The sequence below is a fragment of the Hesperophylax consimilis genome, chromosome 17 (genome assembly GCF_061612785.1).
Source record: "Hesperophylax consimilis isolate HC1 chromosome 17, BYU_Hcon_1.0, whole genome shotgun sequence".
Taxonomy (NCBI): Eukaryota; Metazoa; Arthropoda; class Insecta; order Trichoptera; family Limnephilidae; genus Hesperophylax; species Hesperophylax consimilis.
Window position 1 is genome coordinate 23,230,341 of NC_142852.1, and position 72,089 is coordinate 23,302,429.

Consider the following 72,089-nt stretch of genomic DNA (forward strand, 5'->3'; position numbering starts at 1 on the left):
TACTGATTGGAATAATGTTAATAACTTAGCAAATACTGATATTAATGTACTGAAAAATTGGTTCGATAAAAACCTCCTCTCATTAAATACTGAAAAAACAAAATGTATCCCATTCTCTATCAACAAATTTAAATTAATACCAGAAATAAAAATTATAATACATCAACTTAAATGTAACAGAACTAATTGCAATCAAGAATGTTCTATACTCAGTCTAACTTCTGAAATTAAATATCTTGGCATATATATAGATCAACATTTTAAATGGAAAAAACAAATTTGTGAACTTGTCAAAAGAATTAGAAAATGTATTTAAATATTTATAAGACTTAGAAATATTCTTAGACTAGAAAACCTAAAAAGAGTGTACTATGCAATTGTACAATCTATATTACAATATGGTATTATTGGCTGGGGAGGAATTTATAACAATGTATTAAATCCACTTAAAATAGTTCAAAGATTGATAATTAAAGTAATATTGAAAAAACCATCCAAATTTTCTACTGAGATTCTCTTTTCAATATTCAATGTACCCACAATAGACAATATATATAAAAAATATTCAATTCTACAAATTTATAAAGAAATACAGTTAAATAACTTACAATTCAATTCATCAGTAAGATATCAAAAAACTATCAAAATCCCAAAACTTAATACAAAGCACACACAAAATACCTATCTCTATCTAGGTATAACATATTTTAACATCCTTCCATTATATCTAAAAAATATTGAAGATATTCAGGAATTTAAAATAAAATTAAAAAATTCCCTAAAACTACAATAAAAGTCCATATCTTACTCTTATTATTATTTCCTTCAAATCTTGAAACTGTATTATTGATAAATCTTGTCTATTTCTTACTTATCCCTTTGGTTTTGCAAATATATTATTTACCTACTTACATGATTCCATATAATTGAGCTAGGATTCCCTCACCAAACACAAGAGCCTTGTCTCTTTATGGTGAGGAAAAGCTATTATTATTTACCTTGATAACACTGTATAATATGTATAATTGTAAATTTATTGTAAAAAACATACAAATATTAAATAAAAAAAAATAAAATAATACAATAAATATAACCCAGAAATTTAATACCTTAGTAAATTAAATAAACATCATTTGATAATTAGATACAATTAATAGATCAACTACATTTTGCACCACCAGGGTCTAAGCTCTGCTGGTCTAAGTGCGCACTTGAAGTGAAATTACACTAAACTGCGCTATATAAATGCGATGTTATTTTTTTATTTATAATGTTTTACATTTCACCAAATGAAACAGTTCCATTTGAAGTCATAAAATGTATTTAAGCGAACGTCTATCGGAATATTGTTGAGCTAAATATATTTACATAATCGGAGTTTATGTTTCGCAAATTTTAGATTCGTATCATAGGCGCGTAATACTGCGAAGTTGTAAAAGAAATGCTACAATTTTATGGTTGGTACTTAACTGTCTTGTTACTGTCCCGCCAGGAACATGTAATGAAATAATGTAAAGTAAACTCAGGGGTATTCAATGACGAATTAATAATTTTAAACAAACATATTAAATCGCAAATAATTCTTCGTTGGGATAATTTTAATAAATGTAATAAATTAAGAAGGTAGCCGTTATTTTGGCATTCTCTAAGAATTGCTTTTCTAAAATTTAGATATCATAATAATTTATTTTGGAATCTTTCAAAGATACGTGAACGAACTTCATAATTTGGAGACTAAACTGTGGAATTATACTCGATATGACTCCTAACTAGTAACATATACAATGTTTTGATAGTGTAGATTTTGTGAAAATTATTAGATAATCTTAATATAAAGCCCAACATTTTCAAAGCTTTCTTGGATATAATTTCTATATGCTTTATAAAATTGAGTTTCATGTCAAACCAAATAACGAGTCATTTTTTTCCGAGACAGAAACTACCGATATATCTGATAAAAAAATAAAATAAACTACTTATAGCATAAATTCTAAAATGATGAAAGTATCTTTGCAATTAATTATAATTTTTAATATTCATAATAACAAACAAAAAATATTCTTCATCTTGATACTCACAAATCTTCTAGACACAAGCGCCAGCTTCTATAGAAGAGGAAAAAAAGAGTATAATAATTGCTTATGTGCCGTAACCCACTCCTCCAACGAGACAAAACCGCTGCCCTTGTCTGCCCCCACTCTCCTGCTGAACTACGAGCAATTAAATCGAATAATCATTCGATAGTTTTGGTGTTTTGATTAAAATATTTCGATCTTGTACATGATTCGATCCCGCCCATCACTAGTGTAACTTCTCTGACAGCTATTAAATAAATTATCTATGAAATTTCTTTCTCATTTTTCTCAAGGTCGCTGCAGCCGCACAGTCATCGGGACGAAGAATCTCCTAGTCCTGACGTGTGCGGCTAAGGAGGTTAATAAATCAGTTTCTTCACACAGTCGTTTTGAAAGGGTGGGTCCCCTCCAATTGCCAACTAATATTAAACAAGACGCAATTGCAATAAAACTATCCTTAACCTAGAAGGTCAGTTTCCTGATAATTATTATAATTGACTTTGACTTCATTACTGTCTATGAATAACTTAACTAAAGTATTTTGTCAACACATGCTTTCGTTTATCCTTTTTCCATACTCTGTTTAACCCACTTTGTTAATTTTACCATCTCATACTTGTGATAGGTTTACGTTAGTGCTAATACCAAATATTCATCGCTATTTGATAGCAGTCGTTATAACCAATCAAACTGTCCGACCACGGTTCTTAAATTTGTGCTATGGCATACTCAAATACATAATTGCGCTGTGTATAACGCGACCTAGCTTAAATTTAGCCATCGGTACACCTAACTTACGGATTCTATTTAGTGTTTTGTAAGGAACGTTTAAACTTATACGTCAAAACGTCAAACTTTCCATTTTTAGTCTAGGATTCGAAGGGCATATGTTAAACATAATCGCAGATTATTTAAAAAAAACATGTATTACCGATATTTGTTAAATGCAGAACGACAATACGGTTTTATCTCTAGTTATTGAGTTATCTGACAATCGAAGACCATTTTTAAACCGTTTTCAAACGTCTTAACTTCAGTCTAAGATACAGTCGCAATTATATCCTCATTTCAAATTACGTGTTTTGACGAACTTACGACTTCATTGTTTTGACAGATTATTCCAAGCAAAACCAAATGTTCAAAGCTTATTCATTGAGTTCCGTCAAATTACAAATATGTTCTGTTTCAGGTATGCTTGTTTGGGCTTGAAACAATTACCAAACGCTACCACGGCAGTGCCATGGATCTACTAAATCCAGAGACTGTTACGATCAAGACGGAACTAGGACCCCAGGAAGGAGGCGGAGGTGAAATTTCAAATATGGATATAGATGTCGACCTCCCAGATGTAAAGAAGGAATGTTTGGAATATGCGGAAAGTACGCAGACAGCCAGTTAGTTGCAATGCATATGTACAAAATGTTCATTTAAGTTTTTTACACATCTTTGGATCTACCGGATCTGCCCTGATGATGGACACTGCAACGATGTCCGAAACGTCGGCTAAAGAAGGAGTTAGCGCAACACGGCATAACACCCCAAAAAAAAAAAAGTTCATTTGTTCATCGATAATTAATTAACTTTATTTAATTTTTTCAGGTTGCTTTAATGTGGAGTCTGTTACCAGCAAGGCGGATCTTCGACCCCGAGAAGAAAATAGAGGGGGATTTACTTATACGGAAATTGACATAGACCTGCCGAATATTAAAAAGGAATGCCTAGAACGTTTTGAAAGAATTAACCAGAGAGCAGGTAAAATCTTTTTTTTAATAGTTCAGTGAATCTATATAAAAACGGCCCAAACTGGAAATTAGGCAAATGCTGAATTTTAGCAGGTGAATAGTATCTAATACGGGAAGTATTTTTACAAAAGTTGCACTTAAGCCATTGTGTCTCCTAAACTAAAACAAAACGTCAGAAAGTTATTTCCAGAAAGAATTCAACAGTACCCAAAAATAATGTAATATATAACTATTTGCCACTGCAATAGTTAAGTAAATTGGAATAAGATTTGTATGAAAAAAAAGAAAATTAAATTATTTTGCCAAATTTAATAAACTCATTCCTAAGACAGAAAATAAATTAAATTTTATGGAAGACTGAAATTTGAGAAAAAAAAAGTTTTTGATGCTAAGCTACCTCATGGATATCGTGGAAAAATAAATATAGTTTTGTCATTAGGAATTTACGATACATTGATTCATATTTGAATTGTGATGCAGGCAAGACATTTGCTTGTGTACGACGTCCTCTCTTGCCGTATTTACACATATTTGGTATTTGCCATAAAATATGACTTTGCTGGAAACTGCCAAACTACACCACACTTTAAACTTGCTGAGTTGTTTTTTTGTAAATACCGCATCAAAGTCAAAACTGCTCCGTACCATTTTGGGCAATTGGAGTATGTTGTGAATAGTATTTAGTTGAACCCCGACCACCAGATTACTAATCGAGAGCCTTACGGCTCGAATTCGGAGGTCGCCATTTCTACCAAAAGGTTCCCGGTTTCTTAAGTTTTCACCTCATCTTATTTGGAACATGAACATTTTTTTTGTTTTATAATGCATTTATAATAAATAAAAATTGTTGGAAGAAAACATCATTCTATCGACTTTTAACTACAACTGGTGGTGCTCAAGAGCAAATGGTTTTCCGTTCTTGAAGGATAAGTATGGAAATGCATGGGAATCAGACATCTGGGGTCATTCCCATTTCCTAAATAAACCTTAAAGTCTCTTTACAAATTCACGCTTCTACATTACGAACTTCTACACATACAAAACCGATGTTTATAAGATTTAGATATTTCTGCTCTACTGTTTTTCTATTTTTTTATGAATTTACTAATGTAAGTGGAAATAATAAGTTACACTTAACCCTTTTTGTCCGTATTCTTTTTCAGATTTGTCGCCAGATCTTAAGACGCATCCTGGGGAAAACTCCAGCCATCCTATGTCAAACTTTGAACCCCAATTTCGCACTCATACTGGAGAAAACCCATTTTCATGTTCTAAATGCAACTATTCATCTTATCGGAAGGGCGTTTTGAAGAGCCATATGTTAACTCACACTATAGAAAAACCTTATTCATGTTCTTTGTGCAACAATTCATTTACTCAAAAGAGCAGTCTGACCAGTCACATGCTGAATCACAATGGAGAAAAACCTTTTTCATGTTCTTTGTGCAACAAATCATTTACTCAAAAAGGTCATCTGACCAGGCACATGCTGACTCACACTGGAGAAAAACCTTTTTCATGTTCTTTGTGCAACAAATCATTTACTCAAAAAGGTCATCTGACCAGGCACATGCTCACTCACACTGGAGAAAAACCCTTTTCATGTTCCTTGTGCGAAAATTCATTTATTCAAAAGAGCAGTCTGACCGGTCACATGCTGACTCACACTGGAGAAAAACCTTTTTCATGTTCTGAGTGCAACTATTCATCTCATCGGAAGGTCGCTCTGATGAGCCACATGTTGACTCACACTAAAGAAAAACCTTATGCATGTTCTTTGTGCAACAAATCATTTACTCAAAAAGGTCATCTGACGGGCCACATGCTGACTCACACTGGAGAAAAACCTTTTTCATGTTCTGAGTGCAACTATTCATCTCATTGGAAGGGCGCTCTGATGAGCCACATGTTGACTCACACTAAAGAAAAACCTTATGCATGTTCTTTGTGCAACAAATCATTTACTAAAAAAGGTCATCTGACGGGCCACATGCTGACTCACACTGGAGAAAAACCTTTTTCGTGTTCTTTGTGCCACAATTCGTTTACTCAAAAGAGCAGTCTGACCAGTCACATGCTGACTCACACTGGAGAAAAACCTTTTTCATGTTCTGAGTGCCATAATTCATTTACTCGAAAAAGCATTCTGACCAGACACATGCTAACTCACACTGGAGAAAAACCTTTTTCATGTTCCTTGTGCGAAAATTCATTTATTCAAAAGAGCAGTCTGACCGGTCACATGCTGACTCACACTGGAGAAAAACCTTTTTCATGTTCTGAGTGCAACTATTCATCTCATCGGAAGGTCGCTCTGATGAGCCACATGTTGACTCACAGTAAAGAAAAACCTTATGCATGTTCTTTGTGCAACAAATCATTTACTCAAAAAGGTCATCTGACGGGCCACATGCTGACTCACACTGGAGAAAAACCTTTTTCATGTTCTGAGTGCAACTATTCATCTCATTGGAAGGGCGCTCTGATGAGCCACATGTTGACTCACACTAAAGAAAAACCTTATGCATGTTCTTTGTGCAACAAATCATTTACTAAAAAAGGTCATCTGACGGGCCACATGCTGACTCACACTGGAGAAAAACCTTTTTCGTGTTCTTTGTGCCACAATTCGTTTACTCAAAAGAGCAGTCTGACCAGTCACATGCTGACTCACACTGGAGAAAAACCTTTTTCATGTTCTGAGTGCCACAATTCATTTTCTCAAAAAAGCATTCTGACCAGGCACATGCTAACTCACACTGGAGAAAAACCTTGTTCATGTTCTTTGTGCAACAAATCATTTACTCAAAAAGGTCATCTGACGGGCCACATGCTGACTCACACTGGAGATTAACCGTTTTCATGTTTGAAGTGTAACTACTCATGTACTCTAAAGGGAAATTTGACGAAGCACATGCTGACTCACAGTGGAAAAAAACCTTTTTCGTGTTCCGACTGCAGTTTTTCGTGTTTTCAAAAGAGATATTTGTATAAACAATCATTATTATGTCCCGATATCTCAGGCGGTAGAGCATGTGACTCTTTATCTCAGGATCGTGGTTTTGAGCCTCACGTTGGGCGCCATTGTAATAGAATAATGTGGCTAAAATTAATAAAGACGCGTTGGTGCGCTATTGTAACAAAGTAATAATGATCATTAATGCCAATTATGCTATTTTAACAGTTAATATAAGTTGAGAACAACAAATACCATAGGGTGAGGTAGGTGAGAGATAGATAGTATTGAAACAACTTAAGTATGTGACAAGAAATCATTTATTGTCTAAGAACGAAACTTGAGTGATGTTTTATTTGTAAAAATGTATGTATTTTACAATATATTTTCTTTTTTCATTTTCGTACAAATCATTACAAAAAAAGACCTACAATATATTATATAGTATGAGAACTGGAGGACACTGTCTTATAGTCGATTTAATACAGAATAAATTACTATTATGATACTTCTACATGATAAAGTTCGGTTTTCACCTAAGGCTGTTTCTGACAAAACATTGATTTTTTTTATTTATTGTGAAAAACAGTATAATCCATTTACATTTCACAAATAACAGTTTATAAATTACAGTTTATAATAAGTAAGTACATACATTTATTTGCATGGGTAAGTACATCAATACTATCTGATTAACCACATTTGTTAAATAGTATGCTTATTGCCGTCTTAAATTCTCTTTGGTTCAAATTGAAAATGTCAATCACAGAAGAAATGTGATTTAACAAAGTAGTTATTCTCCCCAAAGGCATGATCATTGGTAGGTTGGTCCTGCCCCTTGGAAAAATAAATAATCTGTGCTGTCTAGCTCTGATGAAATTATCAGGGACATAAAAAGAAATTCGTTCCAGAATATCTGGATTGCAAATGTGCCCATTTAGCAGCTTGTGCGCCACTAACACCATTGCAATATTTCTCCTAATGTCTAGACGTTCTATCCTATTGCAATTATAATAAACTCTGGAAGGTTTTCTGCCTGGTCGATTTATGTTTGTAATTAAAAAAGTGTTTTATAATTAGTAATAAGATAATAATGTTAGTTTAAGTGTCTAGGAATGTGGTGATCGTGTGTTTGTGAATATGAAAGAAACTGAGTGCCTGAGGGAGACAGCATGAATGGTAGTATAAAAAGTACGTACGTTGTCCATTGTGTTTCTCTTGTCTTTGATATCAACGGAATAACAACTTTACACTGTACACCATGCAGAATAAACGAACGTATAAAGTACCGACGTGTTTTTATTATCAACAAGAAGAATCTAAGAATTCGTCGGCCACGACTCTTACAAAAATTTTATTATTTAGAAATAATAATGTTTATTTTATATTAGTACACCGGAAATATAATTTTATCTTGTTTTAAAACAGTTTTTATGTTTTCAGAAATTAAAAAAAATAAAATAAGAAGTACCCAGAAAACATGAAAAACTGAAAAAAAGTGTTGAAAGTACTGAACGGTACAGCGTAACAATTTACCTTCACGCTCGTCATATGAAAACATTACAGTTTGTAATTCTCTTTATCGCTTTTGCAATGTAATCACAGATCTGTTGCAAGTGTTGCTCAACTTTTTTAAGCCTGTTTTATAAGGTATTACTATTAAATCTTTTGTGTTCAGAACAATGCTTCTTTTATATTCACTCTTTTTTCGATTAGGGCCTGCCAATTTGCTCAATATTTCTGTCTTTTTATTTATTTCAACGGTGACCAAGGGTTGGTTAGGATTAGACTTCTTCAATCATCAAGAAAACTTCTCCATACTACGTCAACTGAAGACATCCGGACCACACTCTTCTCTCGTCATCTCTATACTACGTCAACTGAAGACTTTCGGACCTTACGCCTCCGACTTCATATCTATGCTGCGTCCAACTGTTATTACCTGGAGCACATTCCTTCTTCATCATCTGCTGGCCTTCACGCTGGATACTGGAATTACAACATCAGAACGTTAACCTTACCAATGCGGCCTTCTTCGGGGTTTCAAACGCTCCAGTCCATGCTGAACTTCAGGAAAATATTTGGATACGGAACTTTTTCAATGCTGAAGCCTCTTACTACCCGCCAAATCCGCACCACACATTTCTGCTGCTGGAGGGTGTATCGACTTTGTCAGGAGGTGTCAGGCGAACCTCAGACTTATAGCCATAAGTCCTTTGGCTGAGGGGGTATTGTAGCAGTCATTTCCTGCCCGCTACAGAGTTACAGCAATAATCAGTGCCCATCTCTAGTTTACGGCTATTTTGAAGGATGGCAACTTCGCCACAAGATGACACGGACGGGCTTGCGGTCAGGACGGCCACCTCGAGCCGTCAGTATTCAACAGGCTGCGCTTCCGGAACGTCGTTTAGCAGGGAGGACACGAACCACGCCATGAGCCGACACAATTTACGAGCGATGATGACGCCGCAGTTTAGTAATTTGCCTTTGGTCATCCATCGTTCTGCATATAAATATTAGCTTTGCCGACGGCATTGCTTGGCGCCCATTATTACCATTCATCAGGTTAGTTAAATCTTAAATGTCACCATCCATTCTGTCGCTCTCAATGTAACCTTAAATTGTCAATCGTGCATTCAACCTTCGGCTGATGCACACGCCTGAGATATTTGTCATTAATTAAAAGAGTTCTCATGTTATTTAAAAGATGTAGAAATAAATGTTGTATTTTGGAATTCATTTTCTCCTTTCTTTTATTTACTACACTTATGTTACAACTTTTCCTGAGGTAATCATGCCCTTCACCTTTATAATCTCCGTTTCAACATTCATATATTTAGACCCTGTTCACTTAACAAGGTTAATGCCACCCAATTTCAAAATATGCCGAGATGTTAAACTGAGAGTATCTATCAACCTTGTTCATGTTTCCAGAATTCAGACGAAATATGCAGATAATTATAGCGAATTGGTCGAGGTCCCGCTGGGCCGGCCCTATGCGGACGCAATTGGAGCATTCTGCTCCGGGCGCCGAATTGCCTTGACACATGGCTCTTGAAATTATTATTAAAAGATAAATCATCCGAATATTATTGATTACAGTGTTCACCTACCTAGGGCCTGGGTGTCTACTGGTTTTGACAAGGGGCACCAAAATTTTAATCGCGTTCAATGTTTGGCTCGACTCGTTTGAGTTATTTCATAAAATTAGTCATTGAAAATAATATATAGTTGCAACACGTTCCAGAGCGGAAGATCGGCTTCGTGTAATATCACCATTCTGAATAAAAAGGTTGCTTTGCGTCACAATTTGTCTAAAATTTAGCCCTGATAGATCAACATCTAAAGCAGGGCCGGGGACCTTTGTCGTTGGGGACAATTTGGATATTTGTATTATCACCCGCAGGCCGCACTTAGATGTCGGTATGGGGGGGCGGAATCCTCAATATTATGAAATGAAATGAGTCTAATACTAGAAATTTTATAACTGCACCAGAAAGCGAATATGGTTTTCCTTGAGTTGCATATAATACATCAATGAATAACATTCATTTAACATGACCACCCAACGAGAGGCTGATTTGATTCACAGTTTGTGGATGAACCCAACACGTGCAGTGTTATACTAATACCAGCTAGAGGAGAGCGTAAAACACTTCAACATTTTTTATTTAAATTTTGATAATTCCTCGATGCTTCATATTAATGTTTCATAAAAAAATACAAATCAAATCACACCACATCCCGACAAAGAAGCCGATATGTTTTTATACACAAAAAAGGTTTAGTACGTTTATTAGGAAGAGAGTCTACTGCTAGAATCTTTTTAACTGCACCAGAAAGCGAATATGGTTTTCCTTGAGTTGCATATAATCGTTACACGCGGAGAAAGCAAATGGTTACCCTCGGAATTATGCAGGATATGGTGTGAAACTAGAATTTAAACTCCACTCGGAAATTGGGAACGGTTTCCTTCGAAATGCATCAGCAGATAATACCGGAACAGGAATTTTAACACATCATTCGCAAGACAAAACGGCTTTTAACTAAAAATTGAATGCGCGAACTTTGATTAAAACTACACCCATGACACGAAACTTTGAAGTGCAGTTATGAATCTTGGAATTTGTAACTGCACTTCGAATGCGGTAATGTTTTCCTTCAAAACGCGCTAGCAGACGAATTCACAACCGCAATTTTATTGTTTCATTATGAACACCAAACTGATTTCAACTTTAGAGTGTATCCTTGTGTGAATTCCCAGCTTTAATTAAAACTACACACGATAATTAAAATGAACTTGTTACATGTTTTCAGTAAAATGTGCATAGAAGAAGCTACTAATAAATTATACGATTTTGAATTACCTATATAAAGCTGTGGACCGTTACATCCCACTATACAAACCTCCTCTTATTTACCCAATAACATGTTCACGGAAACATGTCTTCAAGTGATGGGCAACAAATTTGCAATCTTTATGATGATTATTTTCAATCTGTTGAAGTCTGTTTTCAAACAACAAACATTTCCAGAAATAGTGTAGACACAATAAATAATAATAACGTTAGATCAATACATCTAAATTCTTATTGAATTAATCCAATTATTTCGTTACAACTAATACACCCTTAGAATACTGCACACCTACGCCAGTGATACACCGGCTTTCTCTTGGGGGTACCTTGCTGAAGGATTTGCAATTTAAGCATAACTGACTGATTGGGCAAGTATTAAGAAATCAAGATAAATAAACGAAGTTTAATTACTACGCCTAAACACCATTTGACGCATGATATGTGTCCGGTGATAAACCTTTTAAGACATTCAGCATCATAAAATGTGTGATTAGAAATAATTATTAATTTCCTTAATTATTCCAATAATCATTTTGGTATATCTTTTTCCATCTGCTGTCCGGTACACTAAGGACGGGTTATATCTGAGAATTCTAACAATTTTTCAAATTTCAAAGTTAATTTTCAAGTTCTGTTAAAGGTTTTTTCAAGTGCTGTTATTATTTTAGTTCTGTCTAGCAACTAGTCTGTGCGATAGCCGCGTCGACCATCAATACATGGGTGAGGTTATAATTAGAATAATCTCGGCAGGTGTGTGCCGATGTGAATTAACGCTTAGATCGCACACCAAAAAGAAAGGTACTCGCAATGTAAACTTACGGTTTTAGGTGAACGCTCGGTGGTGGAGGAATTCACATGCACCTGGAGAGGATTGCACACATCGGTACGGTACACGGTAAAAGTCGTTAACTCTCATTCGATCCTGGTTTCGTTAAAGCGCAGGCGCGGGCAGCTCAGTCAACTCAAAGCCACACTGCGCAGACACAAACTGATAAACCCAACCATTTTCCTGTCATTTTCATAATCGCTCTTGGAGTTAATTTTTTATATGCGGTCTTAGCAAAATAAATATTGGTTGACTAGAATAAATGTCTATGACTTAATTATTGTTTAATGTCTATTAAAGAAAAAAATTTTTTTTTGACCTACCCTTTTTTTAGGCTGGGTTTACACTTGTAGGTAAAATTTACAACCTTCGTAAATTTTTGAAAAGTTACTCACAGGAGCGCTTACATATGCATCCAACTTATCGTAAATAATGCTCACGGAAGTTGTTTGGATAATTAATTTACGAACTTCTCACAGAGACCGCTACACCAGTAATTCTATTTTTGGTAAGATGGCTTCCTGACAACGCGTTGCCGCCGACTTTGACAGCTGTCAGTTGGTAATATTTGATAACAGGGATTTGTTTATTTACGGTTAGATTATGGATCCCCATATAATACCCATTTCCGCACACAATGGATTGCCGCTGCGATAATATGCACAATTTTGTCAAACAAAAACGTAAGGGCCCGCAGAGTGTGTTGGATTAGGAGTTGGCTTCAAAAAAGAAGTAGGTACTGATGGGGCTTTCGTTCGTTTAACGGCAGAATTAAGAATTGAGGATCAACAAAAATTCTTTAAAGCAACTGACTTCTAATACATATTGGAAATGATTGGACCGCTAATTAAAAAAGAATAATATTTCTTTTTGGAATGCTATTTCACCAGCTGAAAAATAGATTCCTGAGGCGTATGTGTGTAACACCATGTACGATCGTGTGAGAAATGCAGAGATCAGCAAAGAGTACAAGGCTGATGTAAGCATAATGAGTAAGATCAAGAAAGGGACGCTTAGACGGTTTGGGCATGTAGAGCAAATGAGCGAAGAAAAGAGTTTAAGAAGAATATACGATGCAAATGTGAAAAGTAGCAGAAGTCGGGGACGCCCGAGGAAGACATGGCACGACCAAGTGAATCAGATACTTGAGTCAGGCCATGTCAAGAGTCAGAATAATAGAAGAGTATGTATTAGACGATGTATGAATGTGAATGAGGCAAGAAATGTGTGCCAAGACCGAGTTGTATGGCGGTCCGTCCTCTCAGCCTACCTCTGCGGGAAAAGGTGTGATGGTTAGTTAGTTAGTTAAAAAAATTAATGGTGACTATTCGAGTTTTGGCGTCAGGTAATGTTTTTTATGTATTCTTATATTGCATTTTTGTATGCATTCATTGGAGATATTATGACCTTTTCCTTACAGAACTAATGGAGAATCTAGCACACGAACCAAGCGCCTACCTTCTTCATTTATACCAGCCCCGTCATTGTCAGGCACTAAATACTCTTCATCTCCTTCCACGCTATCTTGATCACCGTCTTCGTAAGATGCGACTTCAAAATGTTCCCGGAAATCCTCGATAACACCAATTTCAACCCCCCCCCCCCCCCAAGACTTGATGCATACAAGATTGAGTCTGGGATGCCATATCTGAAAACAATACAACACCTCATTACACTGCATACACTGTCATTTCATTCATAACACATTATTAGTCCGTGAATGTCTCGTTATTGGGCGCAGGCCCTGCCTATCAACACTGTACAATAACCATTATCACAAAGTAAAGTAAATAATGAAAAATGTGTACAAACTTACCAGAGAGATGTCGAAAAACAACTTCAGTAATTCAAGTATAACTGGAAGAAAGAACTAACACTATTCCTACCACGGGGTACTGGGGTACCCCAGAACACCTGTGGAAGCGAATGCACTTGCCGGGCGGTCACGGCTTACTGACGTACTTACGCGCCAATTATCGAGAGTAGATTAGCTAGAGCGATTTTTGCAACAGTGCAATATTTTTAACTAGGGGGGTACTCCAGTACCCCAGGTAGGGTTAAAGAGTTACTTGGTAATTTGGGGGGTACTCCAGTACCCCAGATAGGGTTTAAGAGTTAACAATGACGATGTGAACAATGAAGAAGCAACCTCGTACTAGAAGACAACTAGTTCAGATTTAGAAATAAGTAGATCTAAGTATATTTAAGAATGTGTATTAAAACTTGGCCAAACCAAATTATAACCCAAATGCCTTAATACCTAACATCTCTTTATAATTAAATTCACCCCCCTCGTCCCAACTGATGTGACCTGCATACGGTACATGCAGTATATGCAATATAGTGTTTTCAATGCATGTAATACATGTAAAAAATATAACTAAACTCGAATATCGTACTTAAAACAAATATTAAATTAATAAATTCACTTATAGTTGTATGGAAATTCAAATATCGATAACGAGACATGATTGGCTGGCGAATTGCGACGTCACAACACACTCACTTGTCCCACTTCAAGTTTTTTTTGTTCCAGTTGCTTGTTGAAGTTGTTGAATTAGTTTGATTTTGATAGTCGTAATCAATCCTAAACTCATTTGTTTGTATATAACATATATTTTAAATACATACTATCATGACAGACAGTGGTTTTCTACAAGGATAGTCTAATAATTTGCCAAAAATCGACGCGATTATGATGGCAGTTTTCTTTTCGAAAATTGATTTTTTTTTGTGCAGAAATGCGAGGTGTTAAAGTTTTACGGTAAGTAAATCACTATTATGATGAGTATGTAATGTTTCATGATATATATTGGATTTTCAAACAAAACTTTTATTAAAGTGTAGTGGTACGCCACTACTTGATTCGAACGGCATTCTAGAAGTTTCGGCTTTTTCCAAACAAGCTTCTTGGATGATCTTTTATTTTTTTTAATTTTAGTTTGGCAATATCTACATAGCAACCAAAATGTTCAAGAAGTTTCTTCGCCTTATAAAAGCGACAGCATGAAGGATCTGTTGGGCAGTCAAACTGTCCATTGTGGCACAACTTGAGGTACGCTAGAATTACCGCATCTAAAGCCCATGAAGCTGCTCATTGCCAAACCTTGGAAGGCTCACTCGTTGAGAGCATATTCTAGGTGCTAAACTAACAGAAACTGAGTTTCTTAGGCGTGGCAGACTTCTAGAGGCTGAAGTTGTGAAAGAAGTGGAGGAAATAAAGTTTGAGAAGTGCGGCCTGATTCTTTTTAATCACCATCCATTTTTGGAGCTTCTCCAGATGCAGTAGGAGAAAATTACATTGTAGAAGTGAAATGTCCAAGTAGCGATACAGCTTTAAGAAGATACTTCACGGTCACCATGGACAAACCTAGTGATAAGTACATGGCTCAAATGCAAATGCAAATGCATTTTGCAAAAAAATGTAAAGGTATGTATTGTGTAGCAAAGCCAGACTTTGAAAGTTCGAAAGAAGTTATTGTCTGTTATGTAGAATACAATTACTGTTTAGATTTAATGGACAAATGCTTAACATTTTGGTTCCAAGCTATTTATAAGAATCTTAAATTTATATAGCTACTACTAGCGTTCAAATTAATCTATTTTGTATCTCCTGTAAGTGTTTTTTTTAGTTAAATAAAAATTTATTAAAACATTTTCCACCAGTTTTTCCTTCACATCCTACATACAGTTGTTAACTAATATTGTAAAATATATCCTTTCATTACCCACGGTAAGGAATACAGATCAGTGCAGATGTACTAATCATATAACACCTGCACATCAACACCTGCACACGGGAGGGTCTCACACAAATAATAACAACAGTTGCTTTAAATATTACATTTGAATGAGTAACCCTTGCAGGTTAATAAGACCACATACTACAATAATATGGTTATGGTCAGTACTTGCATGCATTCTGAGCATTTGGAATTCTCTAATTCTACTTATGACGCGCTCAATGTGAATGCGCAATCCTTTTGGATTGCTTTACTTCTTCGCGGCTAGACTGCACATTCGCAAAAACACTCGGTGGGCGAATCAGTTCGCAGTCCATCTGCTGCAAAATATGGTCTCAGGCATGACAAATAACCGCAGTCCTCTATAATAATAGCATCAGACGCACGACCACCATAGCCACATGAAACCAGACCATCTGGTGTGTATTACATCCTTTATACTCTGACCAACACATGGATTGGTGAATCGGATTTGAGGGCTTTTCTATTTGTATTTCTAGACAGTCTATTGTGGACTGAACATTGCCATACCTTGCCCTGAAGGATATTGGTAGCTGAGCTCTTATATCGGATGTGGTTGGCCAAATTATGAGTTCCTTAAATAAAGCTAATAATCGCCAATATTTTGATAGTCTTGGATAAAATCCGTGCTACAGAGGAAGCCGACAAACCAAAGTGAAGCGCAAGAATAGCGAACGAATCATCTAACCTTATTTTTTTAAGTGCAATTAATACATAAATTGTTTCTGTAGGTGCTTTGGCCACTACAATAGAAATAATGTGAAACATTTCCTTAGGGATTCCTAAACAGAGTCTAGGCTTTCTCTCTATGACAAGCATGAAAGATTTTCTCATGGTCAGATTAACAAGTCCAGTATCAATCTCGGACCCATCAAAATTGTTACTGTCCGAGTATGAAGAGGGAGTGTAATCTGAATCATTGTCCTCGGAACCAGTGGACATTATATATATATTATGATGAGTAGGCTCACCCTTTTGCAGAAACAGGCTTTGTGGGTGAGAACTTCAATGGTGAGCATGCCGTGTTTGTCATTGTTGGCACGGTTGAAGTGGACTTGCTTCTGTAGGTAAGACGACAGCGAATATCTGCTTGTACCGCCTTATTAACCATTTTACAATTGCTATCAGCAGCTTCTGGAAGGTAGAGAATGGCTGTTGAAGTGGAGGGCTCCGAGGGAAGACGAGCTGCTGTAGATGTTGAGGGCTCTGGGTCCAATGGTGCGTTCCTCGTGGGCTCCCCCATTATCATCGCGTCTTGAATTAACCCGGCACGCAATCTTTTTTGTCCCGTTTGCCTTAGGCTTGGTAAAACTTTTTTTTGACACGCAAAAATATGTGGGATCACATTTTTATTCAATCTCATTTTGCATCCCATCATTTGGACTTCCATATAATTTTCTAAATCCTCTTGGAGCTGTTAAAACAAAACAAAAAAATTATTTATTTATTGTGAATTACAGTCATAGTCACCAAAAACATTTTACATAGAAGAAAATGACATTATTACAATAATAACTAAATATAAAATTACAAAATAATAATAAATGTAGGTACAAAATATTGTTTTTAAATTAAAATGTATCTTTTGTATTGTAACACGATTGTTAAGAGATTTCTTAACATATAACCTGAAATGACAATATTTATATGATAAAATATAATATTGTAAAACTATGTAGTCTAATTCGTACCCAATATAATCCACTACCCATCAGGATGAATAAGGCTTTTCTTTCAAAACAAATTTATGTGTAAAAATTTTATAAGCACTTTGAAATTTTCTATTACGATTAGCTTCAGTTTATGGCAGATTTTTGTTTTAGAATATATATTTCACATAAATGAATTTAGCTACTTACATTGAAATGATCTTCACAGCAAGAATGAAGAGATTTAGCAGAAAGTACACCATTTTTTTAATTCACCTTTTGATCGCGTAGCACCACTTTTTACGCATAATAACATCATTTGGGACATGTATAAATAATTTGTTTGGTGTCGAAGATGTTGTATTTGTACACTTTGTGTACAAATACAATATCTATCTCACACCTACCTCACACTATGTTATTTGTTGTTCTTAACTTATATTTACTATAACAATAGCATAATTAACATAAATTATCATAATTACTTTGTAACAATAGCGCACCAACGCGTCTTTATTAATTTTAGCCATATTATTCTATTACATTGGCGCCCTACGTGGTTTGATTTGTACATATTTGAATTATTCTATAACAATGGCGCCCAACATGGGGCTCGAACCCACGATCCTGAGATTAAAATTCTCATGCTCTACCGACTGAGATATCCGGGCATAAAAATGAGTACGCACGTGTTTATACAAATATCTCTTTTGAGAACACGAAAAAGGGTTTTATCCACTGTGAGTCAGCATGTGCGTCGTCAGATTACCTTTTAGAGTAAATGATTTATTGCACAAAGAACATGAAAAAAGTTTTACTCTAGTGTGAGTCAGCATGTGGCTCATCAGAGTGCCCTTCCTATGAGATGAATAGTTGAACTCAGAACATGAAAAATGTTTTTCTCCAGTGTGAGTCAGCATGTGGCTCGTCAGATGACCTTTTTGAGTAAATGATTTGTTGCACAAAGAACATGCATAAGGTTTTTCTTTAGTATGAGTCAATATGTGGCTCACCAGAGCGCCCTTCTAATGAGATGAATAGTTGCACTCAGAACATGAAAAATGTTTTTCTCCAGTGTGAGTCAGCATATGGCTCGTCAGACAACCTTTTTGAGTAAATGATTTGTTGCACAAGGAACATGAAAAAGGTTTTTCTCCAGTGTGAGTCAGCATATGGCTCGTCAGATAACGTTTTTGAGTAAATGATTTGTTGCACAAAGAACATGAAAAAGGTTTTTTTTTAGTGTGAGTCAACATATGGCTCATTAGATTGCCCTTCCGATAAGATGAATAGTTGCACTCAGAACATGAAAAATGTTTTTCTCCAGTGTGAGTCAGCATGTGCCTGGTCAGATTGGCTTTTTGAGTAAATGATTTGTTGCACAAAGAACATGCGGAAGGTGTGTTTCTTTAGTATGAGTCAACATGTGGCTCATCAGAGCGCCCTTCCAATAAGATGAATAGTTGCACTCAGAACATGAAAAAGGTTTTTCTCCAGTGTGAGTCAGCATGTGGCTTGTCAGATGACCTTTTTGAGTAAATGATTTGTTGCACAAAGAACATGAAAAAGGTTTCTATCCAGTGTGATTCAGCATGTGCCTGATCAGAGCGCCCTTCCAATAAGATGAATAGTTGCAATCAGAACATAAAAAAGGTTTTTCTCCAGTGTGAGTCAGCATATGTCTCATCAGACTGCCCTTTTTAGAAAATGATTTTTTGCACAAAGAACATGAAAAGGGTTTTTCTCCAGTGTGAGTCAGCATGTGGCTCGTTAGATGACTCTTTTGAGTAAATGATTTGTTGCACAAAGAACATGAAAAAGGTTTTTTTCCAGTGTGAGTCAGCATATGGCTCGACAGATAACCTTTTTGAGTAAATGATTTGTTGCACAAGGAACATGAAAAAGGTTTTTCTCCAGTGTGAGTCAACATATGGCTCGTCAGATGACCTTTTTGAATAAATGATTTGTTGCACAAAGAACATGCAAAAGGTTTTTCTTTAGTGTGAGTCAATATGTGGCTCATCAGAGCGCCCTTCCAATGAGATGAATAGTTGCACTCAGAACATGAAAAATGTTTTTCTCCAGTGTGAGTCAGCATATGGCGCGTCAGATGACCTTTTTGAGTAAATGATTTGTTGCACAAGGAACATGAAAAAGGTTTTTCTCCAGTGTGAGTCAGCATATGGCTCGTCAGATAACGTTTTTGAGTAAATGATTTGTTGCACAAAGAACATGAAAAAGGTTTTTTTGTAGTGTGAGTCAACATATGGCTCATAAGATCGCCCTTCCGATAAGATGAATAGTTGCAGTCGGAACATGAAAATGGTTTTTCTCCAGTGTGAGTGCGAAATTGGGGTTCAAAATTTGACATAGGATGGCTGGAGTTTTCCCCAGGATGCGTCCTAAGATCTGGCGACAAATCTGAAAAAGAAAACGGACGAAAAGGATTAAGTGTAACTTATTATCTCCATTTACATTAGGTTATTCACAAAAAAGTAGAAAAACAGTAGAGCAGATATATCTAAATCTTATAAACATCGGTTTTACCTGGTGTCTGGGTAATTCTTTCAAAGACTTCTAAGCATTCCTTTTTAACACCCGGTAGGTCTTTGTTAAATTCCATGTAAGGGAATCCCCCTACATCTTCTGCTCGGCGTCGAAGTTCTGCCTTGTTGGCAAAAGTCTCCATAATAATGCTACCTAGAATAACAAAGAAACGATACAGACGTTGGACATTGATATACATAAAAGGTTCTATTTTAATTAAAACATGTTTTTACGATTGAAGATTTAATTGATTAACAATGTAGAAGCGTGAATTTGTAAAGAGACTTTAAGGTTAATTTAGGAAATGGGAATGATCCCAGATGTCTGCTTCCCATGCATTCCCATACTTATGCTTCAAGAACGGAAAACCATTTGCTCATGAGCACCTCCAGTTGTAGTTGGCTAGTTAAAAGTCGATAGAATGATGTTTTCTTCCAACAATATTTATTTATTATAAATGCATTATAATACAAAAAAAAAGTGTTTATGTTCCAAATTAGATGAGGTGAAAACTTAAGAAACCGGGAACCTTTTGGTAGAAATGGCGACTTCCGAATTCGAGCCGTAAGGATCTCGATTAGTAAGCCGGTGGTCGGGGTTCAACAAAATATTATTCAATTAGTTTGTGTTATTTCACAATTTTTTCCTTCAAAATAATATACAACCTTCTTGCGCCACGTTGCAGTGGATGTTGATTGGAAGATACTCTGAGTATCGTCCAGGAGTAAAGACAAAAGTCAAAATTGAAATGTTGATTAATATGGCTTTGGCCGTGTTTGGTGACAAGAGGTGAATAGCCAGGTAAATCTCACTTTTGACTTCCCTAAGTTGAAGATACTCTAAGTATCGCCTGGGTTTAAAAATATAAAATACCGATAGAATATAACTATAAATAGATAAAAAATATTTATTGATATATGCTTATGAAAATAATTTTCGAATGAAACGTGGCTGAAATAGCTTTGGCCATGTTTATTCAACTTCCGCATCTTTATCTCCTTCCCCTTCCCTTTACCATCAGCCTCACAACATACTCCAATAGCCCCAAGATGGTACGGAGCAGTTTTGACTTTGATGCGGTATTTACAAAAAACAACTCAGCAAGTTTAAAGTGTGGTGTAGTTTGGCAGTTTCCAGCAAAGTCATATTTTATGGCAAATACCAAATATGTGTAAATACGGCAAGAGAGGACGTCGTACACAAGATGTCTTGCCTGCATCACAATTCAAATATAAATCAATGTATCCTAAATTCCTAATGACAAAACTATATTTATTTTTCCACGATATCCATGAGGTAGCTTAGCATCAAAAAATTTTTTTCTCAAATTACAGTCTTCCATAAAATTTAATTTATTTTCTGTCTTTGGAATGAGTTTATTAAATTTGCAAAATAATTTAATTTTCTTATTTTTCATACAAATCTTATTCCAATTTACTTAACTATTGCAGATGGCAAATAGTTATATATTACATTATTTTTGGGTACTGTTGAATTCTTTCTGGAAATAACTTTCTGACGTTTTGTTGAAGTTTAGGAGACACAATGGCTTAAGTGCAATTTTTGTAAAAATACTTCCCGTATTAGATACTATTCACCTGCTAAAATTCAGCATTTGCCTAATTTCCAGTTTGGCCGTTTTTATATAGATTCACTGAACTATTAAAAAAAAAGATTTTACCTTCTGTCTGGTTAATTCTTTCAAAACGTTCTAGGCATTCCTTTTTAATATTCGGCAGGTCTATGTCAATTTCCGTATAAGTAAATCCCCCTCTATTTTCTTCTCGGGGTCGAAGATCCGCCTTGCTGGTAACAGACTCCACATTAAAGCAACCTAAAAAAATTAAATAAAGTTAATTAGTTATCGATGAACAATGAACTTTTTTGTTTTTTTGTTTTTGTTTTTGGGGTGTTATGCCGTGTTGCGCTAACTCCTTCTTTAGCCGACGTTTCGGACATCGTTGCAGTGTCCATCATCGGGGCAGATCCGGTAGATCCGAAAATGTGTAAAAAACTTAAATGAACATTTTTTAAATATGCATTGCAACTAACTGGCTGTCTGCGTAGTTTCCGCATATTGCAAACATTCCTTCTTTACATCTGGGAGGTCGACATCTATATCCGTATTTGAAATTTCACCTCCGCCTCCTTCCTGGGGTCCTAGTTCCGTCTTGATCGTAACAGTCTCTGGATTTAGTAGATCCATGGCACTGCTGTGGTAGCGTTTGGTAATTGGTTCAAGCCCAAACAAACATACCTGAAACAGAACATAGTTGTAATGTAACGGAACTTTATGAAAAAGCTTTGAACATTTGGTTTCGCTTGGAATAATCTGTCAAACCAATGAAGTCGTATAGTCGTCAAAACACCTAATTTGAAATGAGGATATAATTGCGACTGTATCTTAGACTGAAGTTAAGAAGTTTGAAAACGGTTAAAAAAATTGTCTTCGATTGTCAGATAACTAGATAACTCAATAACTAAAGATAAACCGTATTGTCGTTCTGCCTTTAACAAATATCGGTAATTTGCGATTATTTTTAACCAATGCCCTTCGAATACTAGACTTAAAATAGAAAGTTTGACGTCTTGACGTATTAGTTTGATGTATTATTTTAAACGTTCCTTACAAAACACACAAATAGATTACTTAAGTTAGGTGTACCGATTGTTTAAAGTAAAGCTAGGTCGCGTTAGATACAGCGCAATTATGTTTTTGAGTATTCCATAGCACTAACCAAAATCTATCACAAGTATAAGACGATAAAATTAACAACGTGGGTTAAACAGAGTATGGAAAAAGGATAAAACCAAAGCATGTGTTGACAAAATATTTTAGTAAAGTTATTCATAGAGAGTAATGAAGTCAAAGTCAATTATAATAATTATCAGGAAACTGACCTTCTAGGTTAATTATAATTTCATTGCAATTGGGTCTTGTTTAATATTATTAGGCAATTGGAGGGGACCCACCCTTTCAAAACGACTGTGTGAAGAAACTGATTTATTAACCTCCTTAGCCGCACACGTCAGGACTAAGAGATTCTTTGTCCCAATGACTGTGCGGCTGCAGCGACCTTGAGAAAAATGAGAAAAAATATTTCATAGACAATTTATTTAATAGCTGTCAGAGGAGCTACATTAGTGATGGGCGGGATCGAAACAAGTCCAAGATCGGAGTATTTTAATCAAAACATCAAAATTACCGAAAGATTTTTTGATTTAATTGCTCGAAGTTCAGCAGGATAGTGGGAGCGGACAAAGGCAGCATTTTTGTCTCGTTGGAGGAGTGGGTTGCGGCACATAGACAATTATTATACTTTATTTATTTATTTATTTGACAATTTGTATAGCGCCGCTTTTGTGAGATATCACCTCAGGGGCGCTTGACAGTTGATGCAGTTATTACAAAAAGATAAATATTACAAAAATAAACTGAATTTAAGTTAAGTAAAATGAAGTACAGAAACAGGTGACACGAAGACAGAAGATGGAGACTCTGCAGCAAGAATCCCAGGTGGTGAGGAAACTGGTCCAGCTGCTGCAGCGAAAGAGTCCACCGCGTCCAACAACAGTGCCAGCACGAGGTTTTTCATCCGTCCAGGTATGTGTCTGCTGCTGACAAAGCGCTGACACAATATCCTCTCACAGATACCAGACCTTGGCAGCACCGCTGTGACGTTCGACGAAGAAAGAAAATGGAGACTCTGCAGCAAGAATCTTTGGTGGTGAAGAAACTGGACCAGCTGCTGCAGCGAGAGAGTCCACCGCATCCACGAACGGTGCCAGCACGAGGTTCGTCGTCCGTCCAGGTGTGTGTCTGCTGCTAATAAAGCGCTGACACCACAGATAAATAAGAGACCCTGGCAGCACTGCTGTGACGTTCGGCGAGTTATTAGTGATAAATCGATAGTTTCTGTCTCGAAAATCAATGACTTGGGTATATCGTTTGATATGGAACTCAATTTCATGATCCATAAATAAGAGCCAACAAAGCTTTGAAAATTTTGGACTTTATTTTAAGACTATCAAATGATTTTCACAATATCTACACTATTAAAACTTTGTATATGCCACTAGTTAAGAATCATAACGAGTATAATTCCACATTTTGGTCTCCAAATTATGAACTTCATTCACAGAATTCCATTAAAAGAATCCAAAATAAATTCTCAAGATATCTAAATTTTTGAAAATAAATTTTCTATATAATGCCTAGATTATGGCTACCTTCTTAATTGATTATTTTTTTTTAAATTACCCGAACGAAGAATTATTTGCGATTTAATGTATTTGTTTAAAATAATTAATTCTCCATTGAATACTTCTGAGTTGCTTCACATAATAACATCATTGTAACATTGCAGGTACCAAAGCAGAAATAAATTCAGTAATGAACCGACTACACAGTGCAGGGAATAAATATTGCGCGAACACTAACGGTACTGAATGTCTATCAGCCCGATAAACACATTATTATCAAATCTGTATGTCAAATATGAACTTGGCAAACATTAAACGGAGTATGCGAACTATTTCTACTTATTTTTCTTGTCGAGATAGCTTTACATTCTGAATGTGTTCAGAATATTATTATTTTTTATAATTTCTCATTTGCAGTACTAAAGTTAGTAATATACACAAAGTGCGCAAAGGTTCTTTTTTGGTTTAAAAAAAAATACTGAATTTGGTATTTAATATTTTCCTGTACGTAGAGTGTGTAACATAGAGATTACCTATCGAGACACACTTCTATTTGTACAAATTGTACATCTTTTGGATATTTGGAGATCCGAGCTGATCCTGCACGACAATAGTGCGATTCCACTCTACTAAAGCTGTTGATGTGATTTATAACATCATCAACTAAATCATCCTTTTCCAGGAAGCTGTCTGTTTTCTTTTTTAATGCAGTGCTTATGGTATTATTGCTTATATCTAAAGTTGCCATAAAAAATCTTACACGTATGTTATGTCCATCTCTCTCAAAATAATAACCACTATTAGCTTGGATTCATGGAATCATAAATATTAAAATATTTTAATCAATCAACTTCCAAAACAGATTCAGAACATTTGTATTTACAATTGGTACACAGTACAGGCTTAATTTGTTTTGCTCTGCATACCTTTCCTGACTTTGCGACATACTCCTGACCAGTATTCACTTTCAGTTTCTTTATGTTCCTCTTCCAAGATCACCCAACTTGTTGAAAACTATAGAGCTACAGTGAGACAATGAATTTATTTCAGTATTTGAAACGACCTTTTGAAAGCAACAGTGGGACAACATCAATATCTCAGTGTTGCTCTGAGTGACCGAACATTTCAATACTGAGATTTTACTTGTAACACTGCCATTTTTTTTTTTTACAAAATATCCCAGTAACGCATCATGTAGAGCTCACAATTTTACATCGAACTGCAAACTTATCTCAAAAGTGTATTTTTCGAAGATATCCCACTATTGCTTTAAGGTGACGATATCTATCTCCTAGGGATAAGTCCCAGCAACACCAGGTACGCATCAGCTAGAATTTCTTTATATATTATGAAAGTAAATACATAAGTACATTTCCAATTTGATATTTCTAGTCGGTAATCCAAGGATTATAATTGATCGAAGACGCATTAAAAAATAAATCTTCTGAATTTATCACCATCTATCTACTGTTGAATATTAAATGCTAAATTCTATTAGTTCCAGTTTATGTCGCTAGGAAAAAACTGACACTATACAATTATGACAGGTTCACTTTCAAATGAAATGTGGCTTGTAATTACAATTATCACTACAATAATGTCAAATTATCACTACAGTAATGTCAAATTTAAATCTCTATCCATGACAATCAATTAATACACACTTTGTTATCCTTCCACCTTGCACCTTCCATCTGACAGAAAACAGTATCTGACAAGAATGCATTCACCTTAAGGTATTAACTAACTAACTAACCAGGGGGGGTCGACTCCGACCTAAATTTTGGTCCTAGAATGGTGGTGCTTTGGTGACGTCATAGCAATATTTAAAATGCCAATATCCAATAGGAACACTTTAAACGCCATAGAAGAACTGAGTTGTATAAAATGGGATATCTGTGGTAACAAAAGTCAAAACACCACATGTTTATGGTTGTTTATTTATGTTCATGGTTCTTCGCCGACGTAAATATTTGTGAAAAGTGAAAGTAGATTTGTTAAAATTCCTCGCTAATTTAAAAACGACGTGGCTCGTTGAAAAAAGATGCTTTGCCGACCCTTAATCTTCCAGATATCGGAATATATCGGGATTTACCTGGTGCACAAGGGACCCGGGATGTTAACCAAAATGCAGGTGCGAATCTCCCTCTGTTTGTTCAATGTTTCTAATGTAACTTATCATTTACTTGAATCACCTTAGAATTGAATCTATTTTCTTTTTTAGACCGTATTCGTGTTCCACGTGTACCCCCAGTGTACTACTGCACAAATTGTGGTGCCCTCCAAGATCACAATTACAGTTTTAAAGGTCAGATGATAGCGAGTTGTGGGTGGACGTCCCACTCTACCAAGAAGTGTCTGCGTTTGGAAATAGTGAGTTTTTTTTAAAACACTCTACCGGGTGCGGACCGTAATTGAAAAATAGACGCATTTAATTAATTTGTGATTTCTGTTGTTTCAGAAACGAACATGGTGGATAGCCGCGGGAGCGATGTGGACGATGAAGCGAGCGACGTGGACGCAGCAGCTCGCTATCAAGAAAAGTCAACACTTAGGAACCGTAAGTTAAAAAACAAAATAACTAACCACCAAATCCACCATACCATTTCGCCGCAGGGGTAGGCAGAAATTATGGACCGCTACACAACTCCGTCTTGGCAGACATACTCTTTGCTTTATTCACATGCATACATCGTCTTATACATACACTGATTTTATTCAAAACCTTGACATTGCCCGCCTCAAGTATTTGATTCGTTTGATCGTGCTATTAGTTTATTTTTTAAACGTAGTACCAGAGGCGGTCCGTAATTGAAATACAGACCCATTAAATTAATTTGTGATTTCTGTTGTTTCACAAACGGACATGAAGGATAGCCGCGCAAGCGACGTGGACGATGAAGCAAGCGACGTCGACCACGTAGTGAGCAACGAGGATACTTTATGCATGTTACCAGAACCATCTCAAATTTTTAGCAATGCACTTCACCTCGCTTTGGCCATAGAACTTAGGAGACAAGACCAGGATGATAGGCAGGCAATGCGATCGATTCTGCCGCCTGAGGTTTTTTTGTGTGATAGCATCCCCAACTGAAGTTATGGAAGGAGATGGGGAAGAGGAAGGTGGTGAAGTACTTGGCTATTCACTTGTGTTTGGTGACCAGATCTTTCCGCATTCTTTCCAGGTTCTTTCCGCGTATTTACATCTCATTAAAATGTTGTTACGACAAAGCTCCCAAAGGTTCGATTTTGGGGTCCTTTTGGAGAAGGTTTGGTGGACGTTTAATATGTATATTTCAATTCTGATCATTGAAATATACATATTGAAAAATGCATAGGTTTTTTCGTTTTTCCCTGTATATTGTACACATTACTTGTTTTGTTTTTGTCTTTTTATATACGTTTTTTCAATTTATCTATATCTAGTAAAGTGGCTATATTAGATCTAGTCACTTTACATAATGAAACCATTTCAAGCAATGTTCAATTTTGAATGGCGGTCTGTCACCAGGGCGATACTAAGAATATAACCCTGGAACGAGGTATAATGACACTATATATTGATTTGCTTAAATTGTATGACACCAATAAAAAAATTAATTATTTTTATTGCAAGTGATAAATAAAAAAATGTTAATTCTATAATTTATTTCCCTCCCAACTATTTTTTTTCAAAACCCAACTTTTAGGTATAAAAATCATAAAGATTTTAATAAAATAAAATACTTTTTGTTTTAAAACCACGAGTATTAAATAATTTTTACAAACGACCGGTTTCGCTTTACTCAAGCATCTTCAGGGTACAAATTATTACTACTTGTGGTTTTAAAACTAAAAGTATTTTATTAAATATGTCAAACCACAAAGTGATTGCTTTCTACAATAATATAAAGATTTTAATTACCGTTCTAAGCTCCTACAAGTTTGACATGAAAGGTTTCATCACCATCATCAACTTTGCTAGGTTAATTCACCTGGTGTGTATTGAGCTTAAACGCTGTCAGATCACGTATTCTGGAGGAAAAAATGTCAAAATAACACGGAATTTAAGCAATTTACAAAGTATTTTCTGAAAGATTAGTAATATGTATTGCTTTGATATATATCTTATTAAAAACCTTGTTTCTCGTTTTACTATCCAATATAAAAACATGGTCATAAATATCCTGTATTAGATCTCAATTACATAAAAAACGGCGCTTCGATTTTGACATTGTAAAATAGACTGTCTGTATTATACTATTCAATTAGTTAAAAAAGGCAAAAATTGTAATTATTGTTATTGGTAATTGTAGACAATGAAATTATCTTTCTAATTTATTACAATTTCAGGGTGTTAAATGTACTAAATATAGTAATTTATTTCTTTACGTTTGGACAGTCCGTGATCAAATTCTTTGAAATATTTTTTTACCCACGTTCTCTGAAAGGTTGTTTACAGTTAAAATCAAGTCTTTTTTCCATAGACATGTATCATTTATTATCAAATAATCCACAAACAACATACAGAAATATAAAATATTTAATGTTGACTCGAAAAAGTACCTGTCACAGCAGTTTCGAAGTAAAAAATACGCAGGATTCACGCGATTATAAACTTTACGATTTTTTTATATTTTTTCTATAAATCCTACAAAAATGAAACAAACAATAAAATACAGGTTAATCATTATACTTACACTAATTTCAAACAAGTGAACAAAACATTAGAGCCAAGATAAAAGTTAACAAACCTTTTCAACGCCACCCCAATTTTTGTTACGCTTGCGCCTTTTTTATTCTACCTCCAAATTAATCTCAACATTATCCATTTTTAGGTTATTCAAAGATAAAAAAACCAACTCTTGGACTACTTTTTTGACATATGAATAAACGTGAAGTTGGCAACACGCCGCGAAATGCCAAATTTTTCAAGTGTTGCTACTGAAAAAAAATCATATTCCATAATCCAGCGGTCGAGCTATAGTGGGAAAATTTATGATTATGAGTAAAGATTTTTAATCTGACCAGTATAGGCCCCCACTCCTGTATAGCTAATACGGGGTATTATCGTCGTATTAGGGATTTCATTATGAGTAAGACTGTTGATCTTTATTTTTTGGTATGGTTATTACAACGGGCTCGTGGTTTTTTACCTTATTCTGCATAAGTTTCAGGAACAATATTTTTTATGTCTCATGTTGACAAACAATGAATTAATTTCCTGTATAATTTTTAACTTCATTCATATTTTTTGTTCACCGTTCATTTCATTGTTTTCGGCTACTAAATGGGCTATAATGTCGAATTATGAGTCCATGCCTTCATTTTTTTAAACTTTTTTTGGCTTATTATTTTTCTTTTACCTTCTGTGATCGTTGCCTTTATAAAATGTATTTTTATTCGTGCGTTTGTCAGGGCATTATTTACCTTACATGCCTCTAGAGGCATCGTTGCTATCTTTTCTTCATCCTCGCTATCATTGTTAGAATCATAAGACATTCCCTCCTCACGCTGGTTTGGAGATCTTGGGGTCATACATGATTTTGTAGATGGGTCAGGATTTTTTTTAAGTAGTTTTATTTTATCTCTCCGTGTTTACAGATTATCATTCAAAATTGTGTGTATTGCCATCTGTTGACTATTAGCTATATAAAGTATTCTGTTTCGAAATTTTGCACTTTTTGCCATCTATTGATAAGTAATAATAATAATAATAAATAATAATACCTGGATGACTTTTATAGCGCCGTTTTTGTGCAAAAACACCTCAAGGGCGCTGTACAAACTTATAATACATTTCTACAGTGTTATTACTTAACTATTTATGGAGAAAATATACAGTACGATACTTACCTGGTAGGTCACTTGTGATTAACATATCCGCATAAGTCTCTTCTGGTTTCGACATTCATCGTCAAACCAGCCGTCAGACTTTCGAACTTTCCGTGTTTTTGATGATGTTGGGGCATATTTATTTAACAGACATGAAAGTATTTTATTATATGTCTTGACAAGTTCGGTAGGGGTCTTTGTTTCCCAAACATTGGGTGTACACAAGAGAGAGGTCTGTAACTCTTCCAGAAAATCGCTAAAGCAAAATTTACGCCATTCCCTTGATACAATTGTTTTATATGGTACTTTAGGCGGGTTAAAATCAATATCAGTGCAAACGAGCCGATGGTCTGACAGTCCTATATCACAAATATCTGCTGAAAGCGGTGGATCACTGTTCTTTGAAATTAGTACATCTAATGTACCACCAGCATCATGAGTTGGGACGTCGACCCATTGGTGGCATCCAAAGCTGGCTAATAGATCTAAGAATTTATCAGTGTTTGGTGATGTCACGCGCTCGAGACGAATATTAATGTCGCCTGTTATAATGAGTGTGTCGGAGAGTCCGACTGAAACTTCCAAAAACTGTGAAAACTCATTATAAAATTCGACAGAGATTGGTTTCGATCCGGGCCTATAAAGGGTGCACAACATGAACGACGTTCCTGAAGAAGAAACCCTGCATCGAATATACTCAAACGTGAATGTACCGAGAGCTACTTTGTTTAGCCGTAATCCTGGTCGGGCTATTATCGCGACACCCCCGTGATTCATGTGTGAGATATTGTTTGATGGTAGGTCCCTACTAGGTCGGGCTTCTTCAATAACCCTAAAGCTCGAAGTCTCTTAATTGAGTACGAATCACTGTTCTCGTGCCAAGTTTCTGTGACAGTAAGGATATGGAGTTTTTGGTCTCTGAAAATATCGTCCACCACCTCTAGTTTGTTGTTAAGGGATCGAGCATTCCAGGAACCAATCGCAAGCTGTCTGCTCCTATAGTTGGCATGTCGTTCTAATCTAATTTCATTTAAGTTGTTGTGGAATTTATCAGAATCGCGGAGGGCTTTAGACGGTAGGTAATTCTGTTTGTCGATCGGTTCGACTACTTGAACATCCTGTACTGACGGAGACTTATTATTATTTTCATTACCATTGTTATTATTAATAATTTTTGGAACGTATTGTTCCTCCCTGCATAAATATTTTGTTTTTTGTCCACCGAGACACCCCCTGTATCTAAATTTCACATTCGGATCACGGACTGGATTGTATATGGTTTCTTTTGCAGTCACTGAAGGGTTCAACACACTATTAACTTAGGAGTGTAGCCCGATCACTTACAGCAGGAGTGTTTTCGGCCTGTGCTGCATCACAAAATATTGTGTCATATTGTTTCTTTCTGATGCACAGTGTATGTTTTTTATGATAGCGTCCAGCACGGCAACCTCGAAATATAATATTACGAGTAGAATAATTATCGCGTCCAAGGTCATATAATGATATTTTTGCGGCTAATTTAGGGTCCAAAAAAACAATTTCACTTTTGAGATGTAGTAGTGTCGCCCTGTCGTATCGGATATTGTTTACAGTCACCATAGTTCAAATAATACCCATTATAAATCACTTGACGCATTTACACTTGACACGGTTGCTTGCTTGTCTTTCACACTGCACATGTAGCCTATTCTTTCGACCGATTTTACCGATGCTGCAGCGTTATTATGCATTTCTAGAACAACGTGGCAGATTTGAACTTAAAATATTTGAAATTTTGTATTAAAACTTGAATTAATCTTGAATCAGCGACACTAAAATTATTTTATTTTTAAACATCTAACTTAAAAATTATTGCGGTTATTTTACACTTTATCTACACCTAAAAAATTGAGAACTTCCCAAGATTTTTCAAAATAAACGCGGAGCGCTTAAAAAAGCAGCCGGCCGCCCCTAGAGCGCCTCTTATCTATCCAGTAGCGGTAACTAGTAGATAATATTTATAGGTAGTAGACATTATTTAAATCTATCAGAATTCACAATTAGTTGAATTTATATAAAATAAATTTTCTTAATAATAGAGTTCTCTTTCATAGAAAAAATGCTTCAACACTATTGCAACATTGTGAGGTTAGAGTTACAATTGTTTATTCATTGATTACAAATCATTTTCACATAATTCTACCGCTGCAGGCATTATACACGGTGTCCGAAAACTCGTAGTACAAGCGGGAAACTGGTGAATCTACATCACATTTGGAGTCGATTTTGTAGTATAATTTTTTTTGATTTGAGCTTTCGTTTTCGAGTAAATCGAGTCAGAAGTTGATTTTTTTTTGATCAAATTCTTATGAATTATTACTGAAGATCAAAGTACCCAACTAATTAAAACTATTTAAAAGTAAAACAAATAAAGAAACCCGGATTTAAAGCATTATTTTGAAATCACCCTTCATTTAATCCGGTGTAATCATAAAATATTTCGCTCTGCAGGGTTACAACATCTGTTGTTCTAAAATGCATACCTATCGATGACAAATTCGCAAAATAAAGCTCTCTCTAGTGTCCTGGGTTCAACTCACATATGAAAGAAAGAGACGCACAGATGTCACATTTCTGTTAAATCGTAAGTAGGTAGGTCACAAGGTCAGATTCGGTTTACGGGTCGCCGCATATGACCGTATTCGAATCCGTGATCCGTGTGATGTTTACATTGCATTTTGCTTTAAGAAGTTTTATCGTTAATTAGATAAAAGCGAAGCGATTGTGGTCGAAATTTGTGTATTTTAATATGCGTTATTATTGTTTTGATAGTGATACTTTAAGATTGTTGGAAAGTTGTGAGTGTTTGAAACAGTTGTACGTTTTTAATGTTTTGATTTTGAGACTTATCAAGCCTTAAACGAGGTAAAAATTAACTCCGACATGATTAAAATAGTGCGATAATCAATTATCAACTGTGCTTATGTGACGATGTGTTATTTATGTGACGTTTGTGTTTTGAATTGGAGATCGGAACATCGCTACATATTGTAAGAAGGTACCTATAGTAATAATAATTTCTCTACGTTGCGTCGGCCGCAGCGCGCGTCTCAGATCGAATGACAAAAAAATTTTAACCCTGAAATAGCCGAAAAATATTTTTTTTTGTTTGTTTTTTTTTTTTTTTTTGTGAAAATGCTCAAATCAAAAAACTTTATGTTTATTTGGGTTTCCCATGTGGTGTGGATTCTCCAGTTTCCCGCTTGTACTACGAGTTTCCGGACACCTTGTAGAATTGGACAAATACATATCTGGCTTTAGTTAAAAAAAAAATACTATGTATAACAGCAAATTCGGTGCCCTGTGAAAGAATATTTTCGAAAGCAGGTCAAACTCTCACCCAAAAAAGGGTCCAGAATGACATCGTCAAAATTGTCAGATGAGTTATTTTTAAATTATATTCATCAATACGGTAGAAAAAGTTTCTTTAGATTAATTTTTAAAAATCAATTGGTGAATCGTATTAAAATATAAAACAATTAAAATAAACTTTAATCTATTTTAAATTAATTGTGTCCTAAATAAGTGCAATAATAAAATAAAAAATGTGTTGTGAAACAAAATACTTCGGTGTGAGAATAATAGCTAAAAACGTCGTTCATGTAAGTACTCAATACCAACACTACCTTTTTTACGATTATTTAGATATCAATGATTAACTGAAAATAAACCATGAACATAATATAACTTGTCCTTGTTCCTGTTAGAATTAACTAAATAAGTGCCAACACAACTAAAATGTTATGCAAGCGGGAATACCAATATTATTATTATTATGTCATATCTATGATCAATTCGATCAGTACGTCAGTAGTGACCCGCGAGCTGTGAGATCTGTTGAACGGTGTATGCGAATCTTAGTTCGCGAACGGGTGAGTCGGCTATTCGGGTCTGGCGGGTCACCTGCTCACCGTTCCCGAACGGGTCAGTCCCTACTGATCCGCGAACGAGTGAGCGGCTGATTTGGGAACCGGATCTTACGGATCCGTGTAGAGATCCGGTTCACTGAGCCGACTCGTTCGCGAACGACTCACTTCTAGTACCAAACGGGCGGCGGTCAAGGAAACACTTTAAAACTAGAAGGATTGGAGTGATTTCTCCAGGAGACATTATGGGAGGAATCTTGCGGACATATTGTTCCTGTTTAGCTATCTGTTGTAATCGTTGGTCATCACGTTATCCTTTATAAATTTTGCAGAACTAATCTATGAGTCGCATGGCGCCCTATTATGAAACAGGTCAGATTATAATGGTTGTATTCCTTCGTCACTAATTAACTTATAAAATTGCTACCATTAAATTCCAACTGTGCTAGTGATCTTCGTTTGAAGCACACATCTTGAGACATTGTTATCTTTCCTAAATTTTGAGTTTCATGTTCTGGTTAAATCTAATCGTAAATAATAACTAAAATAATCGTTGTTTCGTTCTTTGACAATAAATGATTTCTTGTGACATACTCAAGTTGTTTCAATACTATATATCTCACACTATGGAATTTGTTGTTCTTAACTTATAAACTATGCTTACAATTCACAAGCAAAATTTTCGGCTTTCTGTGGTGGTAGTAGGAGATTTTCAAACATTGTTGGGTTATTCGTAACCTGGCAATGTTTGCCTTTCTTAAAAAAAAATAAAAAAGTAGCATAATTGGAATAATTAACATCATTTTTAATTGTCAAGTCTCTGATAGCCCTGAAATAATTGAAGCTACTTTGCCATAGTGGCCAAGTGCAGATAAATTTGATTGTAACAATAAACTCACCTTTTCTGTATATTTTATCATGTTTAAATGAAGTGTTTTCTATTATTGTAGCATTCTATGCCTTAAAAAAATTTCAGCTGTATCACTGTGTACTTATAATCACATGTGTCACATTGTTGTAGAGGCCTTTGATGGCGTTTGATAATAAATAAATCATTATTACTTTGTTACAATAGCCCACCAACGCGTTTTTATTAATTTTAGCCATATTATTCAATTAAATTGGCGCCCTACGTGGTTTGATTTGTATATAATTGAATTATTCTATTACAATGGCGCCCAACGTGGGGCTCTAACCCACGATCCTGAGATCAAGAGTCACATGCTCTACCGACTGAGATATCCGGGCATAATAATGAGTGCGCACGTATTTATTCAAATATGTCTTTTGAGAACACGAAAAACTGCAGTCGGAATACGAAAAAGTTTTTTTACCACTGTGAGTCAGCATGTGGTTAGCATTTCCCTTTTGAGTACATAAGAAGTTGCACTCAGAACATTAAAAAGGTTTTTCGGCAATGTGAGACAGCATGTGGCTCGTCAAATGTCCTTTTTGAGTACATGAGTAGTAACACTTCAAACATGAAAAAGGTTTTTTTCCAGTGTGAGTCAGCATGTGCCTGATCAGATTGCCTTTATGAGTAAATAAATTGTGGCACAAAGAACATGCATAAGGTTTTTCTTTAAAGTGAGTCAACATGTGGCTCATCAGAACGCCCTTTCAATGAGATGAATAGTTTCACTCAGAAAATGGAAAAGGTTTTTCTCCAGTTTGAGTGAGCATGTGGCTCGTCAGAAAGCCTTTTTGAGTAAATGAATTGTGGCGCAAAGAACATGAAAATGGATTTTCTACAGTGTGAGTCAGCATGTGTCCTGTCAGATTGCCTTTATGAGTAAATGAATTGTGTCACAAAGAACATGAAAAAGGTTTTTCTCCATTGTGAGTCAGCACGTGTCTGGTCAGATTGCCTTTTTGAATAAATGAATTGTTGCACAAAGAACATGAATAAGGTTTTTCTCCAGTGTGAGTCAACATGTTGCTCATCAGAACGCTCTTCTGATAAGATGAATAGGTAAACTCAGAACACGAAAAAGGTTTTTCTCCATTGAGAGTCAGCTTGTGGCTCGTCAGATGACCTTTTGAAGTAAATGATTTGTTGCACAAAGAACATGCATAAGGATGTGATATAATGCACTTTTACTGAGATAATACAGACGGAGGCCTCTAGCGTTAGAGTCGAGAAATAAGTAATTAAAATCAAATGGATGTGTGGATAAAGCTTTACAGGGTTGAAGGCAGATGTCTCTGTGAGGTAAAGAGGTGGACGAGAGGTGGACCAATCGTAGGCCTCGATTTAATCTCCTACAAATCAAAGGGGTCCAAAGGATGCGAGATGGCAAGTGGGCGTGATTTACCTAAACAGACAAAGAAATGGACTTTGGACCAGGCGGGGCTATCTCGATTTATTACAGAAAAAAACGGGATCCTGTTAGTAGGGTAGTGCGATGACGTCATGGGAATGGAATGCGCAGGGTGTGACGAACGGGATCGTAAACCATTGACAAACGAGAGGGACGTGTTTCAAGAAAGGTAAGAAACATAACACGAACAAACAGAGGACTGAGAGAAATTGGTAGAATCCTACGTTAAGACATACTGGAAGTGGAAATCATTAGGGGAGAAGGCAGTTATACGCGTCACTTAAAAGAAAACAACAGAAATAAGGGAAAAAACCGACAAATTACGGAAGAAAAGTGAAAAAAAAGCAAACATTGAACTTCTATCGTAAGCATGACGTGGGACTGCAAAGAAACAGCCTTGAGTTTACAGGAGATTGATGGCGCGAAGGTAGTTGCAAAGGGGATACCAAGGGAAAAAAGGTTGGCGTTTTCAGACACTTGAAAGCGTTGATTTTGGAAAAAAATACCGACATAGTTTTGGGTCATCAATGCACTAATAACAATTCAAGGGGGTAATAAAATTAACCCGCGTCTTATGGAAAACGAAAACACATTAAAATTAATCTATAAACGATTAGCGGGGGAATTATGGGAGAGTACATTCGGGTTTGTTTTGACAGGGGCTTGAAGCCTCTGATTAATGTGAAATGAGTTGGGAGATAAAGACAGAAGATGGGCGTGTGGAGGTACCACCCGAGGTAACACCCAAAATTACAGAGAGGGGTTGTGAAAATCCAGTAATAATTCTTGGAATAAAACTGGCCGAAGAAATAAACAGGTTATCAAACCAATGCGGTCTAGGACGGGGAGCAAAAATATAAACGACATGATGTGTACTGGGGCGTCTCAACTAAAGCAAGTACCGATGGAAGCCTTATATAGAAATAATCGGTGGAAAAATGGAATAGTTATATTAAACCGTTTGTGAGGGAAGAGAACTAAATGATAGATGTAGAAGACGATCGTACGCAAGAGATTTAACATACACTGGGATGGAAATGATTGTCGGAAGTGATTGGTTAGGAAGGTAGAGGGGGGAACGGACGTGTACACCGTTTAAATTGTCGGAAGTAATTGGTTTGGAAGGTAGAGGGGGGAACGGACGTGTACACCGTTTAAATTGTCGGAGGCAAAGTGAAGAAGATCAAAGCTAAGCTCGTGAAAGCGTTAAAAACAAAGCGTACCACATCATAAACGACGGTCATTAAATAAATTGTGCGAACACAATAGCATTTTAAAATAAAAGGTCCGGAATTCACACTTCAAAAGGACAGCTCTCACTAGAGCGTTATATAGAAAACGCCGTATGGGAATTCGGAACCGCTTCCCAGTCCACGACTGATCATTTGGTCACATGAAACGAACGCCAGGGTGTTAACTTTCTTGAAATGATCAGAATGGCCTAATTAGCATGATGCGACTATGGACTAAATAGAAAAGAACATACGAGTCGATAAAGGTTAGAATAGCATGTATTTAACGTGATTAATGAGGAAACGGGACTATAAAAGGGCTGAACTTAGAAAAAACTGTCTGAGTCTTTTCGTGAATTTTGAGAGAGTTTGAAAATCGCTGGGAACCTTTCAAACACGTCGCGCTGCGCCCTAACGTCACTTGGTAATTATTTGTGGACTTAGAAAAATTCTCTAGTCAAAAACATACAGTTAGATTCAGTGTTTGAAAAAATAATATCGGACCTTAGAGAATTTTAGAACTTCAAAGAATTAGTTAAACACAGTATTTGGCGTGATAATAAATAAATGTTGAAAAATTTATAAAGTTTAAATTCAGTGAAAAAAAAAAAGATTAGAAAACGACACTACGGTGTCGCGTTATAAACCGAGTTGTTAAAGTGTTGGAAGGAGGGAAACGGTTATAATCCGAGATTAACGCGATCCTTCGTTGTAAGGAATTTAAACTAGAAAAATGATAATAATAATAATTAAAGATAAAATAATATTTATATCGGATCCAGAGAATTTCGAACTTCGAAGAATTATTTAGATTCAGTGTTCATGACGATTTACGAATTTAAACTAGAAAAATGATAAAAATAATAATAATACATTTAATACTGGTATGAAAAGGGAAAAATTAAATCGCTTACTCGATTAACGTGCGATAAATAATAACCATACCTCGTTATAATAAAATAGTAAGAACCCAAAAATAGCTGAGATTAAAGAACTAAATTCAGGGGGATAATCAGGTTGCGCGTTTAGACTAGGCATTTACAATCTGGTAGGGGAACTATTGATAGGTGGATGAAAGCATAAGAACAGGTTGTTTTGCCGTCGCTTATCCCGGTGGATTAGAGAAGGGGGGCTCAGGTAAGTAATTTGCACATTTATAATAGATTTGCAGGCCCAGGATGGAGACTACTAATCCTGCAGTTATTTGGAAGGCGCCAGTTGGGACCGTAATTATGTTACGTATTATCAAATAACATATGTATGTGTATATATGAATAAATGCATGAGTTGATAAAATAAATATCATTTATTCCATGACAAAACAATTATCAATTATTCCATGGACTAGGATCGTAATCGGAATTTGTCATTAGAGTTCATTGTAGGTAAAGTACCTATTTTATCGTGGTGATAATTTGAATAAATGGGTCGGCCGAGCGGACACTTGTAAAACGATAATACAAAAGGAAGAAAAAAAATATTCATTTCAAACCGGTTTAAAATAGACTGGGCATTGACCCGAGTTGTGCTGAGTGTAGGTTGATTTATTAGGGTCTTCACGGAACTGAAAGGGCAAACGGCCTTGAAGATTAACTAGGGCACTGGAGACAGCTGAGTCCGAAATGCGGAGAGGTGCTTACGAAGTAAATTTTGAGCAGCAATTGAAAGTCTACGAACATAGCTAAATTCACTTAACGGGAGAATCCCAAGATCAGGCGGTGCCTGAGGGATAATTTGAATAAATGGGGCGGCAGACAGGAGAGAGGTGGAGTCTGCGGGCATGGCTAAAGGTCATATCTGAGTTCGTGATCTCTATAAATAAAATCACCAAACAAAAATCGTAATATATTATGTGTATTGTAATTATTAACGTGTATATTAGTATTTATATATCAAGCGAACTGGTTGGAATTCACAACTCCTTCTCGGCGATGTTTGGTCTGGGATTTACTGTATAAATAGTATATTGCAGATTATAAAAACAAAACAAAGTAAATTTATATATATATTTCTTTATATGTACTGTCTGCAGGGGAAATGTATGCGGTCTGGTAACTATCGGGATGATACACTACGGCTACATACACGTCCTCTCAGAGAATGGGAACCAGCCTAGGAAACTGCTTTCCACAAAAACCGCAAGTATATTTTTGCATATAGAACGAAACCGGTTCGTTCTAAGTAAACGTAGTCTCGGAGGGGTTGGAATCTGGAAGCGTGAGGACTCTGTTTGAGATTTGGACGTAGTATGTGACGGCCACAGGAATGGTCGGGTAGAACACGGTGACTGAGGCACCAACTAGGAGATTGGGTCGAATGATCATGCCAAACCCGGATCGATACGGATCATTTTCACGTCTTGCAGGAGGTAGGAGCCAGATTTTGCTAGCAAAGTAACATTCCGAGTTCGTCATATATGCAACAACTGAATTCTACTAACATGCTTGAAATTAGTATCATGTTTATCCCATCTAGTAGGAGAGGTCGGCAATCCAGAGGGCCCCGGAGAACAAATTATGATTGTAATGTACTAACAAATTATGTTTGACTTTTCGTTTTGTGTATTAAAGTTTTATGACAGGTCGGGAGGACGGCTTAGGTGAACTTCTAAGGAGATCAGATTAAGAGAGATAGACAGTATGGAGAAAACGGGGGTTTTAGGTAAATTGATCCAACTTCGATTCGTTAACTTTAAAATTAACATCTCTGACTCCATCCCTGTCCTAAAGAGAACTAGGGGTTACCAAACAGAGTAATTAAAAACCCGATACCATAAAGCAAAAAAAAATCACACAACGTTTGGTGGGATTTAATTACAACTAAATACGAGGGAGTGACGTTGAAGGCCGTAACCGGCGTATTAATAAACCAAGTACATTTGTCTTTATAGAAATGTATATATATTACAAGAGAATCTTGAGTAGCCTTCGTAGCTACCGAAGGGAGAGAGAGTTCTAAGGAGATTTTAATAACAGTGGCCTAAGATCACTTAGGTATTACAAAAAAAAAAATTAAATTCAAAGGGTGAAAGGAAGAGTCATCTCAAGGTTTTTCTTTAGCGTGAGTCAATATGTGGCTCATCAAAGCGCCCTTCCGATGAGATGAATAGTTGCACTCAGAACATGAAAAAGGTTTTTCTCCAGTGTGAGTCAGCATGTGTCTCGTCAGATGACCCTTTCGAGTAAATGATTTGTTGCACAAAGAACATGAAAAAGGTTTTTCTCCAGTGTGAGTCAGCATGTGGCTCGTCAGATGAACTTTTCGAGTAAATGATTTGTTGCACAAAGAACAAGAAAAAGGTTTTTCTCCAGTGTGAGTCAGCAGGTGGCTCGTCAGATGAAGTTTTCGAGTAAATGATTTGTTGCACAAAGAACATGAAAAAGGTTTTTCTCCATTGTGAGTCAGCATGTGTCTGGTCAGATTGCCTTTTTGAATAAATGAATTGTTGCACAAAGAACATGCATAAGGTTTTTCTTTAGTGTGAGTCAAGATGTGGCTCATCAGAGCGCCCTTCCGATGAGATGAATAGTTGCACTCAGAACATGAAAAAGGTTTTTCTCCATTGTGAGTCAGCATGTGCCTGGTCAGAATGCTCTGTTGAGTAAATGAATTGTTGCACAAAGAACATGAATAAGGTTTTTCTCCAGTGTGAGTCAACATGTTGCTCATCAGAACGCTCTTCTGATGAGATGAATAGGTGCACTCAGAACACGAAAAAGGTTTTTCTCCATTGAGAGTCAGCATGTGTCTCGTCAGATCACCCTTTAGAGTAAATGATTTGTTGCACAAAGAACATGAAAAAGGTTTTTCTCCAGTGTGAGTCAGCATGTGGCTCGTCAGAAAACCTTTTCGAGTAAATGATTTGTTGCACAAAGAACATGAAAAAGGTTTTTCTCCAGTGTGAGTCAGCATGTGGCTCGTCAGATGACCTTTTCGAGTAAATGATTTGTTGCACAAAGAACATGAAAAAGGTTTTTCTCCAGTGTGAGTCAGCATGTGGCTCGTCAGATGAAGTTTTCGAGTAAATGATTTGTTGCACAAAGAACATGAAAAAGGTTTTTTCTCCAGAGTGAGTCACCATGTGGCTCCTCAAATAACCTTTCGAAGTAAATGATTTGTTGCACAAAGAACATGCATAAGGTTTTTCTTTAGTGTGAGTCAATATGTGGCTCATCAGAGCGCCCTTCCGATGAGATGAATAGTTGCACTCAGAACATGAAAAAGGTTTTTCTCCAGTGTGAGTCAATATGTGGCTCATCAGAGCGCTCTTCCGATGAGATGAATAGTTGCACTCAGAACATGAAAAAGTTTTTTCTCCATTGTGAGTCAGCATGTGACTGGTCAGACTGCTCTTTTGAATAAATGAATAGTTGCACTCAGAACATGAAAAAGGTTTTTCTCCAGTGTGAGTCAATATGTGGCTCATCAGAGCGCTCTTCCGATGAGATGAATAGTTGCACTCAGAACATGAAAAAGGTTTTTCTCCAGTGTGAGTCAGCATGTGCCTGGTCAGACTGCCTTTTTTAGTAAATGAATTGTTGCACAAAGAACATGAATAAGGTTTTTCTCCAGTGTGAGTCAACATGTGGCTCATTAGAGCGCCCTTCAAATGAGATGAATAGTTGCACTCAGAACATGAAAACGGTTTTTCACCAGTAAGAGTGCGAAATTGGGGTTCAAAATTTGACATAGGATGGCTGGAGATTTCCCCAGGATGCGTCTTAAGGCCTTGCGACAAATCTGAAAAAGAATACGAACTAAAAGGATTAAGTGTAACTTATTATCTCCACTTACATAAGTAAATTCATAAAAAAAGTAGAAAAACAGTAGAGCAGAAATATCTAAATTTTTAAACATCGGTTGTACCTGGTGTCTGGGTAATTCTTTCAAAAACTTCTAAGCATTCCTTTTTAACACCCGGTAAGTCTTTGTTAAATTCCATGTAAGGAAATCCCCCTTCATCTTCTGCTCGGCGTCGAAGTTCTGCCTTGATGGCAAAAGTCTCTATAATAATGCTACCTAGAATAACAAAGAAACGATACATACGTTGGACATTGATATACATAAAAGGTATTATTTTAATTAAAATAAGTTGAAATTAAAACATGTTTTTACAATTGAAGATTTAATTGATTAACAATGTAGAAGCGTGAATTTGTAAAGAGACTTTAAGGTTATTTAGGAAATGGGAATGACCCCAGATGTCTGCTTCCCATGCAATCCCATGCTCATCCTTCAAGAACGAACAAACCATTTGCTCTTGAGCACCTCCAGTTGTAGTTGGCTAGTTAAAAGTCGATAGAATGATGTTTTCTTCCAACAATATTTATTTATTATAAATGCATTATAATACAAAAAAAAATGTTAATGTTCCAAATAAGATGAGGTGAAAACTTAAGAAACGGGGAACCTTTTGGTAGAAATGGCGACTTCCGAATTCGAGCCGTAAGGCTCTCGATTAGTAATCCGGTGGTCGGGGTTCAACTAAATATTATTCGATTAGTTTGTGTTATTTCACAATTTTTTCCTCCAAAATAATATACAACCTTCTTGCGCCACGTTGCAGTGGATGTTGAGTGGAAGATACTCTGAGTATCGTCCAGGAGTAAAGACACAAGTCACAATTGAAATGTTGATTAATATGGCTTTGGCCGTGTTTGGTGACAAGAGGTGAATAGCCAGGTAAATCTCACTTTTGACTTCGCTAAGTTGAAGATACTCTAAGTATCGCCCGGGTTTAAAAATTTAAAATACCTATAGAATATAACTATAAATAGATAAAAAAATATTTATTGATATATGCTTATGAAAATAATTTTCGAATAAAACGTGGCTGAAATAGCTTTGGCCATGTTTATTCAACTTCCGCATCTTTATCTCCTTCCCCTTTCCTCTACCATCATCCTCACAACATACTCCAATAGCCCCAAGATGGTATGGAGCAGTTTTGAATTCGATGCGATATTTAAAAAAAACATCTCAGCAAGTTTAAAGTGTGGTGTAGTTTGGCAGTTTCCAGAAAAGTCATATTTTATGGCAAATACCAAATATGTGTAAATACGGCGAGAGAGGACGTCGTACACAAGCATATGTATTGCCTGCATCACAATTCAAATATAAATTAATGTATCCTAAATTTCTAATGACAAAACTATATTTATTTTTCCACGATATCCATGAGGTAGCTTAGCATCAAAAACTTTTTTTTTTCTCAAATTACAGTCTACCATCAAATTAAATTAATTTTCTGTCTGAGGAATGAGTTTATTAAATTTGGCAAAATAATTTAATTTTCTTTTTTTTTCATACAAATCTTATTCGAATTTACTTAACTTTTGCAGATAGCAAGTAGCTTTATATTACATTATTTTTGGGTACTGTTGATTTATTTCTGGAAATAAGTTTCTGACGTTTTGTTTTAGTTTAGGAGACATAATGGCTTAAGTGCAACTTTTGTAAAAATACTTCCCGTATTAGATACTATTCACTTGCGAAAATTCAGCATTTGCCTAATTTCCAGTTTGGGCCGTTTTTGTATAGATTCACTGAACTATTAAAAAAAAGATTTTACCTGCTCTCTGGTTAATTCTTTCAAAACGTTCTAGGCATTCCTTTTTAATATTCGGCAGGTCTATGTCAATTTCCGTATAAGTTAGTCCCCCTCTATTTTCTTCTCGGGGTCGAACATCCACCTTGCTGGTAACAGACTCCACTTTAAAGCAACCTGAAAAAATTAAATAAAGTTAATTAATCATCGATGTACTAAAAATGTTGAACAGAACTTGAAAGTGAACATTGAAATTTTTTGAATTGTTTTAATTCTGTGACACAAGCCATCCTAAGAGACTAGGATAATTTAAGAAATAGTAATGCTCCCAGATGTCAGCTTCAGTGATTTGAGTAACTTAAGTGCGAAGTTTTGTTCCGGCGTCGAAGGAGTGATAAGGTAAATACCAAATATACTTATACGCAACAAGAGAGGAAGTATTGAGCATGCAATTGCCCTGTTTGAACGACATTTCATAAAGGTTCTGAACATCCGAGTTTAACATTTTGTACATATGCATTGCAACTAACTGGCTGTCTGCGTACTTTCCGCATATTGCAAACATGTCTTCTTTACATCTGGGAGGTCGACATCTATTTCCGTATTTGAAATTTCACCTCCGCCTCCTTCCTGGGGTCCTAGTTCCGTCTTGATCGTAACAGTCTCTGGATTTAGTAGATCCATGGCACTGCTGTGGTAGCGTTTGGTAATTGGTTCAAGCCCAAACAAACATACCTGAAACAGAACATAGTTGTAATGTAACGGAACTTTATGAAAAAGCTTTGAACATTTGGTTTCGCTTGGAATAATCTGTCAAACCAATGAAGTCGTATAGTCGTCAAAACACCTAATTTGAAATGAGGATATAATTGCGACTGTATCTTAGACTGAAGTTAAGAAGTTTGAAAACGGTTAAAAAAATTGTCTTCGATTGTCAGATAACTAGATAACTCAATAACTAAAGATAAACCGTATTGTCGTTCTGCCTTTAACAAATATCGGTAATTTGCGATTATTTTTAACCAATGCCCTTCGAATACTAGACTTAAAATAGAAAGTTTGACGTCTTGACGTATTAGTTTGATGTATTATTTTAAACGTTCCTTACAAAACACACAAATAGATTACTTAAGTTAGGTGTACCGATTGTTTAAAGTAAAGCTAGGTCGCGTTAGATACAGCGCAATTATGTTTTTGAGTATTCCATAGCACTAACCAAAATCTATCACAAGTATAAGACGATAAAATTAACAACGTGGGTTAAACAGAGTATGGAAAAAGGATAAAACCAAAGCATGTGTTGACAAAATATTTTAGTAAAGTTATTCATAGAGAGTAATGAAGTCAAAGTCAATTATAATAATTATCAGGAAACTGACCTTCTAGGTTAATTATAATTTCATTGCAATTGGGTCTTGTTTAATATTATTAGGCAATTGGAGGGGACCCACCCTTTCAAAACGACTGTGTGAAGAAACTGATTTATTAACCTCCTTAGCCGCACACGTCAGGACTAAGAGATTCTTTGTCCCAATGACTGTGCGGCTGCAGCGACCTTGAGAAAAATGAGAAAAAATATTTCATAGACAATTTATTTAATAGCTGTCAGAGGAGCTACATTAGTGATGGGCGGGATCGAAACAAGTCCAAGATCGGAGTATTTTAATCAAAACATCAAAATTACCGAAAGATTTTTTGATTTAATTGCTCGAAGTTCAGCAGGATAGTGGGAGCGGACAAAGGCAGCATTTTTGTCTCGTTGGAGGAGTGGGTTGCGGCACATAGACAATTATTATACTTTATTTATTTATTTATTTGACAATTTGTATAGCGCCGCTTTTGTGAGATATCACCTCAGGGGCGCTTGACAGTTGATGCAGTTATTACAAAAAGATAAATATTACAAAAATAAACTGAATTTAAGTTAAGTAAAATGAAGTACAGAAACAGGTGACACGAAGACAGAAGATGGAGACTCTGCAGCAAGAATCCCAGGTGGTGAGGAAACTGGTCCAGCTGCTGCAGCGAAAGAGTCCACCGCGTCCAACAACAGTGCCAGCACGAGGTTTTTCATCCGTCCAGGTATGTGTCTGCTGCTGACAAAGCGCTGACACAATATCCTCTCACAGATACCAGACCTTGGCAGCACCGCTGTGACGTTCGACGAAGAAAGAAAATGGAGACTCTGCAGCAAGAATCTTTGGTGGTGAAGAAACTGGACCAGCTGCTGCAGCGAGAGAGTCCACCGCATCCACGAACGGTGCCAGCACGAGGTTCGTCGTCCGTCCAGGTGTGTGTCTGCTGCTAATAAAGCGCTGACACCACAGATAAATAAGAGACCCTGGCAGCACTGCTGTGACGTTCGGCGAGTTATTAGTGATAAATCGATAGTTTCTGTCTCGAAAATCAATGACTTGGGTATATCGTTTGATATGGAACTCAATTTCATGATCCATAAATAAGAGCCAACAAAGCTTTGAAAATTTTGGACTTTATTTTAAGACTATCAAATGATTTTCACAATATCTACACTATTAAAACTTTGTATATGCCACTAGTTAAGAATCATAACGAGTATAATTCCACATTTTGGTCTCCAAATTATGAACTTCATTCACAGAATTCCATTAAAAGAATCCAAAATAAATTCTCAAGATATCTAAATTTTTGAAAATAAATTTTCTATATAATGCCTAGATTATGGCTACCTTCTTAATTGATTATTTTTTTTTAAATTACCCGAACGAAGAATTATTTGCGATTTAATGTATTTGTTTAACACCTCGACTCCGGTGGTGGGTCTGGTTTGACCCAGTGTTTTTAAAAAAAAAGATTTTGCCGCAAATATCTCGTTTAGGCTAATTTCCTTTTGTCTATTCTTTCATCAAATATTTACCCATATTTCGACTCAAAAATGATTAAAATCGGACACGTTTTAAAAAAGTTATAAGAATAATTGTGTTTAAAAACACGCAAAAACTCATTTCTTCTCAGTTGAATTCGAGCAGCCGACGAAACAGCATATCTCTCGCTCTGTCCTTCCGTCTTTGTCTCTCAAAGTCCCGCGCAGATGTTGTCAACCATTCGGGCACATTTCTAGTATTGTGATTTTTGTTTGTGACTTTGTTTTAATTTTTTTTTCGTAGCGTACGAACGCAATGGCAAAGCAAAATTATTTATCTGATAATGAGATCAAAAAGCTACTTAACAGTTCGAACAGTGAGATCAGTGATGATGGCGACTTGGAATTCGAAACATTAGATCCAGAATTTGAAAGTGATCCGGAAGAAATATTACTAGAGGAAATATCTGAAAGTGGAAATGGAAGTGATAATGAAGTTAGTGTAGGAAATTCGAATGAATCCGTTGCAGATCAACATTTATACATGTCGAATTCCGGATTCCAATGGAATTCTGCGCAACCAGCCAGCTTACGTACCAGAAGCCATAACATTATTTCTTCTACCCCTGGATTGAAAAACGGTAGCCAGAACATAGTATCCATCAGAGATGCTTTTGATTTGTTTATTTCAAATGAAATGGTGGAGGAAATTATTGAAAATACGAATAAATTCTGTCAGCTCAATCCGAAAAATTCCAGCTTTCCTAACATTACGAAGACAGAAATGTATGCATTTTTTGGAGTTCTTTTGGCTTCAGGAAGAAATCACGGCCGAAAGTTAGAACTAAGCGAACTTTGGACTACCGAGGATTTATTCCGGCAGCATTTTTTCCCCTCCGCTTTATCTAGAGATCGCTTCCGCTATATTTTTAGCAATATACGTTTCGATGACATTTATTGAATGATATAATATATCGATGAATTATTTTTGTGAATTTTAGCATTTTTAATATATTTTAACTAATAAAAAACTGTTAAACTTTTTATAATTGGTAGTGCTATATAATTATTTTGCCGCTGAATTTGTAATAATAAATCCATTTGGTGTTTTGTGTATGTATATAAATTTTATTAATCGTCGAATCATTTTTGTATTTTCGTATTTAGAATATTGCTTTTATTCCTTTTTTTTTAAAGGAAATTTGTTAATTTAAATTTGTTATATTGAAAAATAAAAGTTTTAGTATATTTTAATGTGTGTCATTCAATGGTTTTAATTGTGACAAATAAATGTGTGAGGAAGTAAATACTCAACTTGAATTTGAATGCCATTATATAATATTTTCTAATATTTGCATAAGCAATCATCGTTTAATATGGCTATAAATTGAATTTATTTTCTCTTTACACATCTTTCTATTAGAGGTACAGCCACAAGGAAATTATCAAATACGTGATTTATTTCTGGTATTTTAAATAATACACGATATTCTTGTAAATGCACACCATCGAAAATTTTAATAATTATAGAAATAAAAATGTTTGTTTCCGCTGACGAACGCTTCCTGTCCCCCTCTCCCGCGCTGCCCTCCTCATTCCCCTGACCATCGCCCGGCACCCGGATCGGCCGTCGGGGCCGTCTTCGATTCAGTCGTTGATTAGCTGTTGCGCGGGATGTCCGCGCCGCTGTATATCGACGAACCGCAAAATTTACGGAACACTAATTTCTAAAACTTTCATGTTCATACAAGAAACACAGGGGATATGTTATGAGTTAATGAGGAACTACAATAATATCATATAAAAGTAAGAATATGAACGAAAAATGCATAAAAAGCCTTTTAATTTCATCATTTCAGCCGGGTCAATCTGGACCCACCACCGCCGCATGTGTTTCATTTTCAACCTCCGGGTATTACGTGTTAAAATAATTAATTCTCCATGAATACTTCTGAGTTGCTTCACATAATAACATCATTGTAACATTGCAGGTACCAAAGCAGAAATAAATTCAGTAATGGACCGACTACACAGTGCAGGGAATAAATACTGCGCGAACACTAACGGTACTGAATGTCTATCAGCCTAATAACACATTTTTATCAAATCTGTATGTCAAATATGAACTTGGCAAACATTAAACGGAGTATGCGAACTATTTCTACTACTCTACAAAATAGGTTTAAAAAATAAGTAAATAAATATTATAATACTTAGTTTGATTTTATAATACTTAACTTAATATTATAGTACTTTGTTTAATATTATAATACTTGACTTAATATTGTAATAGGTACTTAGTTTAATATTATAATACTTGGTTTAATGTTACAATACTTAACTGTGATACTTGGTTTAATATTGTAATACTCAACTAAATGTTTTTCTATTAGACTTTTTGTCGATTCTTATCCTAATCTTGCGTAGTAGAGATTGTTAATTAAAGTTTCATAGTTTATAGGCTAATGTGAACAAAAATTTCATCCCTTTTCATTCAATTTTATTGATTTGGAGGATATTGGCAGATCATATATTTTTATTTCATTTACTTAAACTTCATGTTACCTACGTTTCGTAAACTTTTGTTTCATGTTACCTATATTTTGTTAACCTATGCATTGTTAAATCTTATATTTTATGTAATCTGTATATTCTCATATATAATGTAAACTCTTTATTGTTATTGTATTTAAAAAAACATAATTGCATTGTATGTAAAAGCCCTATGGGCGTTAAAATGAAATAAATAAATAATATTGTTTCATATTCCTGGCGGGACAGTTACAAGACAGTACCAACAATACTATTGTAGCATATTCCTGGCGGGACAGTTACAAGACAGTACCAACAATACTATTGTTCCATATTCCTAGCGGGACAGTTACAAGACAGTACCAACAATACTATTGTTCCATATTCCTGGCGGGACAGTTACAAGACAGTACCAACAATACTATTGTAGCATATTCCTGGCGGGACAGTTACAAGACAGTACCAACAATACTATTGTAGCATATTCCTGGCGGGACAGTTACAAGACAGTACCAACAATACTATTGTAGCATATTCCTGGCGGGACAGTTACAAGACAGTACCAACAATACTATTGTAGCATATTCCTGGCGGGACAGTTACAAGACAGTACCAACAATACTATTGTAGCATATTCCTGGCGGGACAGTTACAAGACAGTACCAACAATACTATTGTAGCATATTCCTGGCGGGACAGTTACAAGACAGTACCAACAATACTATTGTAGCATATTCCTGGCGGGACAGTTACAAGACAGTACCAACAATACTATTGTAGCATATTCCTGGCGGGACAGTTACAAGACAGTACCAACAATACTATTGTAGCATATTCCTGGCGGTACAGTTACAAGACAGTACCAACAATACTATTGTTCCATATTCCTGGCGGGACAGTTACAAGACAGTACCAACAATACTATTGTAGCATATTCCTGGCGGGACAGTTACAAGACAGTACCAACAATACTATTGTAGCATATTCCTGGCGGGACAGTTACAAGACAGTACCAACAATACTATTGTAGCATATTCCTGGCGGGACAGTTACAAGACAGTACCAACAATACTATTGTAGCATATTCCTGGCGGGACAGTTACAAGACAGTACCAACAATACTATTGTAGCATATTCCTGGCGGGACAGTTACAATACAGTACCAACAATACTATTGTTCCATATTCCTAGCGGGACAGTTACAAGACAGTACCAACAATACTATTGTAGCAATTCTTCTACAACTTCGCAGTATTACGCGCCTCTGAGACGAATCTGGGAAACATATACTCCGATGTTGTAAATATTTTTAGCTCAACAATATTCAAATATAAGTTCGCTTTAATACATTTTATGACATCGAATAGAACTGTTTCATTTGGTGAAATGTAAATCATTATAGATAGTAAAAATAACATTTATATAGCGCAATTACACTTGAAGTGCGCACTTAGCCCAAGCATAGTTAAGACTCTGGAGGTGCAAAATATAGTTCAACGATTTATTGTATCTAATTATCAAATAATATTTATTCTTTGTACTCAGGTATAAAATTCCTGCGATATTGTAACTGTATTATGTCTGTTAAAGCCCTACAGGCGTAAATATGTAAATAAAATGGCTTGAGATTTTTAGTTTCTTGCGTTACATTATCGAAAGAAACGTTTCTAGTAAGGAACATGCAACTTCGTGGAAAAGTGTCTGTAGTGGTCGGACGATATAATGTTTATGTTTGTTGACCTCTACCAAAGCGATTCCTTTTTTGATCAAAAATAATAAAATTGTGAAAAATCGAATAATAAAATATTTTTTTGCAAATATTGACAGGCATTTTTTTCCTGTTTGTTTGAAATGAGTAAATTTTGAAGGTTTGAAAATAAACTGATATTTTATTAAATAACCCAAACAAAGAACCTATTCACCTATTTTGTGAATGTACTTCGAGCCCCATCAACTTAAATAGTCATTTCCAAAAGTAGATTTTTTTTTAAAAGTGCTTATGTCAAATAAAACCTTGTAGCAGTGTCTAGAAGATTTGATATTTTATGCATTCTAACATTTTTATTATAAAAATATAAATTGAGCTAATGAATTAACGGAATTAGCTGAGTGCAATAATATTGACTACGGTGGCCCTTTTTGAAATCATTTACCTATTGTTTTAAATAGGTTTTGAGTATCCTCAATCATCGTCTATGGTAAGCCTTTAGGTCCGTTACATCTGGGGTTAAGTTGAAAATATTTTTTTTTTTTATTACAAGTCAAGAGGATATCAATCTAGTGAATAAAATATCTATGATCACAGAGATCTCCGAATGCGTTGACATTAGTGCATAGTCATATCGCCTCTTATATAAATCAGTTGTCTTGTATGGAAGACAAATAACATTGAGGCAGTCAGTTTTTGTAAATACGTCGCAAAATAAAATTGGTGGATTACGATTTTTAACTTACATTGATTACAGTACACACATTTCAAATTTATGGATTTCCGATTTTCTGTTAAAAGTGTAATGGTGGATCCAATATAAGGTATTCCCGCATATTATCTTTGAAAATAGATATTGCTTGAATTGAGTTATCCGCGATTAATGACGATTCTCTCGACCGCTTACTAATGTCGAGATACTGCCACAATAATATCCTTATTTTCAATTATGTGTGTTGCATAAGACTTCAATGTTTTCACAGAATATTCCAAGAGGCAATAAATATGCAAAGCTGATACGAATAAGAGTTCCTTTACAACTATGTTATGTTTTAGGTATATTTGTTTAGGCTTGAACCAATCAACAATCGCTACCACAAAGCATTGCCATGGATCTACTTAATCCAGAAAATATTTCCATCAAGACGGAACCAGGGCCCCAAGAAGAAGGCGGAGGTGAAATGCCGTATATGGATATAGATTTCGACCTCCAAGATGTGAAGAAAGAATGTTTGCAATATGCGGAAAGTACTCGTACAGCCAGTTTCATTTCTTATTTTTTTTTAGTTCATTAGATAATCTCAGTTTACTGCACATAGATGTTCAAAATTAAGAAAATTACAAAGTAATAGCGAGGTATATATACTAACCGTCCAATAACGGCGTATAAAAATATGTTTTTTCATATAAAACGATCCGCATAATGGTAAATATATGATATATGTTCCTTGACGTTAATTGATACCTCCCCAATTGATATAAACTCGTCTTTAGGCAGGGAATATTGAATATGTAACAAATGTAGGATGTTCAAAATTCATGTCCATTTTTAAATGTCTTGCAAACAAGAATTTAACATCCTTCATTTCTTATATGTTCAATATTCCCTCCCTTAAGACGAGTTAATATCAAATCCTCTGTTGCGCCACTTAAGTTTAAATAATAGTTACCTTAAAAAGCGTCAGCCTTAAACTATCGCAATAACAAACTTTTTAATTTAATAACATGTTTTTGATCCCTAAAGTTTTCATCTCATGTTATTTGGACACGACATAAGTTACACGTATTTTTTGCTTTAATAATACACTAATAATGCTGATGGAAGAAAAGATCATTCCATTGACTATAAATAACTAAACCCCAGACTAAAAGTGCTCAAGAGCAGGGTTTTTCGTTGAAGGATCGGTCCCTGAAGCGGACATCTTGGGTCATTTTTATATTTAAGTTAACCTTTAAGTCTCCTATCCGAATTACCGCTTCGTTAAACGTACGTACTGTCGTTTTAGTTTTTCAAGGTAGCATTAATGTGCAGACTGTTACTATCAAGGTGGAACTTGAACCCCGAGAAAAAGATGAAGGGGGATTTCCTAATCTAGAAATAAACATTGACCAGTCGGATGTCAAAAAGGAATGGTTGGAACACTTCGAAACAATTAACCAGACAACAGGTAAAACCGTTTTCTTTTCTTGTAATTTGCGGGTTATTTAACTTATTGATGCTGTTAAAATGCTGTATTCACCAATTTTAATTAATAATAATCTACGTGTTTAAAAGCCAATGGCTTTTTCTTCAACATAATGAAAATTAACCTAAAATTAGACCTATTTAAACCATCTTCATCCGTTTTATTTTTCGAATTTATCTGCAGATCTAAAGACGCATCCTGTCAAAAAACGATTCCCTCGTAACCATTGTAACAACTACGACCGAGGTATGTCAAATTTTGAACGACACATTCGCATTCATACAGCAAAAAAAACATGTTCATGTTCCAAGTGCAAATATTTCTGTACTCTCAAGGTCTATCTGAAGAGCCACATGGTTACTCACACTGGAGAAAAACCTTTTACATGTTCCGACTGCAAATATTCATGTTCTCGAAAGTACCTTCTGACGACGCACATGCTGATTAACACTGGAGAAAAACTTTTTTCCTGTTCCGAGTGCAACTATTCTTCTTCTCAAAGGACCAATCTGAAGAGACACATGCGAATTCACAGTGGAGAAAAACCATTTTCATGTTCTTGGTGCAACAATTCATTTTCTCAAAAGGGCAGTCTGATGAGCCTTATGCTTATTCACACTGGAGAAAAACCCTTTCTTGTTCCGAGTGCAACTATTCATGTTTTCGAAGGAACGATCTGAAAATACACGTTCTCACTCACACTGGAGAAAAACCTTTTGCGTGTTCTTTGTGCAACATTTCATTTTCTCGAAAGCAGTATTTGACGAACCACATTCTGGCTCACTACACTTAATGTCAGTAAAACAAAATATTTGAGGTTTTCGAAATATACAGCGGAGAACGGATTGATGATTATACTTCCAAATTACAAGAATTCTATAAAATCGATCGTACGAGGAACGTTATTAAAATAGATCGAGAAACGTAGACAAGTTTTTCCATGCCTCTTTGCTTAGAATTGCCCATCCCTCTGCGTTGATTTACTAGGGGTTTTCCATCACACACTGAGTATTTATACGAGTATTTTCCATCCCTCTGCATTGATTTAAGTTAGTGTTTTCCATCATACACCCCTAGTAGTATTTATACGAGTAACACGCACAAAATTGTCTGTATTCGTACAAGGAATAATTTTCTGATTATTCATTAATTTAAATCAAGAAATTAAATTACCGACAAAAAACAAAACCATTTTTAGCCAACCACCGAGCAGATTAGCGCGAAAGTCGAAATGAAGGTGATTCTCAAGTATGGGTTTTATTCCGATTTAATTATTTAAATATATTTTTTAAATTTTACGTAAAATGTAACGAAAGTAATTTGTATAGGCATACAAATTACTTTACTTTACTAAAATACTTCATCTTATACTACTCTTGGGCCTTTACCTTGCTTTAGTAATTTCGCCTGGAGAACCATATGAGTAAAAATAATTAAAAGGAGGAGTGTTTGGAGAGATGAAGAGAATTTTTTGTTCGTGGTTTATGTGCTCACGAATCGTAATTGACTGTTAAAAATTAAGTTTAATTACTTAAAAAATAATTTTATCACGCTAGTGAAAAATATAAGTAGTCATTTTTGGTTGATATGAAATTTGCAGTTTCGTGGTATTTATTATGTAAATGTTGAAATTTTTAATTTATTAGCTAATCTACGTATAACTTATATTGTGTAAGCATTCTCCAGTGGACTTCTGACCAATGAAGAAAACATTTCTGTAGTTTGGCACTTTTTGAACTCACAACAACTTTTCGTGTACATAATTTCGTTTTAAAGTAAGGAGACGGAAGTTGACTCTCTTTAAAATGCATAATATTGCTTTTAGTACTTATTCATCTTGTTGTGGCGACAATTTTTTATTTTTTTAATTTACTTTATTTATTCTCATTTCTTTACACATATAACACATAATAACAAAAAAGTATATAATAACATAATATATAATGTGATGTTCTATCCTTCAGGATATACAGCCGTGGACTTCTTGCCACAGACTCCCAACACTCCTTGGATGGAAGATACCTCTTTCAGTAATAAATAGGTTACTTGTTATTAACTGGTTTATTTGGAATATCGCGTGTACAATATAACCGCGTTGGTCAACCTTTATCGGTACTCGCTAGATTCGGTCTCCCAGTGGGATTCCAATGAAACCTCACCTAAAGCTGAGACGCCCTCTGTCGTCGGAGGCTAAAACTAAGAGCACTGCCATCTGTGTCTGAAAGCCCGAAGCTTTATACACAACATCTTCCCCCTGCTAAACTAGAAACCTGTCTACGATATTTCATTGTTACAGTATTATTTGTAAAATCACGAATCTATACAATCGCAAACAGATGTCACTAAAATCAATATTATTAAAATCAAGAACTAAATATTTGAAAATATATCATTACACACAAAATTAAATAATTCATTAAGCACTGACTCTACTCCAAAAAGATGTTGACTCTATAAGTAGCTGATTCTTTCCCTGGAGGTCATTTCAAAGACGTCTGGGACGAAGTCGTCCCGCCCATGGTGCTGGTTCATTTTGTGGTGGGCTTCTGTTTCTCCCTGGAGACCTGAAATCAAGAGAACACCGGTTAAAATCTCTCAAAAGGAGTGACGTGTCAACCTCATCTGCCCAGCATTTCGTCATATCAGACGCGAAAGGTTCACTCTCTGCCTCTTCCTCCCTGTGCTGCGGACATCCTCTCAGTTGATCAATATGCCTTTTCCACGACATCTGTGTCCCCACAATTTTAATAATATACAGTTTTTTTCCCAGTCTTTTTTCAACAATTCCTTTTGCCCAAGAACATTTATTCACTTGTCTGAAGTCTCTCGCTAAACACTTCTGACCTATCTGAAAACTTCTACAAACAACCCCACCGAAATTCTTAACTGATTTTCCTGACCTTTATTAATATTCGTATTCGCTAAATTCTCTGTCGAGGTTGCTACGTTTTCTTCAAAACTTTTAGGTAAAAGGCTACTAAAGGTTGATTTTAATCTCCTACCAAACATTAGCACTGAGGGTTCAATTCCAGTTGTGGAATGTGGAATATTCCTATAATCACTTAAAAATTCATATAATCTATCTTTATAATTTGACTTAAGTACGTTATTAACAAGAATTTTCTTTAAAAAATTCTTCACTGTTTTTACCGAGTTTTCAGCCTGATCATTGCTTTGGGGATGACGCACTGGCGTTGTTAAAAACTCAATATTATTATACTCCAAGAAATCTTTGAACTACTGACTAGTAAAAACGGTTCCATTATCAGTTACAATACAGTCCGGGTACCCAAAATTTGAAAAAATTCTCTTCAACTCATTAATCGTATGACTTGAGTCTGCTTTCGGTATTTCCACGCAATCTACCCATTTTGAGAAAGCGTCGCATATAACTAAAAACATTTTCCCCGAAATTGGCCCACAATAATCCAGATGCAGCCTCTTCCATGCTGATCCTGAATTAGGCCAGACTGATAAATGACTCTTAGGTGGTAACGGCCTAACTGCTGCACAATCTTTGCAACTTTGAACGATTTTCTCTAAGTCCTTGTTCATTGACGGCCACCAAAAATAACCTTTGGCTAATCCCTTCATTTTTACAATGCCCAAATGCGATCTGTGTAACAAATCTAAAACTATACTCTGAAGCGAACTTGGAATTATAATTCTATGTTGCCAAAACAAACAATCATTTTCAATAGATAATTCATTCCTTATAATCCAGAATTTCCATAAAAAAACTGTCGCGATTTACCCACTTGGGCCACCCTCTACGAAGATGCCCTAAAATTCCTTGAATTTCTGGGTCTGAGCCTGTCGCTGCGACTATACGCTTTACATCTAAGTGTTCACACTTTTCTATATAGCCTATGAAATCGGAACCTAGATCGTCTTCCGATTTTTCCTCTGAGTTTTCCAACGGCAAACGCGATAAATAATCCGCATGATTATTAGCTGATTTGACGTACTCAATTTTGTATGAGAACCCTGCCAAGATGATCCCATAGCGTTGCAACCGATTAGCTGCTAACACCGGTATGTGTTTATTTTCTCCTAAAATCCTCATTAGTGGCATATTGTCTACACATAATGTAAATTCTCTTCCATATAAATAGCGAAAAAACTTGTTTAACCCAAAAACAATAGCCAAAGCTTCCAAATCAAGGATGCTGTATTTTTTTCCGCACTTGTTAAACTTCTAGACGCAAATTCAATTGGTCTCAACGATCCATCCGCGAAACTATGGAACAAGGAAGCTCCGAGCCCCGAGCTACTTGCATCAGTATATAGCTTAATAGGTAAATTAGAAAAGTAATTAGTTAGTATCCTATTACTACTCATTAGGCATTTAATCTTGTCCACAGCGTCTGAACACCTCTGATCGAACTCAAACCTCGTATTTTTCTTTAAGAGATTATGTAACGGTTCGCAGATTGAAGACATATCCGGAATGAAATTCCTATAAAAATTAAAAAATCCTAATAAACTTTTTAATTGTTGAACATCTGCTGGATACGGTGCTTTTTTAATAGCTTCTAATTTGTCACTTTGAGGTTGAGTACCCTTTTCCGAAATTACGTATCCTAAAAAATCAATTGTTTTAACAAAAAATTCACATTTCTCCGTATTGACGCATAAACCACATTCTCTTAAGCGATTACACACCGCGCGAATATTATTCTCAAGATCCCGCTCATTGATCCCTGAAATTATAATGTCATCTAAATAAAATACCACGCCTTTTAATCCTTGCAAACAACTCGCTATAGTTCTCGCAAAAATTGCCGGTGCCGATTTAAAACCGAAGACCAGCCTATTAAACTGGAATAATCCCAAATGCGTATTAATGCATGTAAATCTTTTACAATGTTCCTCCAATTCTAACTGACAGTATGCTTGTTTTAGATCCAGTTTCGCAAATAATTTACCTGAACTTATCTTATGAATAACCTCTTCTATCTTGGTTAATGAATATTTTTCCAAATTTGTAATCAGATTAAGACTTCTTTTGAAGTCAGCGCAAACCCTAATGTTACCGTTCTTCTTTACGACAGGTACTATCGGTGATGCAAAATTGCTACTCGTGACCGGTGATATTATCCCGTCTTTTACCATAGACTTTAATTCCGCCTCATTTTTTTCTTTAATTGAAAAGGGAACCGGCCTAGCATTAACCTTTTGAACGCGTTAATTTGCTCCGTTTTATCTATACCCGTACGCGGTACATATTTTCAAATACCTATGCACGCAATTAAATGTCAAATTATAGCATTCTGGCATTATTTATTGGACTATATAGACAGAACAGATTATTCTCCACAATATGAAAACAAATCCTCGTGTGTCAACACTCTTAGATGTTTATAAAAACAAAAACATAAAATTTCATACAAAGACGTACCGTATCTTTTGAATGTGGTCCCGCCATTCACTCGCCGTGTGTGTACTTAGGCCACTGCGTTGATAGACATAAGTGGGACACCATGATCACTAATCATTTTTAGTTCTGAAAACTTTTTCTCAAACTCTTTTCTAAACTCAACACTTAAAAATTACACATAAATTTTATATCACTTAATAAATATTGTTTTTTAAGCACTTTAGAGGAATCTCTGTCTGTCACATTTTTTTGGAACTATGGTAAACTTTAAAACAGGGTTCGATACATAAAGACACACCACATTCTTTACATACGTATCTCGTTAACTGCATTTTTTTATTTTTCAATCGGCATACACGACATCGTCTACGCGGTTTTTTTTTATTTTGCCAGTTGATGGAATCAATTCGGCCATATGCTTAGCGGCATATTTAGGCAAAACCCGAAACGGGTTGAGGTGGGCTGATGTATTAGGCTCTGGTATTTGAGAAATCTCTGGTTTATATTTCTCAACTAGTTGCATAATAACCGCCATTGTTGAATTTTCTAATTGTACAGAAACGCCGGATTGAAAATCATCAAATTCGTGTACTATTGGAATATGAGGTCCAGATACCCAGGAGTGTAGCACTTCTTCACTTACAGACTCATTCGCTTGAGTTTCTGTATCTGAAAGTTCCGAAGGTTCAAATTCATCTTCAGACATTTCATAATCAGAATCCAAAACGTTCAATATATTTTCAATTTCATCATCTTCCAAACTATGGGCCATTTTTTATCCGAAAAATCAAATGAATTAAAAAAACTAAAAACTTGTGAACGTTTCCTAATAAATTTTGAAATAGTATATAAAACACCAAAATAACACGCACTTTAGTAATATATAACTAATACATATATATAACAAAATATATTTAAATTAATAAAGTATATAGTAAAGTCAATAACTCAGTTTTGTAACAGAGTAAAATGTTAAAAAATACGCGCAATCGGCACAATGTGGTCACTCGTGGATACAGTAAAATTGAATTTGCTAGACGAAACACAAGAAATCAAAAAAAAAATTGATTTCTGAATTGAACAAATTAATTTGAATTTTTCGTAATAATTCAATATTACAGCAGAACACAGAATGTTATCGGCGCAGATTCCACAAATCAACTCGGCGCGCGCAAGCGCAGATAACATACTAGTACTAACGCCATCCGGTGACAAAATTGTGAACTAAAGCACTCAAAGGCGCGAAGAGGCGCACTTGATTATGGATCTTTTTTTATGAAATACAATTTTATTTTTGAGAAATACTTGTAGATGTCAGCATCGTGATAGTTCTACGAATGTCCAAGCGAGCAAGAAATACATTTATGACGAAAGAGCGCTGGAATATCGGCCGTCAAAGTTTCCGTATCAACTGTTGATACGGCCGCGTGTGAGTATAGACTTTTTGCCGTAACAACAGTTGATACGGCCGCGTGCAAAAGATTAAAAAAAATTGGACTCGCATCTTTATTAACCTTAAAAGACACCTTAAATTTATTAAATTTACCCAGCTTTTCAGTAAAAACACCCGGAAATTCACGAATAAAATTATGCTTATATTCCTCTTCAGGGTCCACCGAATTAATTGTATTTTGTACTGAAGCGATTTCTAACCCAAAAATATCCATGAAATCTCTACCTACAATTAGATCTGAACCTCCCGCAACAATTATAAATGTAACATTATTGTTTTTATTTTTGAACTTCACGTCAAAAATAACTTTGCCAATAACTTTCAAAGGATTCCCTGCGTACCCAGTAATGATACGGTTATCCGCCAATAATTTTAATGAACCAAAATGACGCTTAAAGATTTCTTCCTGCATTACACTTAACGAAGATCCCGAATCGACCATCGCTCTAAAATGCTTGTCGTTAATTATAATGTCTGCTGTGAACGGTTTTATTGAAGCTATCACATGATTATTACAACAAAAATCCTCAACAATTGGATTTACACTATTTGAAAAGTTATTATTCACACAATATTTTTGCAGATGACCTACTTCATTGCATTTGTAGCATCTCGCATTGCGAAATTTGCATGAATTAGTACAATAACCCGTTTTCTTGCAAATTCGGCACTGGGTTTTCGCACCCGATGGTACTGTATACGTCGGTTTGTTTACAGATGAACTCGCGGCAAACTTTTGTTTATTGCCCTTAGAAAAATGCCTATTGCTAGTATTCTTACTGATGATGTTAACCTCTGATTTAACTGAATTATTTGGAACGTCTAAAACTGACATACTATTAGCTATTTCCTCTAGTTCGCTAAGTGACAATTTCAGCCCTTCCAAGTAAATCTTGTCTTTAATGCGACCCGGTAATAATCCAATGGCAAACATATTTATTTATTTATTATTGGATAATTTGTATAGCGCCGCTTTTGTGAGATATCACCTCAGGGGCGCTTTACAGTTGATGCAGGTATTACAGAAAATATAAATATTACAAAAATAGAGTGAAGTTAAGTTAAGTAAAATGAAGTAAAGGAACAGGTGACACGAAGATAGAAGATGGAGACTCTGCAGCAAGAATCTGCAGAAATATCTACTAAATTTTTCTCCAACCTAGCTTCAAATTCACAATAAGTTGACAAAGACCGTAATCTAACCCCAAAATCTTTAATGGATTCGCCCGCCTCTTGTCTTGCTGAAAAAAATACTTCGCGTTCTTTGAATACTGAACGCTTTTTACTGCAATGTTTTTCAAGAAGTGCCCATAATTTTTCAAACGATACGTCCGTAACTCTAAGTGGAAAACACAAATTTATCAACAAAGAGAGTGTATCCGGCTCCAAAAGATTTAACAGAAACGCCCTTTTTTTATCCGCGTTAATCTCACCATTTATAACGAAAAACTGTTCTAGACGAAGCTTAAACACGAACCAATCTCCCTCGAGATGATTAAAACTCGGAATTCTTCCCGATTCTATATCTACACGAAGCACAGACCACAATAAAAACACACAAGAAAAAAAAAACCCGGAACAATAACCTCCAACAAAAATAACAACTACTTAACTCAGGAACTCTTCTTTCCGCCGCCAGTCTTTCAGAAATTCCTTCAAAAGTTGTTATTATCCACCGCTCGCCTTGGCAATAGATAAATGCTGCAAACACCGCACGTCCTGGCAATGTTTTACTGTTCCAAATTAGCTCCACCGCTCGCCTTGGCAATGGATTATTTTCCTTTGTTAAAATGGTCCTCTGGTAAATTGCCTCTTAATTCCTAGAACAGAAATCGTCGATCCTAGGCCTCCACGGCCCTGGATAACCAATCTTGTCTCCCTTCTCCACGAAGGAAAACACAATTGGAAGTCACCTTGTGACTTAGCCCTCACGTTCCTGGTTGACAAAATTCTGCTGCCGTGTGACAACAAAAAAAAAATTCTCCAGTTATCCTTCGACTGCGCCAGCTGTGATGTTCTATCCTTCAGGATATACAGCCGTGGACTTCTTGCTACAGACTCCCAACACTCCTTGGATGGAAGATACCTCTTTCAGTAATAAATAGGTTACTTGTTATTAACTGGTTTATTTAGAATATCGCGTGTACAATATAACCGCGTTGGTCAACCTTTATCGGTACTTGCTAGATTCGGTCTCCCAGTGGGATTCCAATGAAACCTCACCTAAAGCTGAGACGCCCTCTGTCGTCTGAGGCTAAAACTAAGAGCACTGCCATCTGTGTCTGAAAGCCCGAAGCTTTATACACAACATATAATAACAAATACTATAGACAAGAAATGGAGTGTGGGTAATGTAAAAACGATTACTATATTTCCAAGTACTTAAAGTATAAAATACATTAGTAGAAACAGTTTTTTTTATTGTTTTTAGTTCTTATAAAAAGTAAAGAGAAAACATAATGTAATACAGTTTAGAAATTTACAGAAAGTGAGTTGTAGAAAAGACAGATAAATTTATAGAAAAAGCGTTTCAATATCTGCGTCATTTAGCCATAATTTTACCTCTTTTACATATTTTTTAAATTTAATTTATCATTTGAGTTTGTAGTGGTAGATGGTGAAATGTACGAGGACCAATCAAACTGCTATGTGTCTGCATTAATTTAGTATTGGGTTGGAGGGTGTAAAATATGTTATTTGTTCTTTTTCTAATTCTGTTTTCATTTATTTTGAAATTATTTTTGTTTTTTAATAAATATTTCATAAACAATAGTAATACAAATAATTTAGGAACATTAAATAATTTTGATTCTTTGTATAATAATTCGGTCGAGAATGTTTTATTTTCGTTATATATGACTTTAATTCTGCGTTTTAGAATTATTTGTAAGTGCTAAACAAATGTATCAGGTGCACCACCCCTTCCTATTTTGCCATAAGTGATTGCAGATTGCACCAGGGAAAAGTAGATAATTATTTTTTGTTTTCAAGTTTAATTTGTAGAACTCCATTTTATTTATTTTTTATATATTCAATAATATTGTTATTGGATTTATAAAAACAGTTTATTTTTAAACAAGTTCTGCTGTGTAATTATTATTACGCGTGACAGCTGTTTCGCCCTCTGAAGGCATTATCAAACTGTGGGTAGCACACTTACAGACGATACATTTATATTTTTTCTAGATAAGTATTTTAATTTCAATTACTGAGCTCCTAATTGATTTCTGAGTAAAATTTTAGAAATTATTAATGGTTATTACCCCAGTAAAGTTTCTGCAATTACTGTATTGTTTAAATTTGACTGAAGGGCTTTATGTTAGTTATTCCCAAACGATGACTCATAGGGTTATTTTAATAGCATAATTAAGTACTTCATAATGCACTCATATTTGCACTAGGTTTGAAGATATCTAGTTGGGTGAACGAATTATATTTGTTTGTTCATTTTTTAAAATAGCTTTTGGATTATTAGAATTTTTGTTAATTTCAAACTTCTCTAAAGGATTCAGTTTACTGCCTTTATTTTGTACGTGTAACGGAGTTGGTTTATTATTATATAAGTGAGTGATTTTCATCAAGGAGATGTTTGGCAAATTGTGTTTGTATTTTATTTTTATTTTTAAAAGATCTTATCTGTTCTTTGAACCTAGTATCAAAGGACCGGCCAGTTTGTCCAACATAAAAAGCGTTGCATAAATTTCGCTATTTTGTAATTTGAGTACTTTAATTTTTGAGTTTTTAAGAAATGATCCTATTTGTGCGGAAGGCAATATCTAAGTCACACTTTTTGAGGATTTTTAAGAAAAAATAAGCACTAGAGCCTTGAGCCATTCACATATATAATCTTTTAAAATCCCAGTTTGTCAAACCTCCTATGTACAAAAAAGCTTTTAACACAATGCTGTTTAGCTATTCAATTCTCTAATTGACATTAGAAACACACAAACCACAACTTTCTTTAAAATTAAAATCATTGATTACCTCCGAAAAAAAAAATATTAGAAGTATTTCATAAGATATTTAAAAATTGTGCCTAATGTGTATATACATATTTTATGTATAATATGCCTTTCGGTCAAACTGAATTTTTTAAATTAATTACTTGAAATTATTATCGCTTCGCCTTCATCTTCTGCAGTAATTCTTGAATTGTATAATTTAAAAAATAAAATAAAATAAAAAATACTGATTTTATTTTGTCTGACTTTTTCACAATATTGTGTAAACTAAAACCTAGTTAACAACCACTCTGTAAATTGCCATCTCAACACAGGCGTTACACACCTAGTGAGATGGGCAATATGTCACTATTGAAACTAAATGTAATATTAAAAAATTATATTCTATTACAATATTTTGAAAAAAACAAAAATCTTTATGGTGAGGAACCACAATTTATTTAAAAAAAATCTACATTCCATGTGACCCCCCCACGCCCAATGTGACTCCCCCCCCCCCCAATGTAATCCAAACTACCCTCAGTGGGCCGCGGTGAAATTATCAAACGCTGACCGGTCCGCGGCGACATAAAGTTTTGGGACCACTGATTTATATGACCTGATACCAATTTACATCAGAGGGATTATTATCAACCGGATATCTACTTAAAAAGTCTGAAAAGTTATGAAACGTTGCAATCTTGATGCCGCAATTTTTGGTACCTCTTTATCGTTACCAAAAATCCTAAAAAACGGTTAATTATCCACTGATAAAATAAATTCTCTACGGTATAAATATTGTTAAAACTTCTTTACCCCGAAAATAATCGCCGTTATCCCAATGTCCGGATAGAATAATTGGTTGATGATCTGGCGTGTAGGTAGCACAGATCATCCAGGGAATATAATATTTCCCTATGAAAAATATATTGTGGATTAATAAACTATCTCTGCAGGGAGAAAAATAACAAACCAGTCACCAAAATACAAATGAACAGAAAAACTCACCCAAGAATGGCATTCACAAATGGAGGTCTTCTATTTTTGTCATCAGCTTCGGTTTCAGGCAGCAATCAGCAATCACTTTGCATTTGCACTCGAAAAGGTTATAACCAGCTCACAAGAGAGAAGAATTCTTAATGATAGAGATGAATCAGCACATTCATCGTAACACACAGTGTCGAATTTGTGACATTTTATTTTGTCAAAAAATATATTTTTTAATTATTTTTATCTTATATAGACCTCTTTTGACGAAATATCATGTCTCAGATGAATCTACTGAACAGATGTAACAGGTGACCGCAATTTGGTTATCATTCACCTGCAGAGAAAATACTATGCGAAATTGACAAGAGATGTCGCTTTTTGTCTATTCTATTTTAAAAAAAATTAATTAATTAATTATGTTTGTATATTAAAATAATTTTAAATTAAGTTTTAAATCTAATGCTTCTCCATACTCCCCGCCTTGGAAGTTCTCAGAACTTGCAAAGAAGTAAGAGAACAACGTACAAATAAATAAACGTCAAATCATTTCAAGTGACTCTATTCACATATAATATCCAAGAATTACGTCGGAAGGTCACCAAAAAATGCTTTCAACAGAACGAAAAGGATAAACTTAATAAAGTTCAACTGACAAGAGTACAATTAACTGTAACGGAATATCATGGCATAGTCGGAGATAATTTGAACTACCAAAAAAAATAACAAAAAATAAAAACAAAAAATAGAAGTAAGCAAATTATTGAGTCGGAAGGGGATATAACTTGATAACCGGTCGTTTGAAGAACCCAAATCGTGTCTTCACCGTCGCAACGCGAACAATTTTGTCCAATCCGGGATGGACCTCAGTGATTACACCCAAAGGCCAGTTCAATGGAGGGGAATCTTCCTGTCCCACCAGAACGACAGTTCCGATCTCAATCGGATGATCAGGGGTAGCCCACTTCTGCCTGACTTGCAAAGTGTGCAGATACTCCACACGCCATTTTTTCCAGAAAGACTGAACCATACTATCCAATAATCGTTTGCGCTGAGCGAAATTAATTTTACTGCCCGTCGGGATAGATGCAGGTAAGTATTGTAATGGTGTGGTCATTAAAAAATGCGCAGGTGTTATGATTTCCGGATCAGGGTCGGAAGATACGGCTGTGAGCGGGCGAGAGTTCATTATGCATTCTATTTGCACCAACACAGTCTGAAGCTCCTCATAAGTGAGAAGCTGAGTTCCGATCACTCGGTATAAGTGAGTTTTCATGCTTTTCACGTTAGACTCCCACATACCTCCGAAATGGGGTGCGCGGGGTGGAATCATTTTCCACTCGATACGACGCTTGGCGAGTTCTCGTTTTCTCGTCATCCAATTGTGCCTTTGCACCCACAAAATTGGTACCATTATCCGAATACAAGCACGACACAGGGCCACGCCGTGAAATAAAACGGCTGAAAGCAGCCAGGAAAGCATTTGAAGTTAAGTCAGAGACCAACTCAATATGAATGGCCTTAGTCACAAGGCATACAAACAGACAAATATATGCCTTCTGCGAATGTTGTCCTCTCCGACGAGCAAGCGTAATACGTAGAGGACCCGCGTAATCAACACCGGTGTGAACGAAGGCTTTTGCTTCAGTAATACGATATGAAGGTAAATCTGCCATCTTTGGCGTAGGATGTGATGGATTTGAGCGGAAGCAGCAGTTGCATTTCCGCACCCTTGCCCTAATAACCGTCCTAGCATCTAATATCCAATAGCGCTGACGTAATATAGACATAAGAAGTCCGGGACCGGTATGACAGTTCATGACATGAAAGTGATCTATGATAAGATTTACAACACAGTCATGTTTAGGTAGTAATACCGGATGTTTAACCTCAAAAGGTAAGTCCGATTTAGAAAGGCGTCCCCCGATACGTAACAAATTGTCCTCATCAAGAAATAAAGACAAACCCTGAAGCCTTTTGGAGTGGAATTTGCCTTTCTGAAGTGCAGCAATATCATTTGAAAAATGAGCATTTTGCACGGAACGAAGTACAGCCTTTTCAGCAGTCACAAGATTATTGACAATTCCAGAGGAAGGTAATATCTTTTTTATGAATCGGAGAATATAAATGACACTCCTTAGTAGTTTATCCCAAGTGGATATACGCTGGGCCAGTTCACCCAGAACCATTGCAGTGAGCACATTAACTTTGTGTTCAGGCATTTCACCGGTATTGGTGGGGCGAAACGGTTTTACTGGCCATTCCAAAGGTGGGTGGCGAATCCATGATGGGCCGTTCCACCATAAATCATGTGAAACGAGTTGAGAGGGTAGCATGCCACGAGAAAGGCAATCGCTCGGGTTTTCAATACCGGCGACATGGTAAAAATTTTCCGGAGACAAATTTTCCTGGCACTGAGCTACACGATTGCTAACAAACACCGACCAACGATGCGGTGAGGAATGTATCCAGGACAGCGCAATGGTAGAATCTGAAAACGCGTATGTTCCTGCAATAGAAAGACGCGCACGATAATTATCTTGCACCGTCCGTATTAATTTTGACATCAAAACTGCGGCACAAAGCTCCAAACGAGCGAGAGTTGTCACTCTCGTGGGAGAAACCTTTGATTTTGCACTGAAATATTTCCAGAGAGATCAGTGGTGTGCAAATAAATCACGCAGCCATAACCATTCATGCTCGCATCGCAGAAGGCGACAACGAGCACTGTACTGTCCTTTAGGACGCCAACATGGCGGGGGATTTTTACTGTCGAAATTAAAGGAAATTCCTGTGTGAGAGCCGAAAACCTTTGAATAACGCTCTCAGGGGGTATATCATCCCAACCAATGTTGCACAGCCATAGCTCCTTAATAAGTAATTTCGCATACAGAATGACAGGGGCGACCAAGCCGAGAACATCGAACAAGCGGGCTACTATGGAGAGTATGTTCCGCTTCGTGCACTTCTCCTGAACATAAGAAGACGTAAAGAAGAAGCTGTCATCAGCTGGTTCCCACGAAAGGCCTAACACCTTAGCGGCATTGTTAGAACCAACAGTAAAGTCCACAGGGCTTCGGTGAGAATCTGGAAGATTCTCAAGTACCACTGAAGAATTACTAGTCCATTTTACCAAATCAAAGGCACCGGACTTAAACAACGAGATCAATTCTCGCGATAGACGTACGGCACTGGGTTCATCTACAATAGAATATACCAGGTCGTCCATATACAAATTAGACTCTGCCACATTGGCAGCGTCCGGAAAATGTTGTCTCATATCCTGGGCCAACTGTCGAACAGTGCGCATTGCCAAGTATGGACTAGCTGTTAGTCCGAAAGGGACCCGATTGAATTGAAAGGTTTGTATGGGATCGTTGTCCGCGAACCGAAATAGAATTTTCAAATATTTGCGATGCTTGCTTGGAACCTCAATCTGCAAATACATCTGCTTTATGTCTGCAGTAATAGCAATGGGAAAAAGACGAAAGTCTAACAGAAGCAAAAAAAGATCGGCTTGCAAATTCGGACCAGTATAAATCACGTCATTTAATGACAATCCTGTATGTGTCTTAGCGCTCGCGTCAAGTACAATCCGAGGCATAGGTTTATCCGGGCGAGTGACAGCGTGATACGGAATGTAATATCCGTCATCGGTAATATCCGACCTTGAAACTTTTGCTAAATAACCGTTTTCAATGTACTCATGAATAACTTTATTATAATTCTCCCGCAAAGCCGGTGAATGTTTAAATTTTCGCTCCAAAGCCATAAATCGGCGCTGAGCAGTAGCAAGGGAATTACCCAATTGCTTCGGGTCTTTACAGAAAGGTAAAGCAACAGAATACCTTCCGTCGACGGTGCGAGAAATGGATGATATAAATAAATTCTCACATTCCGTCTCTTCCGGACTTAGAAATTGCATGTTGGGTATTTCCTCTAACAGCCAAAATTTTTGTACTAAGTCATTAAGCGCAAGTGCTGAAAATGACGTACTTGTATTAAGCACATTACTAGGGTAGTCACCCATTAACACAAAACCGAAAGCTGTTGCTAATGCCGGAGGTTCGCCGTTACCAGATTCAACCCTGTTCCCTAAATAAATATATGGGAACAGTTGTGCACCTAATACTATATCCACGCATCCAGGAATATTCCACGTTAAGTCAGCGAGAGGTATACCCTTTAAGTAACTCATATCACCCTTGGTTATATAGTGATTAGGTAGCTGATCTGTAATACTGTCAATGACAAGCGCATAAATATTATATTTATTATTCGGGTACACGCGGGACTCAATGTCCAAATAAACGTAACCCAAAATTGGTTTGGATGCTGAACCGATTCCTTTTACAAAGGAATTGTTTAAAGGAATTATTGGTAAGTTGAGGATCTTGCAACAATCAACAGTAATTAAATTGTTCTGTGAACCGTTATCCATTAAGCACCGAACAATAACTTTATTTCCATTTTTACTCTTTGCGAATACTTGCGCGGTTGATAATAGAATCGTATTATGTGTCGCTTTCACAGAAAGGGAACATGAGTTATTTATGTTTAGCGGAGGTTCTTCAAATTGTGTATCACAATTTTCGGATGTCCCTGTAGATGTTCGCGACGTGTGTGCGTGGGTACTTGATGGAGTTTTAGCATTGTTATCAGCACTGCCAAAATGCAACAAAGTGTGATGACGTTTTTTACAAAACTCACAAGTTAAAACCGATTTACACGCGTTTATTGTATGCCCTCCACTAAGGCAATTTACGCAAGCATGTTTTGACTTTATAAATTCAAAACGCGCCTGTGAAGAGCTCATATTTTTAAATTTAACGCAATCTTTAATTGTATGATTAGTTTTATTACAAACAAGACAACAATTTGTGCGCGAAGCCGTAAACCGAGGTACATTCTCGTTGCTAGCAAGGAACGATTTAAAATTTTTATTAGAACGAAATGATGACGTGGTGGACAGTTTTTTACCGGCTTCATTTGAATTGCCTAAACGTTCTAAAATCTTAACCTGATCTTGAACAAACGAGACTAAATCGTCATATGTCGGAATCTCTTTATTCCTGACTGACAGCTCGAAAATCTGTGCGATTTGAAAATCAATTTTTCTAAATGCACAATGAAATAAGATAAAATCAGTTAAATTTTCAATCTCTAATTGTTTTAACGCTGCTACTGATGCAGAAAAATTTTCAATAAAAAAGTCAAGACTGCCAGATGTATTTGTACAATTTTTTGCATCAAGAATATTATTTAAATAATGTGTGCCTAGTGCACGTTTATTTTGAAATTTGTTTACCAAAGCATTCCAGATTATATTGTATGTGTCACCTCCAGGTACAATGCCTGAAGTAACCTTTAAAGCGCCGTGTGTCAATTTACCAATTAAATATTGAACACGCTGGGCGTCGGTTAATTGTCTATTATTATGTACATTAGATTTGAAAGCTTGGTAGAAAGTAGGCCAATTTCCCATTTTACCATCAAATGATGGTAATTCCAAAGGTGGCAATTTAATAATACAATGATCCCGCGAATCGTTGCGTGACGCGTTTTGAAGGTTAAATCGACTTCGTTTGACCTTCAAATAAATATCATCAAATGCATTTAATTGTTGGAAATCCGGTTTAAATGAGTCGTCCAAAGTCAACTGACGGTCGTTAAGTTTATCAATAACGGTTTCAAACTGAGCTCTAATGTCTCCAATCATATCCGACTTTGTCATGAAGTCTTCATTTTTTCTTGACTCGAAGGTATTTAAATTATTTGATAAATTATACAATTCATTCATCCGCAAAAAAAGATTTTCCTTTTTTGCCGTCAAAAGAGTCAACGTTCTATCCTGAATATCTCCAGAAACTTCTTCAGTAATTCTCGGCATTTTTAATGAGATGACAAAATATTCTTAACCAAAAAAAGTATACAATAATGTTGTAAGTATTGTAAATTAGAATTCTCCAAAAATTACGACAATTCCAATATATTATATGTTTCGAATCTACCAAAGAATACGTAAAAAAACGAAACTAAATTCACTATACCTAAATAATATAAGTAATTTGAGCTTTAATGAAATTTACCAAAAAAATACGCAAATTTCTAATGCTAGAAAAATTATTTATGTATGCTAGAAATTGGTACTGATAGGTACTTCTTAAATCACCAAAAAAATTACGGGAATAGAACTTCCATTTATCATGTTTCCAAATCTAAATCACTAAATATTAATCAATTTTCGCTAGCAATATATCCGAGCTACGTGGGACCAAACTTATGGTTGATGATCTGGCGTGTAGGTAGCACAGATCATCCAGGGAATATAATATTTCCCTATGAAAAATATATTGTGGATTAATAAACTATCTCTGCAGGGAGAAAAATAACAAACCAGTCACCAAAATACAAATGAACAGAAAAACTCACCCAAGAATGGCATTCACAAATGGAGGTCTTCTATTTTTGTCATCAGCTTCGGTTTCAGGCAGCAATCAGCAATCACTTTGCATTTGCACTCGAAAAGGTTATAACCAGCTCACAAGAGAGAAGAATTCTTAATGATAGAGATGAATCAGCACATTCATCGTAACACACAGTGTCGAATTTGTGACATTTTATTTTGTCAAAAAATATATATTTTAATTATTTTTATCTTATATAGACCTCTTTTGACGAAATATCATGTCTCAGATGAATCTACTGAACAGATGTAACAGGTGACCGCAATTTGGTTATCATTCACCTGCAGAAAAAATACTATGCGAAATTGACAAGAGATGTCGCTTTTTGTCTATTCTATTTTAAAAAAAATTAATTAATTAATTATGTTTGTATATTAAAATAATTTTAAATTAAGTTTTAAATCTAATGCTTCTCCAATAATTATATTCTGCTTTACTTAAAGTACAACTAGCGAAACCTATAGGTCTTTCATTTCCATTATTAAACACATGTAAAAGCGTTGCTGCAACTCCGTTCATGCTTCTATCTGTTACTAATTTTACAGGAATGATGATTGAATATTCTATCTGTTGTTAGTATTTTTACTATTATCTCTCTTGTTTATTTTTTTTAATTCCAACTTAATTCTCAAACTTTATCAGAAAAAAACTGTT

The 72,089-nt window shown here is 35.7% G+C and overlaps 1 protein-coding gene and 1 non-coding gene across 2 annotated transcripts; both read right to left on the reverse strand.

Moving 5' to 3' along the window:
* Positions 1-17,968: 17,968 nt before the first annotated feature.
* TRNAK-UUU (transfer RNA lysine (anticodon UUU)) lies at positions 17,969-18,041 on the reverse strand. Its single transcript has one exon. It is a non-coding gene; the product is annotated as a tRNA-Lys (tRNA).
* Positions 18,042-18,943: 902 nt separating this feature from the next.
* LOC149416275 (uncharacterized) lies at positions 18,944-41,893 on the reverse strand. The gene is made up of 6 exons (XM_089641933.1): positions 41,732-41,893; positions 41,238-41,373; positions 40,525-40,748; positions 21,970-22,174; positions 21,599-21,751; positions 18,944-19,248 (listed from the first exon to the last, which is right to left on the reverse strand). The coding sequence occupies exons 1-6, from the start codon at positions 41,891-41,893 to the stop codon at positions 18,944-18,946; spliced, it is 1,185 nt and encodes a 394-aa protein (XP_089498059.1).
* Between the last annotated feature and the right edge of the window lie 30,196 nt (positions 41,894-72,089).

What these genes read in the sequence shown, in the direction of transcription:
- LOC149416275 (XM_089641933.1), bottom strand. Translation starts at nt 41,893, where the DNA reads ATGCTGACTCACACTGGAGAAAAACCTTTTTCATGTTCTGAGTGCAAC. An exon ending in GGAAACTACGCAGACAGCCA is followed by an intron (nt 21,752 to 21,969) that starts GTTAGTTGCAAT and finishes TAATTTTTTTAG; the next exon opens with GTTGCTTTAATGTGGAGTCT. An exon ending in AAGAATTAACCAGACAGAAG is followed by an intron (nt 19,249 to 21,598) that starts GTAAAATCTTTT and finishes TGTGCAACAAAT; the next exon opens with CATTTACTCAAAAAGGTTAT.